This window comes from Protobothrops mucrosquamatus, unplaced genomic scaffold (assembly GCF_001527695.2).
Source record: "Protobothrops mucrosquamatus isolate PMUCROS unplaced genomic scaffold, P.Mucros_1.0 scaffold1017, whole genome shotgun sequence".
NCBI classification, from domain to species: Eukaryota; Metazoa; Chordata; class Lepidosauria; order Squamata; family Viperidae; genus Protobothrops; species Protobothrops mucrosquamatus.
Window position 1 is genome coordinate 770,247 of NW_015387253.1, and position 72,089 is coordinate 842,335.

The following is a 72,089-nucleotide window of genomic DNA, read 5'->3' on the forward strand; positions in this document are numbered from 1 at the left end:
TTCCCAAGGTGAGGGGTAGCACTTCCCTAAGTAGTGATTTATAATGTCTTACAGCGCCATCCAACCATCACTGTGTCGATAGAACAGTAAAGCAGACGTGCTTTGTACTGTATCACCGAAAGGATTCGTCGCTATACTTCATTCACCACGAACCGGCATATTACCACGTGTATTTTCTATGTGTGTTTAGGATCAGGTGCCATTAGTCTTACTAGTGATTAAGATTAGATTCGAGTTTCAACGTAGGACGCCAGTGGTGTTTCCACACGCATAGGCAGAGATTGTCTAGAAGTCATTATTAATCATGGGGATAGAAACGGCCTTTATCACACTTCCTAATGGACAACTGAAGTGGCAAAGTACTTCCAGGTTCCTACCGACAGTAAAAGCAGTAGTTGGGAACTAGAAGTGTCAGTAGGTTTGGTTGGGAAAATAATCTGCCAGTTTTCTCTAAAAAAAATCTACGGGCAGCACACAATGGCAGTAGTTGTAATAATATTTTCTTTTCAAAATAGTAGAGCCACTGGAGGAAACGTTTCAGTCTAGCCTTTTCCCTTCGTCTATCCGCTTACCCGGGAGTAAATTCCACTGAAATTCCAGGGGGGGGATTTTTACCTGGGGGCCTGGGTGGCGGTGGGAAACGCACTACTTTCAAGCGCTAAAACACCTGCGAGTAGCTGCGATGTTACCACTTCCTCCCCCCCCCCTCCCGCTCCGACGTCCTTGTCACTACTACGGGAATAGGAAAGCCGCAAAAAGAAACGAGGGAAACTGAAGCTTTACGGGCAACCAGGATCCAGCCGCTGTCCATGCCCTGTCAACCGGAGTCTCGCTGACGCTTTTNGGCTTTTAATCCGCCGCTCCTCCTCCTCCTCCTCCTGCATTTCCCCTCCCACAATATTTGATCAGTCACCTGATCCATATTTCCCTCTCCCCCCCCCCCCCCCCCCCCCCCCCCCCCCCCCCCCCCCAAACAGCCTGCATAGTTGAGGGAGGGGAAGCGTTCAGAGAATAAACCGCCTCGGTTTTTTTTTTCTTTTTCCTCAAAAAAAGAAAAAGAAAAGAAAAGAAAAGAAAAAAAGAAAAATCCTGCGCGACTGTAAGGGAGAGCGGGGTGGCGATCAAAGGCAGCTGCTTGCTTTAAGCCAATGAAAGGGGAGGCGCGTTGGTGCAAACGGAGGGGGGGAGAAGTGAAAACGGATTAAGAGTTGTGGTGGTGGGGGGGAGAAATCAAACGAGGAGCGGAAAAGTTGCCTCTGGTTCCGTCCTCCCCCTCTCCCCCCCCCCCCCCCCCCCCCCCCCCCCCCCCCCCCCCCCCCCCCCCCCCCCCCCCCCCCCCCCCCCCCCCCCCCCCCCCCCCCCCCCCCCCCCCCCCAATATTTCTCTGCGTCTGTCGCGGATTTCTCCAAGCAGCCGCCTCGCCAGCTCGCCGGCCCCTGAAATATGATAATCAGAACAGCTGCTTCTGTGTTCCCTCCGGCCAATCAGAAGACGGCAGGGTTGACGTCCCCGCGGCCGACGTCGGCCAATGACGAGCGAGCTGAGTTGGAGCAGAGAAGTTTGAGTAAGAGATAAGGAAGAGGGCTCGTGGTCGAGGCGCGCGGAGTTCTACGCACTGGGCAGCGCCTCCGCCGCTCTCTGGCTTGTCTGGACCGGCAGCCCGCGGAGGGGTTTTTCTTCGAGCGGAGCCACCCCCTCGCCGTAGGAAGAAGGGGAGGCCGGCTATCCCGCCTTCTTGAGGCCGATTCCCAGCGCGGCGGCGAGAGCCAGCAGCATCCCTGCCGTCCCTTGACAGCAGCATCTTCTTCCCTCCCTCCCTCCCTCCCTCCCTTCTCCGGGGCAAAAAGCAGCCGCCGGTTTATTTTTATTTATTTTATTTTTATTTTATTTTTTTTTCATCTTGGGAAAGCTCCTGTGCAGCCGTGCACCATTTCACTGTGGACACTATACCCTTGGGTAGAGATGGGCGATATGGGCGACCCACCGAAAAGTAAGAAAAAGCGACGCTTCTAAGCGCTTCGAGTCGGGTTATTAGCTGGTTCTGGGCGACCGCGAAGGCGAAGTAGGAGCAGCGAATAGTCCGAAGCGGGAAGACAGGGTGGCCCCCGGCGGCGCGTGTTGCGATCCGTTTCGCCTTGGGGCGTGGATGCTGGAGGGCTCCCCGGCGGGGCTCGCTTCTCCTTCAAGGGAAAAGGCGCCGCTTAAGAACTCGGAGATATAAACAAGGGAGCGTAGAAACCGGAGTGGGGCAGCGGGGGTGGGGGGGAGATGTCTCATTTTTACGTGCTGAAAATCTGTTCTGCTGAAGATCGGGGGGAACCATCTTTTCCCTCCAATACGAGAGGAATCTGGTGTCCTGCCTGGGGGAGGGGGGGGGGAAGGGGAGCGAAAGGGTCCCGTGCAGAGGCCCGTCCGAGTCTCGGCAATGACTTTGAGCAAGTTGCGACTGCTGCTACCAACCTTTCGGACGTCCAGGAGTGCCACCCCTAAACCCGAAGGATCCCATTTGCTCTCCAACAAATAAGATTTCTCTCCCTAACCACATTTGATTCGGAACGAAATCCCGGCTGCGGTCCGCCCCAGCTGGGGCAGCAGACAGTTCGCTTCCCGCGCCGGCTGAATCCAAATTCTGGCAAAAGGGGGAGAAATTGGGGGAGGGGGCGAGTGAAAACCACAAATCAAAGCCTTCAGGCTGGGTTGGGTGGCGCATTCTGCTCCCTAGATATGTAAAGCATGTTGCCCGTGCTTAATTTTTCTGACCCACTCCTCGCCCCCACCCCACTCCCACGACTCAAAATTACCCCAGAGCGGTGTTTTGTTTTTTTTGGATTTCTTGAAAAGCGTGGAAAATGAGCACGCTTGTCCGACCCTCCCCCTCTCTGAAAAATTTCCTTTAACTTTTGCGTTCTGCCTTCTCCCTCAGCCAGGGAAGCCTTTGATGGAGCCACACACACACCACCTCATCCCGACTGCTGTCCTAAAACGCCGCGCGCTCTCTTGCACCCGCTCCCTCCCCCTTCCTCCCCTTCTCTCTCTCTCTTTTTTTTTTTCCTCCTTTCTCCCCCCTCCCTTACCCGAAAATGCAACGCGACCTCAACCGCCGCAGCAAGTAGCGCGTTTCCCAAAGAGCAGCGAACCGGAGCTGAGGCGGCGGGGTTGACGGGGTCTAATAAAACGCGTTTATCTCAGTAGGAGCGCGAAGGCTTCGCCAATTATGTCTCTTCTCCTCCTTTGCCTTTCAGAAAAACGGCTGATTTCCTTGTGCGTCGGTTGCGGCAATCAAATCCACGACCAGTATATTCTGCGGGTTTCCCCGGATTTGGAATGGCACGCGGCGTGTTTGAAGTGCGCGGAATGCAACCAGTATTTGGACGAGACTTGTACGTGCTTTGTAAGGGATGGGAAAACCTACTGTAAGCGAGACTATATCAGGTATGGAGCCTCTCTTGCTTGCGTGGTCTCCCCTCCCCCTCCGCACCGGGCAGGGAGTTATGGCGACTAGTAGATCCGGGGGAAAAAAAACGAAGGGAGGACGTCAGCGCTGGTTCTCTTCCAACCGAACAGCCGAGATTCTTCTGGTTCTTACAGGCGAACCTGATTCTTAGGGCAGGATCTTTTCTCGAGCTCCATTTTACCCCTTCAGAAGCCTGTATTGAGAAAGGTACACACAGGCTCCTGAAACACACGCGCATACACAAAACACACACACACACACACACACACACACACACACACACACGAAGTTTAAGACATAAGCGTACCCCGTGGTTAGAAAGGGGGAGAAACATAGTAAACAGCTAGGGCCGAGGAAAATAAAGAGATGCAGACAAGAGATAATTACAGAGGGATGGGTTTTCCCCCCTTTTTTTATATTTCAGCTTTATTTTTTTTTATCCGTATGAGGTGGAGGCAAGTTGCATAAAAATATTTCCCCCTTCCTTTTAAAAAAAAAAAAAAGCTCTCCAGAAACAGGCCGGTTTGGAAGTAGGCGACTCCATTCTCCTGAGTAAACATCTTCAGGGTTTAGGGGGATCAGTCAGATCAGTTGAAGGCCGCCTCTTTCTGAATTCTTGTCTGTTGTGTGCATTTACTTCCTGGGTAACTGAGGAAGGACTCGAGGCCAGCTGCTTTGCCATAGTCAGGATTATTAACTTCTTGGCTTTAAACGTACGCAGGTGGGAAATAAATGTATTAATCCCACTTCACACCCTCAAAAGAAAAATTTAAAGATAAGCCTCCTAGATAGAAGAAGCCGAACAGAAGTGTCCTAGAACTGTGTACGTCTGGGCGCGATTATTGTTTTTAAAAAAATGTTCCACGGCCACTAAATTGGCTGGGAAGGAAATATATGAACCTTTTTCGAGGGCAATCAGAAGAGAGCTACTGACGCTCCGGTTCTCTGGCCTGAAAGCTTCATTGGAAAGAAGATCCAAAGCATCAAATAGCTTAAAAATCCGGGTTGGGGGGTGGGGTGCGTGTCTCCCGGCTCCTCTTTTTCGACTGTTCTGGTGGGGACTAGTTTGAGGCTTGTGTAATATTTAGAGGGGCAGCTGCAATTTGCTGTCATTCAGAGGGATCCAGCCCTCTTTCTTTAAATAAGCGTCCCTCCCCTGAACTCTTAGCTAATTAAGTGTATAATTGAAATGAGGTGGGAGGTAGTGGGGGTGGGAGGTTTCTCCTGCGCGGTAACGGGGGGGGGGGAGAGAGAGAAAGAGAGATTTTCTATTTTTCAGGGAAGTGCGTTAGGAAAAGAAAATAACCACCACTCCCCTTGATGTCCATATCTAGCAGGCCCCTTCATCTTTTAGAAAATAAACCAAGGAGGCGGTTGCGATTTATAAGGCTCCCCCATACAAACCAGTCCTAACTCGTCGGTTAAGGGAAAGGTAGAGGACAGCTATAAAATAGTAGCAACGATAATTAATAATAGCAATGGTATTTAAATAAAGTCCCGCTCTGCGAACGAAAAAGCAAATTGCTTCGAAGGGGGAGGGAGAGGAGGAGAGCAAAACCCACACAAAGACACTGTTTGCAGGACCCCCCTTGGGTAGGTCTACTCAGGAGCCAACCTTTTCAGTACCCTTTACTCTCAGGTAAGGCGTGTGGGTAGGATTACAGGCCTTAATCTTTTTAAATATTAACCCTTTGGGAGCTCCAGGACCGCCTCTCCTTTCTTATCTTATCTGCCTTGATGAATTGGACAGAGGAGATCAAATTGCCCCTCAGCTGTTAGCGAACAATCGCTACATTTAGATAATGGAAGCAGCTTCCTTCCTACTCTGAAAATCTGGGAGCTGATTTAAAAAAAAACAAAAAAAAAATATCCTGCTTTTCTGGCCACCGCTGACCTGACAGCTTAAACCGACAAATATTTGAGAAAGGAAAGAAGCCTTTATTTCTCATTTCATCGATATATATATATATTTTTTCGACGATCGAGGGGCGGGCGGGGGGGGGGGCGAGGAGACGCGAAGCTACTGTGTACCCTTCGTGGGTTTGATCTTCGCGGAGGGGGCAAAGGTTGGCGACTTGAGGCGGGCTTGCGCCGAGGACACAATCCAGACGGAGTGGGCGCTGCTTAAGGTTCCCTAACCAGGAATGGCAGGAGGAGCAGGAGGAGGTGGTGGTGGTGGTGCTTTAAACGACGCTCGGTCTTGACGTGGGCGTATTTTTTTTTTCGGGAGCTACTTTCCACTGGATCGGAACCTTCTCTCTCGGGTTCCTTTGGGATTCCCCTTCTCTCCCCCCCCCCCCCCCCCCCCAAAAAAAACCTCGGTTTACGACTTGGATCCCAATTCTGAAATGAGAAGACTTGAGGTCGCCGGCGAGAATTCCCCCAATATTCCCCCTCGGAAAGGCCGCTAGAGAACGAGCTCCAGATTCCACAGCTTCTCTGCCTGCCCCGGTTCCTGGAAGGCGGCTAACCCCCAGAGCTACGGGCGGCCTCTTTTTGGAAGGAGGTCTCTGCTTAATGCATTTTCAGAATCCAGGGCTTTCTGAACCGGGGGAAATTTTTTTAAAAAACAAAAAACCAGGGCTGTGCAACGGGAACAAATATTTTACTTAACAGGCACGGTTCCCAGCTATCCATTTGTCTGTCCCCCCTCGCCAACATTATAGCAGGTTGACTCGGAAGTAAATGCCACTGGCGCCTGCGGTAGGACTGCCCTAGTCCCTCTGCTTTAACACTGCTGCATTTAATTCGGCCTCTCTCTTTTGTAAACCTCGATTTGGAAGCAAATCCCGTATCTTTCCAGCTGACGCCAAACGTTATTTCGGAAGTGCTTGTTACTCAAATGTAAGTCAAGTTCAAGAGGCTAGATTGAAGCACATTTGCTTGAAAGGCTGATTCGTGGACCTGGAGGGTCTTGCCGGCTCCCAAGAAACGTTTTCCAACGGGGGCCTTTTACCCATCTTTGGTCTTTCCAGTAGTTCATTCCTGGCCCAGGGCCCAAAGAGAGTTCTACCCCTTCTTCCTTCACTAAGAAAAAAAACAGCCGGTAGTTTGGGCCTTTGTAATTATTATTATTATCCATTGATTTTCTCCCTCGGGTTTATTTTTAAGAAGAGAGGTTGCGCAGTGATAAGATAAGGGACGGCTGATACAGAGAGTCTAACCGCCTCCCTACAGAGAAATTGTACCCACTGGCGAGCAAGGGAGCGAAGCGAGAGGGTGAGAGAAGGCTGCCCATCCGCCCTTTCATGCTACCCGGTTGAGCGGTGCTCCAGAAGTTTCGGACACGTTCCTGCTCTTGAAGCGCTTCGGATCTATTTTGGAGGAAAGCTTGACAGATTCGGCGTCTGGTTTTCTCTTTCTTTCGAAAGGATAGCTTACATTCCCAGGTAGAGAAGAAGGCTGAGCTAAATCAAAACGAGCCGTTGCCCTTACAGATATTCGGGAGTGTAAAAATAAAAAAAAATCGCGGATTTACTAGCGGCCGCAACTCTCTCCTGGAAAGAAGCGAATTAGGTGGGCGTCCTTCAATTCGTGTTAAGGAAACCTCAGCCTTGACGAAAAGATAGGCCTCGCCACTCGCTTTTGCTAATCCAGAACCAGGAAGCCAGAGAGACTTTAAGTGCCCCAACCGGCCGCCGTCTACAAATTAATAAACGAATTTCGCGATTTTCGCGAGCAACAAACCAAACACGCTTGAAAAGTTCAACCCTAGCGCTTCTTGCTAACAAGCCACCTTCAGACCAGCCCTTTGAGGCTTACTTTCCAAAACAGAACCCCAACTACCGCGAATGGCTGCCTCCAAAATCCCATTTCTGGCCCATTCTCTAAGAGGAACGTTTCTCCTTTGGGATTCTAGAGCCCGTGAGATTTTGGAGCATGCAAAGACATATATATGGGTTCTGTGCATCCTTATAAAGAGAGGGTAAATTAGGAGCTCAGCGGAGCTTTGCTTTGAAGTGGCCCCGGCCTGAACCAGCGCGTTTCTGTGTTTTTAAAGGATGAAGTGGGTTTTTTTTTTAAAAAAAAATAGGACTTTACACTTAAACCTCCCTCGTTTTAATCGGTCCAGAGTTAACCGTAGGCGATTCCCTTCCTTGCCATTCTCTGCCCATTGGAGCCAGAGGCGCAGCTACACTTCAGAAGATTGATTTAGCACCTCCGCAAAAAAAAAAAAAAAAAAAAAAAAAATCTAAATTCTACCCGGGAATCTGTAAGGCAATTCTCCGCTGTTGGCGAAAGAGACACTCACAAAAATAAATTTAAAACCAGAATCTATTTTTAAAATAAAATAAAATAAAATAAAAATGCACCCCTCCCCCAAAGTCCCTTCCCTTCCCGCCGGGCAGGCAGCGCCTCGGCGGCGGCCTCGATTCTTTCTTCAAGCATCGAAAACGGCAGCTCCAAATCTGGATTGGGGTCCTCACCTGCCTCCCTCCATTTAAACGGGTGAGAGAGCCAGCTGGATTGGTTCCATAGAAAAAAAAAGGGTTGGCGCCTAAAAACGCGGGGTCTGGCGGATCGGGTCGAAAAAGGACTTGATTCGAACAGGGGTCTGAAATGAATTATTTTTTTCCCCTCTCTATTTCTCCTCCTCCTCCTCCTCCTCCTCGTTCCCTTCCCCTCCTCTTTTTCTCACCTGTCTCCCCGCCGGGGTCCGGACTCAGGTTATACGGCATCAAATGCGCCAAGTGCAACATTGGTTTCAGCAAGAACGACTTCGTGATGCGCGCCCGCTCCAAAGTCTACCATATTGAGTGCTTTCGCTGCGTGGCCTGCAGCCGCCAGCTTATTCCAGGGGACGAGTTCGCGCTGCGAGAGGACGGCCTCTTTTGCCGAGCGGACCACGACGTGGTGGAAAGAGCCAGTCTCGGCGCCGGGGACCCCCTCAGCCCCTTGCACCCCGCCCGGCCGCTCCAGATGGCAGGTACTCTTAGGCCTTTCTGGGAGGAGCTGGGTTGGTGTTGTGCTCCTTTGTACCCACTGTCTTGCCAGCTCCAGTCTAACCCTTAACTGCCCGGTTCTGTACAGTATTTAGCTTCTTGCAGAAAAGAGGAGTTTTCTGCAGGAGCTCCAAAGGATGGACCCCAAGGAAGGGTGGAATCCTGTGGTTGGGGCTGCAAAGCAGCAAGCAGCCTTGGGGCCCCTTAAAAACTAACGCATTTCGTTGGGTCATGAGCTTCCATTATCTATTATTCTTGATTTATCAAATGTGAAATTAAAAGTATGGAATTAGAGGTGGAAACAAACAAAAGTGAGACTCCCCCCCCCCTCCAAGAAGGGACAAGCTACAGGTCTGGTCTTGAAGAGCCAACTCCATTGCCCACTGAGCTTTAACTTCAGAACAAATAAATAAGATGAAGCTATTTGTAAGTAGTTATAATAATAGCAGAGGTATGTTAACGGACATGAAAAGGCGTACACTAAAGGGCATGCAAGTTTGCTTAGTTTGGGCTAGATATGTGCCTAAGAAAGATGCATTTGAAGAATGGTAGAGAGAAATAAGCCCTGCATGACTGTTGGACTTTTTTCCTTTCAAGTCAATGAGACGGACAACAGAGTTCTTGTTTTTTTTTAATTTTTATTTTTTGGTGCCTTCAAATTTCAATCAGTTATATATATATGGCTGCCCATCTCATAACAGAGACTTTGGGTGGAATTCAAAATTAAGCAAAAAGTAAGTGTGGACTTCTGGTGTAGTCTCTGCAGTTTTCTCAGCAAGATTTTTGGAATGTTACCCTGGCCTTCCTCTTAGGACACAGAGAGAGTGATTGGTCCAAGATCACCCACCTGGCTTTGTGCCTAAGGTGAGACTAGAACTTACAGTCTCCTGGCTTCTAGCCCAGCAGCTTAACCATTACACCAAATAGTTTTCTCCACATTAAATCCCCCTATATAGAGGAAAAAGGTTCTTTCCAAATCAGTTTCTTCCCTCTGTATCAAATCTCTTGGAAGCCAATGAAAATTAGTGGCAAAATCCAAAACCACAGTTAAACAAATACCATTGCTATATGCACATAACAAGCCTCAATCAAACGGATTGTCCTTAAATTAAAAGTCTGCTTTCCATGAAATACTGAACCACAAGCTTACCAAGTTCACCTTATTCCTGTCTAATACACTAAATTCATTAGACTGGACAACCATTGTCCAATAACCATACTCTATTTTTTAATCTGAACTTCCCAGAGGCCCTTCCCAAGGCCCAGTTGGCATGGAATTTGGTGTGAGGATTTTGGTGAAACCAGTAACACAATTCTAGTTGTATTTATGGAGAAAAGATAGGACAGGAAGGAACCTTGTGGTCTCTTCCAAAACTAACATGTTTATTGCTGCATGAGCTTTTGTAGATCACTTCCTCATGAACTTAACTTCAGTAGGGATTTATTCCCAGGAAGAGTAAATGTAGAATTGCCATCTAATTTGTCTTATCCCTAAGATTAGGCACTCTGCCTGACAAACCCAAACATTTGCAAATACATTTTGAACTATATTATATTTGCATTCACATTATTTTGCACAACTAAGGCCTGTTCAGGTTTGCTTAGAAAAGTTCCAATGATTTGAAAGAATTTTATTTTAACGTTTATTTTAAATGTTGACATGGTTTAGAAAGAAGTTTCAGAACAATCAGTGGCACTTGTGTTTTTGGGTAACAGGTGCAGATACCGGCACTGAAGTCAGGATCTGCACCTGCTGAAATTAATGCATAAATCCAGGTTATTCAGTATGTTTGCAAACCCTTTTCTGTGAAAGTAACAGTGTAATTCTACACTTGTTCACTCAAAAGTAAGTTTTACTAAATATCCATGGGATTTATTTCCACATGAATTAAATGGCAGCCTTAACTCCCCTGTATTCAGTAGACCTTCCTAATGAGAAAATGCAACTGGGATCACATCCCTCCAGTAAGTGTACTTAGGATCCAGAGATGAAACATTGTTTATATAAAGTTAACCTGTGAACCTGAAGGCATCCAGGAGAAGCCTTTTGAATTGGTATAGTTTGCTTGTCAGAGACAGAAGATTCAATCCATCTCCTGTTGAAGTCAATACAAAACTTTAGTTGGCTGATATGGATCAAAAGTCCGCTATAGTCCAAAGGTAAATAATGTGTTATCTTTGGTAGCTTATCAACTGATTATTAAGCTACTAGGCATATTTTAAATGGATAAACAGAAATACTCTGTGTGTGCTTTCTCTCTGTGTGTATCTTGTGCTGCCAGGTATATGGTGTAGGTTAATCAAATACTAATTGCAGATAAAAGTAGGGGAATCACAGAGTCCATTATTGGTCTTATTAAAGAAAATTATATTGGTCTCTATTGGAGTGCTGTACAATTTCCTTAGATGTCTATTCAAACATTAATTTCAGTGAGGTCAATAGGCCTTCCTAGAATGGCTGCCTAAAAAGAATTATATATTTTTTGAGCAAATCTATTTCAGCATCCCCCAATGGGAGGATAGGGAGAGATTGAGTGAATAGAGAGGGAATGTGCTCCCAGTGGGATGCTGCCAATATGTCAACCACCCACTGATCTCTTCCAAGGATGTTTCTTTTGAATGAAGCATTGGGATGGGGAAGGCTGCTACAAACAGGGAAACTCCTAATACAGGGAAAACTCTTCCAGCAGTAATTTACAACTGTCAACAACCTAATCTTTGGAATTGCTTTTCAGAAGACCCTGTTGTCTCTTTCCAAAGCTTTCTATGATTTGGGTAGGAATTTTAGCTGAAGGTTTTAGAGTCAGTTTAAGAATTGGCATTATTTTGCTTCACTTCTCTTCCTCCTGTGCCTGATTCCCACCCCCACTCAAATTTTGAGAAAAACTTTCCAGCCCCTTTGTTGTCACCCTTCTCTCCACTTCAGATTATTTATTTATAGAAGGCATTTTCCCCATCCGTCAGAGTAAATAAAACCTCTAAACCAACCTTTTCCCCAGTCTGTTGGCAATGGAGGGTGGCTATGCTGCATGGCAAAAAAAAAAAAAAAAAGCAGTCTACATCCAGAGGGCCCTAGATTTTTTGGGGGAGGGGAATTACCATAGTAGGTAAAAAAGGTGGTTCAAATTTTAAGGCCTGTTGTTTTCTTTTCACATGGCCATGACTAAGCCAGGACATGACAACAGTGTGATGTAATGTATTCTCAGGCAGGCTCCTTAAGTATGAAAATAGCAAGCAGCCCTAGCCCTTTATAGGCCTACTTGGAAGTAAGCCCACTGATTGTAGCACAATTTCCTTCCCAATAAATGTGCGTAAAAACCACAGAGTCAAGTAAGCTCCACATTTGGACTACTTTCTTTGTTTCTATACCAGACAGACTGCTTTGATGAATAGACAAATCTGAGAAAAGAGGTGGGTATTTGAAAGAAGAACCCTCACATAGACCAGATCTAAACCTATGATAGTTTATTTGACATCAAGTTGTTTACTGGTAGGTATGGTTGTTTTTAATCTCTTTGTAGTCTCTTTAAAGTTGGAAGCAAAAAATATTTCAAGAAAAAGTTGATTGTAAGAGGTATTTTATACCTTTCTATTTTATACCATTTTCTGCCAAGTGAAAAAAATATAAGACTAGAACTTTTCTTCCTCGCAGGATGCTTTACTGACTAGTTGACCAGAGAGAAGCTATTTCTGAGTAAATGGTTGCATAGGAATGCAACTTACTTTCCAATGAATAGGATTGTTATCTGCATTCAGTTAGAAATAAGAAACCAGGATGTTCATGAAGGGCATATACTACTGCAATCTTAAGAAGGATGTCAGTTGAAAATATTATCTTTTAAAATTTTAATTAACCCCTGCAGGGCTTTTGGTTTGACTGGTTGGGTTGGTGAAATAGCTTTTCATAAAGAACTGCTAAATGAACAGATTTTTCTTAAACCTTTCTTTCTAGCAAGGGACAAAGATTGACATTTTAAAAAAAATCTCACTTTCAATAGATATTTCTGTGTAATATCAAGGTGCATAACTGGGTGTGGAAGAGCCATCATAACAGTGAAAGGAGCATGGAATCTTATAACAAAGCAGCTGGATCATTGTCTTGATATTCCTCTGGTTGCATTCCACAGACTAATTCCTTGTTTACTGATTTTAACCCAATTACTGAAGGCTGCAAAACATACTGAACCACAACAGAATCAGTCTATCTGGCTTCACACAATGCACTGAAGCCTAATCTAGCAATCCACAATTAAACAAAGGGGGGTTGTGTGAACTCAGCCTTGGCCTGCATTGTACCTGGGAAGGACAAATGTTTTGAGTGTTAGGAGTAAGGCTTAAGGACCCCATTCAAGAGATAGATGTGATAGCAGTTTTCCCCTTCCTTGGGGTTTTTCAAATCCATCAGTCACAGATAATAAATGAAGCTTCCAGCAATTGCCTTTCAGATTCCCACAACTCTCTAAACACTTGGCAGAAATCCACATGTTTCTCCCTGCCCCCTCCATAGAAGATTTGGTGTGGGGTGATGGTGGTGGTGGCTGGGGCTGAGCTAATATGCCAGAATTTTACTTTGACGAGATGCCCACTAAATGGACTATGAGCTCACTAAGAAAAATGCATGTAATTGGGAAACATTCCTTCCCAAGAAGTTGACAACTCTGCTTGCAAAAATAGGGGTATCGGGCAGAAACTGGGTTTAAAAAATAAATCAATCAAAATGGTAGTTGTGTGTCTGTCATCTTGACTTTTTTGACCATACCTCTGCTTGTCAACACTCTAGGTACTAACTAGAGGCTTCCAGGCCAAGCAGGGTTGGTTCCAGTTGCCAACAGAACAGGTTATTTAGGCTTGAGAGGGAGCCTGGCTATTTTGTGAGCAGCCCAAGACACCGGGCAAAGGGAATTGTTTCGGAATGGCCAGCTGGATTCATTCTGAGAATGTGTGTGTGTGTATGGGGGGGGGGGCGTGTGTTGGTTAAGCAGGTAAAGCTTCAAACTAAGCTGTAGTTAGTTTAGTTAGTATAGTTTAGGACAGGGTTTCCCAACCCTGGCCACTTTAAGACGTGCGGACTTCAACTCCCAGAATTCCCCAGCCAGCCATGCTGGCTGGGGAATTCTGGGAGTTGAAGTCCGCACGTCTTAAAGTGGCCAGGGTTGGGAAAGTCTGGTTTAGGAGCTAAAGGTGAACGAGTCTTTAAAAGAGGAGCGAAGCCTGGTTTGGGGGGGGGGGATTTCCAGCTGATTACTGAAGACAGGCGCTTAGATTACCCCCGCAGGGCAGGATCCAGTCATTCCGCTGGACTGGGCAGAAGGTGTCCCCCAAACTGCAGGGTTGCTCCTTGTGCCTTTTGTCTTCTGGTCTTTCCCAGCCACTGACCAGGAGCCTCTCCTCTCCTTCCCTCCCTCCCTCCCTCCCTTACAGCAGAACCTATCTCCGCCAGGCAGCCGGCTCTCCGGCCTCACGTCCATAAGCAGCCGGAAAAGACCACTCGCGTCCGGACCGTCCTCAACGAAAAGCAGCTTCACACTTTGAGGACCTGCTATGCCGCCAATCCCCGGCCCGACGCCCTCATGAAGGAGCAGCTGGTGGAAATGACCGGGCTCAGCCCCAGAGTGATCCGGGTCTGGTTTCAAAATAAGCGTTGCAAGGACAAAAAACGGAGCATCATGATGAAGCAGCTGCAGCAGCAGCAGCCCAACGACAAGACGGTAAGCGGGCGCGGCGCCTTCTCCTCCCGGCCTCTAGGGGGCAGCCGTCTTTCAAGAGAGGCTTGCGTTTTCAGGCGGAGCTGAGGGTTGGGTTCAGGGTGTCGTGAGAACCATCCCTTGCGCAGTTCGCCGCCTGGAGTTTGTACCCAGCTCTCTTGAGTTAAATGGGTTGTGCATTCCGGTCGAAGAGGATGTGTTCCTGCAACACACTGAACCACAAATGACCTCCTCCAAATTTTAGCTTAGCCTGGTTAGGGTTTGCCAGGTGTCCACTATTTGAGCGGACAGTCCACTTTTTTCACATTATGTTCACTATTTTTTTTCACAAAATAGTGGACATTTTTTTTATTCAAAAGCTTTATGATAAAATGGTACGTAATCTAAAGCTGTACAGTCTACTTTTTTTACTACTTAAACCCCCCCTCCCCCGCTTGTCCGCTATTTTTTGGAAGCAGACCTGGCAACCCAAAGCCTGGTGGAGGAACCTGCCTGTGTGGTTAGCTGTAATGTGGGTAGTTACAGTTCATTGAGTTGTGATAAGCAATTGGTTACTGTAAGGTCGATGTAACCGAAATATCTATGTAGGTGAACACAGCCATAAACTAAGCTCACCTATCTTCTGTTCAGTTACAAGAGGGCTTGTTCGGTTTTGACTTAGTCTATAGTTTGGCATTGGCTTTAGGTGTAACCTGTTGTATGTGTGGCTTCAACCATGACTAAACCATGGCCTAGGGCAGTGTTTCTCAGCCTTGACAACTCTTCAGATGCATGGACTTCAACTCTCAGAATTCTCCAGCCAGTCAAGTGCACACAATTTAAGAGTTGTCAAGATTTGAGAAATACTGCCTTAGGATGATTTGTAAATAAGGTCTTAGTTTCCCTCCTCACCCCTTTTTATTTTTGCTTGAAAGCCCCTTGAGATTTAGGGGCGGATGTTGTGAGCGTGTGTGCGTGATGTTGCTCCAATGGGTGTTTTGTTTTGATGGAAACATTCTGAGTGCCAATTAATTATGCTCTCAATCCAGTTAAATGGGGGGGGGGCAGTGGGGAGAGGAAGGGAGAGAGGGAGGGAGAGAAAAGAAAATTTCTTTCCTTGAAGGCAGACCTGTGCCTTTTATAATAGCTCCAGGAGCGAGGAGGCTGGTTGAATCCATAGGAAGAGGGCCTTTTTCCCAGGAAAAAGAAGAGTAATTTTGAGAATGGGGCTTGTTTTGATGATAGGAGAACTGGATTTATCTCTGTTTTAGGCTCATTATTAGAGCTGCCCTGATTTGCACTGGGCAGAGCAGAATGCAACAAAACAAGTTAGAAAAGAGATTGAGATAACTAAAGAAGAGGTGTAATTCTATCAATATCCAGTGCTAGCCATCAAGTGAGTAAGTTATAGTTGAAACCAAAGAGGTTTACAACATATTCCTAGAAATAATATTAATTTGGAGAGAAAATAATGTCAGTGATTATCAGTATCAGTGTATGTTACTCTCTCCAGGTAGAGGTACCTTTGTGAAGAGTTTTTACTCATTCCCAGGATATAAAATGACATATTGTCTTCTAACCCTTGTATATTTTCCTACTTTTCCCATTGCTTTTTTTTTTTTTTTAGAAAGAATTGATTCAGGAAACCTTAATTTGGGAACATTAGATCTGTAATTAGGTCCATTTCATTCAGTGGAACTAAATCTTACTAAATGTTCACGCTGAAGTAGATTCCAGTAAATTTGAGGGGATCCTTGTTAGAACCAGGTGAAGCCAAAATAAAGCCCAAAATTGTAATCCTGAATCACATTGGCACAGGGAAGACCCCTTGTTGAGTAGGGTGGTATTTATTAAAGGAAAAAGTCATGGACCTGAGCTTGTTTAAGTCAGTAGTTGTAGTATTTAAGTGAATATTGTGAAAGACTATTTTTAAATCAAATGAGAAAAGTAGACTACTTTCCCCACTCCCACTTCCATCTTCCCTTTTACACGTTCTTGAAGAAACCCTAATTGTTGCTTACCTTAGTACTCAAATGTGGGAAGCAGTATTTAATTTGTTTTAAAGGCTGAAAGCCCTGGTTAAATGGAACTTCAAGAGTGCTGTTTCACCACTGCAGAATGTCATAATCCTACAATTTAAAGGAATATAAATTGCTCTGAATTTGGAAGCTATTTTGGATACAAGTCCTTTAAAATACCTACAGGATTTTGGTCTCCCCACCCAAACAGAAACAACACATAAAAAGAAGCCTTGAATTCTGACAAAGCAGAGAGGATGACTTTTCACTGGCATGGCCTTGACTTAAATTAAATAAATGAAATAAAGGGAGCCAGTTTGGTCTAATGGTTAAAGCACCAGGCTAGAAAGGAAGAAATCAAGTTGAATTCAAGTTTTGCTTTAGCCATGAAAGCCAGTTAGGGACCTTGGGCCAGTTACTCTCTCTCAGCCCAACTCACCTCACTGGAGGAAGATTTGTTGGTTATTATGTTTGCTGCCTTGAATTATTAATAATTATTAATAAATAATAATGGTAAATTAATTGAAATAAAATTAATAAGTATTAATAAAGGTAGTATATAAATAAAAAAACAAAAATCAAAGATAAATGAGCAGCCCAATGTGCTGACTTAGTGTTGCAACATAAGGTATCAAACACTGCTTAAGTCCAGACTGGTATGGACTGCTTTGCAGTGGTGCAATTGGCAGTTCCTAGATTTAGAATTTAATGACTGGGGCTGCAGACGCCACTGGAATTGTACTGCCTCCTTAGACTCTCCTGTTTCCAGACATAATCTGGCAGTTTTGATGACCTTCTGGTGGCTTCTTTTGAATGAAGAATTCTGCCCCTAACTCAAGACCTGTTGTGATCCATCTATATCCAACTGTTTCTTCACACAGCCAGGGAAGGAACAAAAATGTCAGTTTGGTCAAATGAGTTATTTATCTAAAAAAAATAATAAATAAAAACGTCAGTCTCTTTCCCTCTCAGGGTGGCCTTAAGAAGAATGCCATTTATTTGTATGTTCTTAAAATGCTTAGGAATGAAGACTACTGTAAGCTAAAGCTATCCTGTGGGCTTAATCCAGAATCAACGTGTGTGGGGGAGAGAGAGAATCATGGTGATTCCAAGCACGTTCAGACTTAAATTTCATAATCAATCTTTACTTTAAGAACAAGGGTGACCAACCTTGGCAACTTTAAGACTTGTGGATTTCAACTCTCCTGGCTGGCTGGGGAATTTTGGGAGTTGAAGTCCATAAGTCTTAAAGTTGCCAAGGTTGGACACCCCTAGTTCTAGAGTAAACCTTGAAGCCCTTTCCTACTGTTTTGCACTTTCTCTCCCTCTCCAATCCCCAAGCAGATAAGAAAGCTTTGCACTTGTCTTATTTGCCTTTTACTCCCACTTTATTTATAGATCCAGTTTATCATTCACGTCACAAGTTGAGATCTTACACATATGCTGGGGAGTAGCAGTAGCTGAATAAGAGTTCCTGCATGATTCCGAAATTTTTAATGTTTACAGCTTTGTTTTGTTTTTACTTTATATATGAATGTAACCAAGCGCTAATATGCCTTGACAACACACATCCAGATGATCATAAGATGGGAGCGAAGAGTTAGAGAACCTCTGCTTCTGTTTCCATATGAATGTTTGGAGGCCAGAACTGGTAGCTCCAATGTAACTCCCACTAATGAAACCAAGTTTCCTAGTGAAGAAGAGTATTAAGACACATTTACTCAAAAGGAAGTCTCAAATAAGTGAACAAGTCAATACTGTGGTATAGCTACTGTATGCTTCCTTCTGATTAAATTACTAAGTAGAGACAGCAAAAGAAATTGGAGAGGGATGGAAAGAGGGTGTCAAAGAAAATAGGAGTATGTGTGGGTAAGAAGTAGTGTGTGTGTTTGAGTAGTAGAGATGGAGGATTCACCATTGCTCAGCCTTGGTCTCCTCCCTCCCTCCCTTTGCCCTCCCCCCACCAAACTCAAAGAAAAAAATGGAAGCTGAAAGGAAAACAACAAACAAGGATCTTCAGAATCTGGAGACGCCCGTTCTGTTCCCGCTGAGTCTTACTGCCCATTCAAGGCATGGTGGTTGTAACCTTCTTTACTAATAATTTCCTCAAAAGTAAGCCTCACTAAGGATACTGGGACTTACTCTCAGGTAAAAGTGAATCCTAGAATGTGATTTCAACAGCTCTCATTTCTGGGTTCAAAATCAGGAGGAATCTTTTAGTTCCTTTTCTAGTGAGTTTTATTAAATGGTATATGCTTTTGTGATTATGCCTTTAATAAAATCACTTAGTTGGAAAAGCTGCTACCAGTCTCCTGATTTTTTTTGCTGTCATTTGACTATCATGGCTCTCTCATTATAATGCCTAAGTGTATTATTATTATTTTTTAATGAAAGGATCCTGTTCCAGTAATGTATGCTTTAAATTGGGAACTGGTTTAGATTCTCTGAAAATATAGACAAGGATTTCTCTCTACCTTTCTGGAACTGGAACAACCATCTTAAACTCAGCGGTGACATTTTTTCCTCCAATAGACTCATTTGTCCTACAGATCTCTGAGAACAATAGCTTTGTCTGGATTGGTTGAGAGATGGGGATGCCACATGTTTGGAGAACACTGGGAATATATAGAATGGCAACATAGATTTCAGAGCTAGAGAGGCACCCTTCTGTTACTAAATGCAACTGAAAATTTATGTGAAATGGGAGTTTTGCTGATGTGCAAGCCTCTTTGGTGTTGTTTCAGGCTAGAAACCGGTCTGTCTCTAAATAGTGTACTACTATCATTAAGGGGATAAAATATGAAGCCCTCTGGTTGCTATGGAAGTCAGAGGAACTTAGAGGATTGGTGGAGGATGTGCATTAAAGCCAAGCACAGCTGATAGCTTTTTTGATGTACCAGGCATCTATGGTCTCTTTAGTACGGCTGCTCATTGCCTGTGCTGCCTTGTTTGCAGAACATCCAGGGGATGACGGGCACTCCCATGGTGGCAGCCAGTCCAGAGAGACACGACGGTGGCTTGCAAGCAAACCCAGTGGAGGTGCAGAGTTACCAGCCGCCCTGGAAAGTCCTCAGCGATTTCGCCTTGCAGAGTGACATAGATCAACCAGCTTTTCAGCAACTTGTAAGTGTCAATTCCCTGCAGTCATGAATGGCCCACTGTGTATACAAAAAACGAGTCCTGGTGCTCATTCCTTTGAAACACTTTGGTATCCTTGTTTAACCCTCTCCCACCCTCCTGGCTGCCACATCTTCAAGGCCTGGATACCAATTCCCCTGTGATTCCCCTTTTCTATAGCAAAAAACAGGCACTTTACTACCTTCATCTCCATATTCTACTTTTACTAACCTGACTGGATTCATTCCTGCTGCTGCTAGGCATCCTGAGAGATGGAATCCAATCCACATGGAAGGGTACCCAGGTGGGGAAGATTGCTCAGTGTGAAGGGCATGGAGACATACACAGAGTAGGATGCATCCAGTTAGGAGTGTCTTATTTGCCACTTGACACTATATCACGCCAAACATGCCAAAGCAAAGAAGACTAGAAGTCTAGGATATGGTTGTGCTATTGAAAGAATAGACTTTGTGTTTTGTTACTGTTGGTTACTGACACTTGGGTCATGGCCATTGCCTGTTTTTTTTTTAATTAATTGAGACAGAAGGCAGTTTCTATAAATTTTGAAAATATTCTTGCAAATGAATTTTCAGAAATGATAGATAGCAGACAACATCACAGAAGAAACTTTTTCCCTTCACTTTCTTCCATGCATGCACTGCCCCTCCAACACTGCAAGAAGCTGGTCTCTCTTAAGATAAAGCCTGTTACAATTCTAACAAAATATGCTCCTTGTTTCCTTCCCAAATTAGAATGTATTTATGTTCATAAGTGATAGGCTCTTTGGGTGGCTTGAAGGAAAGCCTAATCTCCCTAGATGAAGATTTGATCAATTATCTAATTGATCAATATGGCTGAGCAGCTAAAAGGCATTTGGCAATAGCTGTTGTTATTCTGAAAAATAGCCGCAGTTTTTCTAACATTAAAACTACTTCATAAGACTTAGGGATCATCCTGGATGTGATTAGAATATTTTTACTTTATTAATGTCTTTTGTATTTAAGAAACCTAGCTTCGTGCTGCCTTATAGCCTTTTCTCATCTTATAATTTAATAAATTGTTATTTATCAACATAATGCTTTTCATGTACAACGTCCCATTAAAAACAGCAAAAGCCACCCTCCCACTCAAACCCCATTTTTACCAATCTTTTCAGTCTGGTGCTTCTGTATGAATATAAGATATATTTCCAGAAGTCAGCTCCATTATAAATTGAAAATCCTGGAAATTCCATTCTATACTGTACATCGAAAGGGCCCGAGGGTGGGGTGGGAGGATGGACGGGCCAAGTATGTTCAGCACAGGTGATACAGGAATACCTCTCCCATCCCCCACAGGTCTTTATGACCAAGAATTGAACCTGCATTTCCTATAACCAACTCCAACAAAGTACGCCTGGTAGACGCTCCAACCTGTCAATGTTTTTTTGCCTGAGATCTTAAACTGCTTAAGATTGTGGGCATTTGTATGGACATTGCGGAATTGTTGCCAAGTTATTTTTGAACACACCAAGTGAGTACACTGATGAAATACAATGTTAATAATGGAATTTAGGTTGATACAGTCTAGGCTGTGTGTGTAGTGTATAGAACAAATCTTAAATATAAATATAAATTGTGAGATTATATGTATATGTATATGTATATGTATATGTATATGTATATGTATATGTATATGTATATGTATATGTATATGTATATGTATGGTAGCAGTGTTATTTTTTTTTTAAAAAAATATTCCCACAGGTGTTCATTGCTATATTTTTTATACAACTTAATCCCTTTTATTTATCCCAAATAGTCATATGGATTACTTTCTATACATTGTCATATTAGCCCATGTAACATTTTGTTCAAATGCACAGTTTTTTCAATTGTATATATCTTTCTTTTATGTACCAGTATGGTGCAATTGTATATATTCCTATTCAGAAGTAAGTCCTGTTTTCTTCAACGGGACTTATGCCCAGATAGGTTTTGTAGGATTGCATTTTTAAATGATATATTTCTTACTTTCTATTGCCACTAGATCCATTTCTTTCTTTAAAAACATATTTACATTTGGTACATGTATTTGGTAACATGTAATATTAATGGACCAGTTTTGACTAAAAACCCAACAGGAATTTATCAGTGTGTTCTATTCTTGGCTCCCTTTCTTATGCTTAATCATTTGATAGCTCATATGGGACCATATTGTCTGCAATACTTACGTTTAAGTGATTTAAGGACAGAAATTTAGTCATAATTCAGTTTCTCACTTAGGTGTGTTAAAATCAGATCTTAAACATAAGAAGATATGTTTTAGATAAAGGTTTTTAAATGACTGAAATTCATAATAGGAATGGTAGAACATCTGAGAATGGGTTGGTGTAGTATTACCAAATTCAAAGAAAACATCAACATTTTTGTTCTAGAAATAGACCTGCAAGCTTCTTTTAATGATATAGCAAATGGTTTGTTTCAAGAATAATAAAAATACTTTTATTAAGAATTATTGCAACATAATTTATACTGCAACCCTGCCAAATCTTGATGTGAAAAGACCTATTTAACTTTGACAAACTGACTTCCAAAGAAATGCACTGAGAGAAATCTGAATGTACTTTTTAAAAAATGGAAATTGTAAAGGGCACCTCTACAAATGAAAAAGTATAAAATACATTCCAAAAAGGCCCATACTAGTTACCTACCATCTGGAATAGACGTCCTACTGACTTCCTACCTTCCTCCCTTTACTGGGAGGAAAGTTTTAGTTTTTCTATTTTATTTCCAAGACTGTACTTAGATGGGATTTTATTGACATTTCAATGCTTCTTTTAAAGATACAAGAAACTGATAGAATTTTATGGGAGGAAATGGGACTCAAAACACAGTGGAGGATTTCATGGTGAAGTACAATGTGAAAAAATATATCAGTATGACAAAAATAGGGGAAAAGTCTTGAGTGGGAGAAAAATCCATATAGAATGATTCATAATGAGAATCCGGCTCAGGAACGTTGTGTTTTTATGTAATTTGTTGAAAGTGGATTTAACTAGGTGGTTTTCAAACTTGGCAAGTTTAAGATGTGTGGACTTCAACTCCCAGAATTCACATCCAGCATGCTGGCTAGGGAATTCTGAGAGTTGCGATCTACACATCTTAAAGTTGTTCAGGTTGAGAAACACTGTTCTAACCTTTTGGTCTTGCCGATATTGAGCCCAAGGAAGAGACATTTTGGCATTCATATTGATGTTGTACTAGGCAAAAGCAGCTTCTTGATGCAACAATATAACTAAGTGTGATTCCAGAATCCCTTGTGATGCCACAGAAGTTTCTGTGATATGTTTTTCAGGAAATTAATCTTTTGGAGTTTGCCACCTAAGTGATGGTTTCTAATTTGAATGGTTCATGATGGAATTCACTCACAGTAGCTCCAGTTACAATGAGAAAACAAGGCCTTGGCATCTCTGGCTACATAGTCTACGAGGACTTTTGATTTGATCCAGTACAGTTCTTTCTTTCTTTTTTTAGGCACTGATGTGATAAGGGGGAATAGGGTTTTAGACCACATGGTGCAATTATATCCCATTCTGAATTCCGATGACTTGCCTAATTTTGGTTTGTAGCAAAGGAAGGCATCCCTCACATTTTCTATTTCAGACATAGCTTTTTCATGTGTTCAAATTTTCTTTCAGTCTAACTGGGTTTATACATATGCATAAAAATCTCAATTGAAAAGTCCATCTCAACTGCAATTAATACTGCACTGGCATCTGATTTTCAGTTTTTCATCGTTACTTTTCCCCTTTCAAAAAAGACTCCTGATTTTCTATTTCATATCTAGGACCTTTAGAATTTCTATCTGTGATGCTTTAGGGTTTACTCTAATGTTATGTACAGTAGATAGTGGTGCTCTGTTCTAAATGTCCACATCTTGCTACAACTTCCTTGGCAATCCAGGTTTTCAGATCAGGAAAATCTTTGCGGGATGAGTTTCTTCATAATATTTTCATTTGGGATTTAATTGATGTTTGGGAAGCCAGGGAAGCTGCAGACAATCAGAGAAAAATTTGTCAAATGAAAGACAAGGCATTCACACATGACATTAGATTCTTCTGTCATCTCATAACTAAACAAAATGTTAAATTTAGCACTCCACCGATCAGAATTGTACTAATATTTTTGTGTCCCTTTGGGAGAAGAAGGGAGCAACAATTCTTTTTCGTCAAATTGAAGAAGACAATAATTTCTAACACAGCATTGTTATAAAAAAAAAACAACCTCCTCCTTATCTTTATGTTCCAGGGAGTCTATGGTGGATCTAGGTCAGTGATCTATGCAGAATTAAATGCCATTATGTTCAGCAGAACTTATGCTGTGTAAGATTGTAATACACCACAACCCACCTGAAATAATGTACAATTCTCTATAAATTACTAACAATAAGTGGCACGGGTGCTAGAGGCAGCACTCAGAGCCCTCTCTGTGGGCACGCGCGCTGTTGCCCCAGTCCTAGGCCTTCAGCTGGGTTTTATAAAACCTTTTCACTTTAGGCCTCCGCCACCGTGTACAAAAAAAAAAAAAAGGTTCAATCAGTCAATTTCAACTTCTCACGGGGAAAAAAAAGATCTTGCAAAGTTGGAATTGATTGATTGAACTTTTTAGTCCCACCCAGTCTGCCGTTACCACCGCAGCCACGCCCACCCAATGGGCCATGCCCACCAAATTGGCCACACCCACCCAATGGGCTATACCCACCCGCCACTCGACGATGCATAAGTGGGTTTTGGGTTGCAGTTTGGGCACTCGGTCTCTAAAAGGTTCGCCATCACTGTTCTAGGAGAAGGGTTAGTACACTTCTGGATGATAATTTTTTTTCTCGCAGCTAGTATTTGAGGTGTCTTGTGCATACTATATTTCCCTTGTGCATACTATACTTCCCTTTAGGAAGTGGTGCAGGGACTTGTGTAAACACCCTTGCCTTTCATTGTGCAATAATCTCTCCAATGTAATGCAGCTCCCCTGGTTGGTTAAACATCAGTTAAATATTCAAGAAGATTAAATTGGGCTTTTCCCAGATGAGAAGTAGAAGTGAAGAGGGTAGCAGGAAGAAACCAGAATAAGAAAGAGTTCTATAACAAAGACAAAATAGGAGCAGTTTGCTTGCAAGCATAATGTTGCTCAAAACACCACCAATTTAAATTTTAGAGTAGCTTGAAATGAGATAGAAAATAAGACTGCAAAATGTAAAGCTCTTTTTCAGCAGAAGAAAATTTTCAGGAAATTATAGCATAGCATTACTCTGAATGTTGCTTTCAGTAATCTTAGCATTAATTTTGTCTTTTAAAATACTGCCTTATTCCATATTTGTTGACCTGCAGATATCTAAACATAACATGTAAACTGATATATATGCAGCAGTTGTATACACAGTACTTGCCTATTTGAAATATATGAGAGAAAAGATGTGTTCCTAGTCTAATTGCTACTGCCATATATTGAACACCACCCATTGTTTTGCACTTGATTGCAAATATAGAACATCTATAAAAGGTTTTTTATTCATTTCATGTGCTGTAATTTTGGGGGGAGATGAGAGGAAATAACTGACTGGCCTCTAGGAGAATTGCATTAATTTAAGAACTGATTCCAAAACTCATTTAAAGTAAACTATTCAATAATATCCATTTAATGGTGTTTATTTCCCACTTGAATTGAAGCCTTAGGATGTAGTGCAACTTGTTAACTTATCAATCGATGGTATTTGTAGGGTGTGTACAATTTGAGAAGGTCTCATGGTCTATAGATTGCCAGCCCAGCTATTGTATTTTGGTGGTACAGTAATAAAAATAGACATATGCAGAACTGCCTTATATGGTATGTATAGATAGATAGAAAATGAGAAAGAGAGAAATTTTAAATAGGCAGCTTTAAAATTGTGAGTAATGGTTTGGCAGTAGGTTATTTTTTTATTATTATGTTTGTAATTTAGTCCTTAGTGGAAAAACTCCCACTAAAGGTAGAATAATTTCACTATTGGCTAGAATTTTAATTTATTATATTGGGATCCCATCATACATCTGGGAGCTCAAAGTGGCACACACGAGAAGACGTGTCTCCTTTTTGATCCTAAAAGAACAGACCTGGGAAATAGGTTAGGCCAGGGGTAGGCCAAGAATGAGCAGCAGCTCCAGAAGGACACAATGAGTTCCATGGGGGTCTGTCTTCCTCATGCAAACACAACACCTTTGTCGTCACCCTTGTCATGGTGCTTGTCATTTTCCTATTCTCTGCCAAACTCATGGAAAATGTTAGATGGTAAAGTGACTTAAAGGTTGGTAAACATGGATGACCTGTGGTTTAGATATCCAAATCTCTCCTGGGTCTGGTAGAATTAAAACATAAGTGTGGATTAAAATTATTTGATATGTATAATTTCAATTGCCCATTAGCATATATGGATATTTATTAGAGGAGCACTGCTTTGCCAGTGGCTTTGTTGAGAATTTTTTCACAGAGCCGGATATGTGATGAATTCCATCGTTAGTGTTATTCCACATTTGTCTGCTTTGTGGGATCTTGGCAGAAGACTTATTTTAAAGCATGCTACTTGCAGATTTGTAAAAGAGCGGGACCCAGCCTGAGACCAATGACCATAGCATAAATCTGCAGAATTGATCCAAAATACATGGTGCCTGAGGGTGAGCCCATACTTTTCCCTGTCATATTCAAGTTCTTTGTGCACCCTAGGCAGAAAACCTCTTCCTGGGTCTGTCAGTAATAGTCTCCAAGCATTTTCTGTCATTCTCTGATGCTTCCAAATTAGCTGCCTATGGAAGCCCTCTTTGTCTCCATCCCCTGAATTGCTCTAATATAGAAACGTTCAAAGTTTTCTCCATCTGCTTCATCTGGAACCATATCTTCAGGTGAATAGTTCCCCCCCTTCTACTGGTATCAGTATATTGTCAGTGCAATACAAACCAGCATTGTTTAATCAGAATTCTGTTTCACTACATTTAACAAGGCTGACTCAAAGTAACAATTCACAGGGCTGTAGCCTGTCTTTAGAGTAGGGGTCCCAAAGCTCTTCAGTTCATGAACCCTTTCCCAAAGTTTCAAATTCTTCATTGGGCTCCAACATTTATTATATAAAAATTATATAATGCGTTTAATAAATTTAATACTTTTAAATTAATTAAATTTAATAGTACTATGAATAACATAAACAACTGCCTCTTGGCTAGTCCCATCAACCCTTGGGTGTCAGTATTGACCATTTTGGAGAATTCTGTTTTGGAGTCATATTCTTTTCATCACTTGCTGCTGCTGCTGTTGCTGCTGAGAGCAATACTAAAACTGACCTGTTGATTAATATCTCTGACTGCTCAATATTCAGTGGAGTCCAAAGTTATTTGGAAACTATTACATATCAAATTCAGTGGTTTTTACTATATGGGAATTGCTTAATATTTACATTTCCATTTCTCTTTATTCTAGCTGTAATTGCTGATTTTACCTTATGTTCTCAGTGACCCAATTTTCCATTTGGAATACGTTCACAAACCCACTGGCATAGTTCATGATTAACTCAGGCTAACTTTGTGGAATGGAAAGCAATAAATAAGTAAATAAATTAATTAAATAAATAAATAAAAGTTAATTTATGTAAATAAGTACATAAATAAATAAAATGACTTTAGTTCAGAGATCCCTTATTTTCCTATTCTTACACTGTGATTTTGGTTGGGGAGAAAAACGTAGTAGCTCATGTAAAAAGAAGCTGAACACAAAACAAAAGAGATTTGCATGGGATGAGAAGGTTTGCATTTAAAATGATTTTTGGGGGGTAATATTTATGTAATGTGGATGTCTCTAAGTAGGAATTTGTCCTGAAGAAACACAACCAATGATGTTTTGAAAGCCAGAGAAACAAAGACGTTGGATTTGATCTAAGCTTTCTTGCACTTATCATAGATCCATGACATCCTTGGAAGCTAGTAATAACTGAAGTCCCATTAATCTCCAGTACAACTAAATCTGGATCAAACCCCTTTCCTTTTCTTCATTGTAAACTTTCTTTCTTTCTCTCTCTCTTTAAACATGTTTGGCAGGTTAATTTTTCAGAAGGAGGCCCAGGTTCCAATTCCACCGGAAGTGAGGTAGCATCTATGTCCTCCCAACTCCCGGATACACCTAACAGCATGGTAGCCAGTCCAATTGAGGCATGAGGAACTTCCTTGCGCTGTTGTGGGCCTTGAAACCTTTCGCCCCCTGCTGGAGAGAGTGGGAAAGCTGTCAAGTTTGGGGACTCAAGACAAAAATGTAGAAAAGGAAGGAAGGAAAAAAAAATATTTAAGACAACTTTATTCATGAACCTAAAGCAAAGAAAACTCCGTGAACTGTCTGGGGAGTCTTGTTCAGTTTTTTGTTTGTTTGTTTGTTTGTTTTGCAATGATAAGGTAGCAACACTGTGAAGACAATCATGGGATCTAATAATACTCCAAGAACAAATGAAAATGCTGTTAACATGATGATGATGATGATGATGATGACGACGACGAGGACGACGAGACGAGGATGACAGTACATCCATGCAAAAGAATCATAGGCGGATCAAGGAAAATCAGAAAAAGATGTTTGAGAAACAGAGACGATTTGTACCCACAAGATCTCCTATTTTTGCCCCAAATGGCATATTTCGGTGACTGCACATCCTGGAGGAATAAATAAATAAGTAAATAAATAAATGGAAAGAAAAGAAATGAAAAAAGGAAAGAAAGAAAGAAAGAAAGAAAGAAAGAAAGAAAGAAAGAAAGAAAGAAAAACTGTCCTTACAGAACGGTGCTCTTTCTATACTGGCTTTCCATTTGCCAAATTAAATTAATGTTTAAAAAGAAATCAGAAGGAGCCCTGGTAGGTTGCATTTTCCCAGATCAAGAAGGGACCACCTGTAGCTTCTCCCCACCCGCCTTATGACAGAATGAGCCATTATGAAGCTGTGGAGCTGGGACTTTCTCTTTCTTTCTTTCTTTCTTTCTTTCTTTCTTTCTTTCTTTCTTTCTTTCTTTCTTTCTTTCTTTCTTTCTTTCTTTCTTTCTTTCTTTCTTTCTTTTCCTCAGACGTATTCCAACTTTTGGGGTTTCCCCTAGCATGTACTGTAGCTTTGTCTTCTTTCCCCTCTTTTTATTTTTATTTTTCACCTGCTTGGGAGCGGAGTTTTGCTGAGATTCTCTTTTTCTCAACCCAAGTGATTTCTTATAAAAAGAACGTTTGTTTTATTTTTTAAAATCCAGTCAAAAACTTCCCTTGCAACAAGGAATACCTCTCTTTGGCTATTAAAAAAAAAAAGTATGTTGGGGTTTTGTTTCTGACTGTTCAATAACATTCCCCCTCCTTTTCCCCAAAGATGTGTATAGTTCTTCATTTTATTATTTTTTTAAAAAAGATTTTTTCTCTCTTCCTCTTCCTCTTTGATGGAAATAAAGAGCAGGGTTTTGTCTCTGTCTCCCTCTTTTCTCTCTCTCTATCTCTCTCCCCTCCCTTCCCCGTTTCTTAAACTTCGTTGTTTGTTTGCTCTTGCATTGCAAATATATATATATAAAGTAATTTATTATTTATTATCCAAAGACTTGCCACTTTTTTATTGTCTTGATTTGCGTTGATTGTTTTGTTTGGCCGATTTTTTTTTTTTTTAAAAAAAGGGTGAGATTCATGAGAGATAGTTCTTCTCCACAAGACCGGTGCAAAAAATAAAATGCTAACATAATGAAGGTGAGACATTATTTATGCAGGAGGAACTATTGGTGGATCTCACCCAAAGGAAGTATGAAGGGTGGGGAGAGTTATTTTACCAACCCCCTCCCCGTCTTTGAATGTTTATGTCAGGTTTGTGGGGCTTTTAAACTTTCCATTCTTTTGTTGTTGTTCGTTTTGAGTTCTCTCTTCCTAAGTATTCTGTGAAATGAATGCGCCATATGTAGAATGAAAACTTCAGGAAGTATTTCACTCCATACACATTTGGTATAGAGAATCAATAAACTAATTAAGAATTACCAAAGTACCCTCTTATATATATATATATTAAAAAGAGCTACTACTCTATATTTATATATGAATGCACTGGCGTTAGCTGCTAAATGCTGAATACAAAATATTATATTCTAAGCTTGGAAGAAACTCTTTGTAATATTTTATGAAGTGCATCAAGAGCTAGCTTATAAGTTCCTAGATCAGAGATTTAAAAAATCCAGTAAGCTTCTCCTTTTCCCTTTTAAGAATTGTGGTACTGGAAAAGTCCATCAGGAGTATTTTGGACTAGATATAGTTAGTTTTGGGGACTATATACCACTTTATACCAATTTAGATCCGTAGCAGCAATTTCAAAAAACGGGGACTATCCCGCGAACAATGTGAAGACTTAAACTGAAAAGGAAAACACAAAGGGGGGGGGGAACAAACTCGTATTTGTTTACAATTCAGTAAATCCGGTTTGGTGCCAGGTCGTGGGAAGTGGCCCTTTCTTCTCCCCCAAGGAAAATGTGAACCTGAGAATGTACGTTCCTTCCCTCCCCTCCCCTCCCCCCAAACTCAAGGAAAATGTAGAATTTTTAAAATATATGTGCATCTTAAGAAATATCGTGGACTAGCGGTTCGTTATTTTTTGGTTGCGTGATCTCTCTCTGTCTTTCTCTCTGTCTCTCTCTGTCTCTCCCTCCCTCCCCCGGGAAGTGTGTGTGTGTGGTGGTGGGGGTGGTGGTGGCTTTTGTTCAGCACCTAAACAATGACTGTTATTTGTCACTGCCTGTTGTCAACAGAATTGGAAATGCTGCAGGGGGATTCTGGCTGGAGAGGACTACTATGTTTGTTGTTTTTCTTTCGGCTTCCATTTTTTTTTCCCTTTAGGCTGGCGGGGGAGACGGACCAAGGCTGAGCTCAGTGGTGAAAACTGGGAAGGCGATGGGGGGGGGGGGAAGGCGGAATAATTGTGGCTCTGCGTATCTCCAAAGCTGGCGGGCTGAGTTTCGCGTGTGTGTGTTTGAGAGAGAGAGAGAGAGTGTGTGTGTTTGTGTGAGTGTGTGCGCGCGCATGCACAGCGGCCCTTCGCGTCCGACCCCGTTAAAAATCGTGGTTTAGGTTGCAATCGTGCACGCGCGCCCAGGCCGTCCCTCAATCCTAGTGGACCTTTCTAGATTTTCTTCTGGATAGAAGCTACAGCTGAAATTGCAGCCCGGACGGAACCCTCTGGGACTCCGTGGGATTTACTCCTGAGTAGGGGCACCCGAGATTGGCCTGACTTTTGGTTTAGGTCACAACCCTGGATGTCAACCGTCCCCCTTCCCCCTTTTCCACTTGATTGAAAAATCCTTTCCACTACCCATTTTGCAAAAAACGAAGGTGAATTTGGGAGACCGGCTTCTCGCCGAGAGACTAAGCGATTTCGGCATTTGGGCTGACCGAAATTCCCGAAATAGTTAAGCCGCGTATGTAGCCGGAACGGTCTGTTGCTGTTTTCGGGTTTTGTTTGAATCGATGCCGTTTGCCTTTGTTGTTCCCTGAATTGAGAGAACGCAGGAAATAGGTTTATTTAGGCAACCAGGTGAAACGTGTTGTGAAAACGCGGCTAAACAGGCTGCATCTACCTATCCTGCAGAGATTTGCCTGGGATTAGGATACTTGTCCGTCTCTTGCTCTAACTCTCGGAACAGAAGGGTTTACAGCGACGTTTCCCTACCTGCTGCTTTTCAGACGTGCACGCTTCACAATCTCGGCGGACACGTGGGCTGAGAGCAGTGGGACCTGTGGTCCAACAGATTTGAAAAGTAACACGATGGGAAACCGGTTTGATACCAGTAATGAGCACCAAAAGAAAATCTGAAAAAGAGCAATTGGAAGAACCGATAGACCTTTATTTTTATTTTTTAAAAAAAGTATAATAAAAAGATTAAAATATCATATTTTTAAAACAGCAAGATTATATTCCTGTTTTGCCGCAGTGTTCACACAATACGCTTCCTTTATTTTGAATTAATCCATTTTGGGGGTTAGCACAAGGCACTGAACCAAACTAAGCTGAAAATTGAGGTTTCTCACACCTGCCAGGTTAAAACCAGCCGAGCTAAGCATGCTGTGAGAATGCGACCACCGGGTTTTCAACTGGATTCGGTTTTAGACGAATCGTGTGAACCCGACCACCGGGTTGAAGGTGGCTCGGGAAACACCGGCGCTCCCACCCCCCTTTTATCTCGGAGATTCAAAGCTGGGCCCACCTGCAATGGGAGGGCTTTGGACTCTCGTGATGGGTGGTGCGCCTTCGTGAGCAGGTATCTTAGTTGCAGGTATCTTAGTTGCCCTTCCTCGCCCTTGCAGGTATCTCAGCTGCCTTTTCTCAGCCTGGGATGGCTTTTGGAGAGCGCCTCAAAAGGGCCGGCTTCGCTCGCCGGAGTGTTGAAAATTGAAAAAATTTGCTGGTCAGTAGCCTTCGGATCGGCGGGGCGCTACAGATCTCAGGGGTAAATGTGCGAGCATTTATCTCACCCGTGTCTGTGGAAACGGTCACACCCATGGGATGTGCAGAGCGCATTTTCACACGGGAGGGGGTTATACGGAGCAAAACACCGGGGAATAAAAGCCTTAACATTTAAAAAAGCGGTTTTGAAAAACAAGGGAGAAGTTGGCGTTACGTTTTACTTGATGGTACATGGTGTACGTGGTGGTCTCCTTGGGGAGAGTCGTTGAAGTCGACGGGCCCTGCTTCTGACCCGCAACTTTGAACGGTGAGAAATGGAGCCCTGTTTTTGCCCAGGCTGAAGCAAAATCCCACTGAAGAATATGGGTCTTATTCCAGTCTTACCAGCTCAGCACAGCTGGTTGAAGACAGCCAGATGTTATGTACAGTATATTAAATTTTGCTCTAAGTAAGATTTTTTTTTTAAAAAGCCACTGACGAATAAAGTCGTTCGTCAGGTCAGCCTCTGTCTTCTCCTTTCCACCGACTAGAAATCGCGCGTGTTTTGTATTCACAAGAGGATTCTTTTCTTTGTAAAAAAAAACTCGCCCATTTTATTGCGGATAGCTCGGATAGATAGTTTCTCGATGGCCAATTTAATCAGAGTTTTCAGACAGATTATTGCAACGGGGCTATCCAAATACTTGTATTAATATTTTATACATACCGGCTCAGATAAGCAGGTTTCTTTCTTTTTTTTTCTTTTTATTTGCTTCTTTACCTGCCAGCTTGATTGACAGCGTAGCCCAGGACCCCGCCGATCCCGACCTTTTTAAGGCTGCAGTTTTATTTAGCGCACCGTGTGGTCCCTTTCCTGCGAGTCTCATTGAACCGTATAAAAAAACTCTTTAAGCAGCGGCGCAAGAATCGCGCGCGCTCGGCTTCGCTTTCTGTCTCCTTCTGAGTAAACCTGGCAAATAGAATTAAAGTGGGAAAGTTTAAAGATTTGGTCCTCTCGAGTCAGCCCCGTAAACTTCAACGGAGGGCTGTTCCCAGCTGGCTTCCTTTTGAGAGGACCTTGTAGCTTCCCCAGAGATCTACTACTTGAACGATCGGCTATGCAGCGTTTAATTGGCGGGATGGCCGGTTGGGAATCTGAAGGGCTCGAGCAGATCTAACAGAGGGAGGGTTGCAAAGGGAGAATTGATAAACGGATGTAAACATTGGAGTGTAAATGGTGATAACTCTGCTGCCTAGATATCTTGGCTTGAAGAAAGGATGCTTCGGGGGGGGGGGGTCTAACGCAGGGGTAGTCAACCTTGGCTCTTTTATGACTCGTGGACTTCAACTCCCAGAATTCCTGAGCCAGCTAAGCTGGCTCAGGAATTCTGGGAATTGAAGTCCACGAGTCATAAAAGAGCCAAGGTTGACTACCCCTGGTCTAACGCAATATTTCTTAGAGTCAGTCAAAAACAAAACTTCTCAAGCGCCCAATGCATAACACCTCTGTTTGTCTGGAGGGGAGAAGAGTTGTGTACATGTGTCTGGATTCACACAGGTGAACCCCGAACACAGATATTTACATATAGACATGCACGCATGCATGCATACATATGCCACCATGCCAGAATGTAATGCCAATGGGATAATTGTATAACCGTGGTTAAGCTTGTGGCATGATCATAACCTTTTAAGTGGAAAACACCCAGATTTTATTTTCTATTTTTTTGTTTTTAGATGGGAGTAATGATGGTTTTTCCTTGGAAATCAAACAGGGCTATCTACTTGTAATTATAAGGCATAATTCAACTTAGTTGTTTTTAAATATTTTCTCTGGCATTGAATCAGCAATCTTGTTCTAACATCTCAGGGTTGTAACCTGTCCAATTTGATCATTTCTCCTAAGATTATTTGTCCTAAGTCCTCCAGCTCCACAAATTACTGGAGTTGTAGTTGACCTCTTTGTCTTGGATATTATTGACTCTAGACTTCATTTACAGGGAGGAGATGTGCCCTCTAGGTGTGCAACGAGTAAAAGGGACATGACTCATTGAATTTAGAAAGGTGCTTAACCAGGTCAAATAGAGCTTGGAAAACGTAGCTGGTTTTAATCATGGTTGAGGCTTTTCTGTACACTCAGTGTATGGATATTTGAAGCCAGTTGATTAGTTTACAGTTCAAGATATTGCGCAGCTCAATGACTTGATCCAAAAACCAGGTAAAGCATCTTGTGTGGACCTTCAGCATTTTCCTGGCAGACTTCTGAGTAAGGCATATGCAGGGAGTTCTTTAAAAGAAAAATGCCTCAAGCATCCTTCTAGCATAGCTCTGAAACAAAGGGACTACAGGAAAGATTTTCTTGCAGGTAAAAAGCACCAAGCAAACTATTATCTCATGAGCATCTCCATGAACCAACATGTTCCCAGAGAATCTATCTGACACAGGGGACCTTTTGCTGCCTGCTGTGACCTTCCAGAACTCCAAGTTCTTTGAGTGTCTCAGTTCTATAGCAAGTGGCTCCAAGCTAAGTTGCAGCATTAATGTCACGGTGCCCCTGGGCTTTTGCTTTAGTGTTGGGTTCTGTTGCAATAAATATTTCATGGCCTTTGGATTCTCCCATTCCTCTCTGGCCCAATAGAGTGGCTTCCTTTTAAAAAAGAAGCAGTAAAAACTTGGGTTTTCAAGAGGTTTCCTTTGTTTTGGGTGTTTGTGTGTATGCCTCAGGATTGATCTTCAGCGGGTGTGATGCTAGCTAGTGCTTTTTTATTTTATTTAAACACATGATCAGTCTCTGAGGTTTGGTGCTAGATGTCTGGTCTGTAAGGTGAAGTGCATTTGGGTCTGGTGGCCAGGAGGGACCTCCTTTTCTGCTTGTACTTCTTGTGTTGATTTATTGGAGGGATTGCTTTCCTTTTTTTTGGTTTGTTTATGTAGTTGCTAAATGTTGAGGATTTGATGACGGAATATTATTCTATTTTCTAGAGAGGGAGCATTAGCTTACCTGATTGGGAAATTTAGTTGGAAGATCGGGGGTTGTGTCATTTGAGAGCACCTCAGACTAACTCCTGGAGACTCTTATGGACATATCTGATACTGGGGTTAGGCCTGTTTAATAATTCAAGGAAATGTTCATTTGGAATCCCCTAGCTTATAGGGTAGATGAAGAAATTGAAAACTCATCCAGGACAAAGCAACAGTAAGCCAGGAGTTTACAAATTATAGCTACCAAAACTAGCTTCAATTCAGTCTGAAAATGTTTTTATTTATTATCAATGTTTTATCCTGAAATGCTAGGGAGAGAATAAACAGCAAGGGACCTTCCCAATGTAATTTTTTTTGGGGGGGGGGCTTTGATCCCTTATTGGTTTTTAGCTAAATAGATTGGGTTTGCTTTATTCAAAGTGAATTCTGCTAAATTCTAAGGAATCCCTTGTAGAAACAGTAAATCTAGAATGACAATGCCATGAAATAAAGAAGATTATTCTGAATACACAGATGGTCATAATACAAAGAGGGCTGTATGAAAAATTCAAGGAAAAAGAAATTAAAGGTGAAGGGAGGCCCCCAAAGTTGACTTTGGTTCTAAGCTGGACTACTTCACAGTGTGTTGGAGGGCAACTATATTTATTTCAATTTCAGTTGAGTTTATTGGATTTATCAGCTGCTCTTTCTCTGTAGCACAGCCTCATGTTGTTTCCTAGAAAATGTTCCATTTCAAGCATTTTGACCACCAATTACTCAAGATCAATGTCATCTAAAAGTATGGTTTCAGTGCTGATATTAGTTAACTAAAGCTGCAGTGCTGCATTCATCTATGTGGTAAGCCCCAAATGTACTTAAATTCAGTGTAGAGATGCAAAGAGAGTAGAATTCAAAGCTACTAATCCCTCTCTATTCTTGACAATGTTTCGGAGCATTTGCTCCCAAAGAAGTGTGCTCAGAGCATTAGTCATGCTTGGTAATTAACTCTAAGGAAAGTTCTTCAGACATGGTGTCCTTTGAATTGAGTTAAATGCTGTTAGCTTTGCCTGAAAAGAAAAGCATCTTAAGAAACAGCAACAAGATTCATAGTGCACATTTATCCAAGGCCATTCTAAGCAGAGCAAGGGATAGCAAAACAGTCCCAATGACACAATATTTGGTTTTTCAGTCATTTAGAATTCTGATTTTGTAAAGATGTATTCTCCTTGAAAATAAAGTAGCAGGATTAGAAACTTTAGGATTTGCCACAGCAATCCAGAACATCTTTGGGGTGTGTGTGTGTGTGTGTGTGTGTGTGTGTGTGTGTGTAGTTGGGGTAGGGGACATGAGAGTTCAGATTGAATGGAGACCTGATTTTCCTGTTTAAAAACTTTGCAGTCAGTTGCTTCTTTTTTTTTTGGCCAGCAGTGGGTCTACTTCTGGAGCAACATGTTAAGGTTAGCCCAATCTGTCCCAAATCAGGAAATTTTGCATGTTGGGTGACTTGTTCTCTATTATACCTTGTTAGTTCCAGTCATGGTGAGATGGGGGAAGGGCAAAGATAGAGAAGTTTGGGTTAGTTGACCAAGTAGGCTGATAAGCCAACAGGCCAATAAGATCCTGAAGCAAGGAGCAGAGTTTGGATATAGGTTTCCTGCTGACTCCTCCATTTTGATAATTATTGCAGGGTGGGCTTTCTTTTAATCTTGATTTAAAAGACCTCAATTTTTCGGTTCTAACTTCAGCCTGACTTTAATTGTAGGTGAACTTTGTGCTTTGTTGTTGTTCTTAATGTGTTTCGATCTCAGCATAAATTGGATATATAATCCAAGTTTAATTTAGAAGATCGGGGGGAGGGAGGGATTCTCATGAATGCCAAGTACTCTATAGATGGAGAGTTTTATAGCGATGGATTTGAGCTTTGGATGTCCTTAGCACGCAGTTTTATTTTAATCAACATATTTTTTTTTTTTCCCTCCCGAGAAACTTCAGAGACCAATTCCACGAAGGGGTTGTTTCTGTTTTCATTTCAAGGCGTGGGATTTTCATCGGTCTGCAGCTCCAGTAAAATCAATATGAGCACATTTTGGCCGGGTATTTATCCAAATGCAGTGCGGCAGCCTTGCTAGGTTCTGCGCAGTTTTTCCTTTTTCAAAAACGATCAAAAGCCTCCCCCCCCCCCAAAAAAAGGCGTTTAATCCCGTAATCCATTGAAATTTGGGACCAATGCCTAACAAGCTGTATCTGTTTTGTGTATAAACAAGAAAAAAAAACTATTTTTTCAGACATTAAGAAAGCGGTTTTGAAGAAAGCCCACTGCTAGCCCAACTGGTGTTGTCCAACGCAAGGAAGCGATCGATCCCCAGCCTCGTCTCCTCGCCTTGCTTTCCGGGAGTGGGTGGGTGGGGGGCATTTACCTACCCGATCAAAATAAAAATGGGGGAGAGAGGGAGAGAGAGAGAGAGCATTTCCAAGAGACCAGGCCAAGTGCTCGGAAAGGAGGGGCTGGATGCGAGGCTGGACGCCGAGGAATGAATGCCAGGTGCTGGGGAGGAGATCCGCTTCAGCGCGGCTTGTTTTCTTTCGCGTCGTTATCTCGATAACAGAGCTGAGCGACTGAAGGAGTCCAGGCGCCACAAACGTCCCCCCGAGCCTCAGTAGCGTCGCAGGCGCGGACGAAGGAAGATCTCTCGCGGCGGGGGAATCGGGGAGGCGGGTGAGGCGGAAGAGAGAGGCGGGGAGACGGGGATCGGGTGGGATCGGCAGGAGAGATCTTCCGCCCCCGCCATCCGGGTCCGAGCGCTGGAGCGGTGCTGTACCCCGCGGTGACCCCGGCATTAAACGCGAAAAGTCCTTCCTAAAATAGCCGGGTCTCCGCTGAGTCCGCTCCTTAGGAGATTCCCAAAGGGCTCTCAGTGGATACATATAGGCCAGTGTTTCTCAACCTTGACAATTTTAAGGCATGTGGACTTCAACTCCCAGAATTCCACAGCCAGCAATGCTGGCTGTGGAATTCTGGGAGTTGAAGTCCACATGCCTTAAAATTGTCAAGGTTGAGAAACACTAATATAGGCCGTTGCCCACCAAGGCCCAGGATTTCAGTTCCCATGGTCCCCGGCTACCGCGTCGCATCCACAGTGTAAATCCGAATAGAAACATTTCTGCCGCGCGTCTTCGGGTTTAGTTTTAGCCTGGGGTGTTAAGGGGACAATCCGACGCCCACATACGGAAAAGGAAACTTATAGGCCCAGTGGTCGGCTTCACGCTGCGCTTCCTCGCCATTGTGTGAATCCAGCCATTGGGAGCTTAGAAATCCCGGTTTCTCCTATTGTAGGAACTCAGCCAATCCGTAACAATTCAGTAAAACAAATAACGGCTCGGTAATTAATATGTTTTTCAAATCCACGAGGTTCAGCGGATTTCTGTTTAGTGGCTGCTTTAGATTTGACCTTTTAATGCTTTCCCTTTTTAATTGAAGTGAGGTTTAATTTTCGGCCTAGTTTGCCTTAAAGGAGGTGAAAACAACCCGAAGGAATTCTTGGCAGCGCGTGTCTTTTACCAGCACCGTACACAAGAGTTCTTGTCTTCTCTCAGCGGGATTCTTCAAATCGGTTCATTTTTCCCAGCATCTTTATTAGAATTATATCAGAAACGGCCTGGGCTTCGGGGTTTCAAAAGGGGGGGAGGCGGCGCATAGTAGAAAAGGCTTTATTTTAAAGCTACCCTTTCCTTTAAGTGTAAAAAAAAAGGGCGCGCGATCCAGGGCGCGACCTGTTGAGTTTGCGCGCTCTTCACTCCGGCAAGTTTTTGTCCCGCTTTGCTAATTCAATCACGAATGGCGGGGTTGTCTCGCAACGTTTTCAACCGTCGTCTGGGCTTGGCGTTTGGATACTTCTATCTCTTATAAACGCCTCCCTCTTTTGAGAGAGGTTTTCCTCCGCCTTCTCTTTCCCAGTCCTTTTTTTTTTTTTTCTTCCCCAAGCGACCCCCGTCTCGTCTGAACGGAAGAAACCGCGCGCTCTCCGCGCTCTGCCCTGCGGATCGGCTGGTTCACAGCAGAGGTGCCTGGCCTGGGGCGAGAAGGCAGAAAGGAAACGGGGAAGGGTGTGTGTGTGTGTGTGTGTGTGTGTGTGTGTGTGTGGCTGATGGGGGTGGGGGTGTGGGGGGGACAGAAGCCGGCATTTCCAGACCCGGCGCGATCTCCCTCTCCCTTCCGAGTCCGCAGACGCCGGAGCCCTGGGGGAGGGGCTCGCTCAGGTTGGTCGATCTCCAGGCTAATCCAAACAGCTCCGGGTTGACTGGTGTGAGGTCCAAAGTCTAGACAGGGCCGGTGACTCGGCGGCTCCTTATCTCGCCTTGGGATCGGCTCTTCGAGAGACTCTCCCCCGCCCTCCCCCCGGGTCCCTTGGCGGCTCTCGGACCTGCCAGGCCGGGAGCCGCCACACCTCGCAGACGGGCGACAACAAACGCACCACCTGGACGCTTGTAAGGCCTGGCTCTGCTGCTTTAAGGGAGGGGGGAGGGAATCAGATCGCCTCCCTTGCAGATACCTTTTTATTGGTCCTTCGCGGGGGGAGCGGGGGAACTAATTCTAATTCTAAATGTCCGCAGTCGGCTAAATTCGCGCTCCGAATTAACTCGTGCAAGTTTGAATAACCGAGTAACCCAGGGGTAGGCAACCTTGGCTCTTTTATGACTCGTGGACTTCAACTCCCAGAATTCCTGAGCCAGCTATGCTGGCTCAGGAATTCTGGGAGTTGAAGTCCACGAGTCATAAAAGAGCCAAGGTTGCCTACCCCTGGAGTAACCAAACGGCTGGGATCACACCTTCCTCAAAACCTGGTAAAAAGCAAAAGTCTGAGGGCGCCTTTCTGGACTAGGAAATGTTACTAAAGCCGTAAATTGTTCCCAAAAGTTGATTACTTTTTATAAAAATCTGTTAATCCGAAAAGGTCCTAACAGATTTATTCAGATTTTTCTTTTTTCTTTTGCCAAGGTGGACTAATGTGGCTCTTCTCCTATGCTTACACGCAAATCATACAGACAAACACAAAAAGGAATGTAGGGTAGTGCTAACCGAGTTTAGGTTGTATAAAGGGAACCACTAAATCTTTAACCAACCTGATTAAGAGAATTGTGGGAAAGGATGGTGGCTCTAGTTTGTGGTGCCATGTGTCATGGAAATAGAGAACTAAATGAGCAATAAATACATCTTGGTTCAGTTAGGAAGAGAGCCCTTTTGCTGCCTAGATGAGTTCTCAGGTGTGTTATTCATTTGGCATCAAATCTTACCTGTCAATGGGAGAGAGCTCCCAAATCAAATAACTGGATTGAACGCCATAGAATGTAGTTCTGAGAAGACTCAGAGAACATAATGCTTGCATTGCAAGTGTTGGCTTCTATAAAAAACATTTTTATTAAGGTGCATGTATTAGTTCCCTACAATATTGGAAGGGAAGAAGGCAATTGGAAGTGCTTTGTGATGCTCATGTATATTCCGTTTCTCATCTTACCTATTCCTCGGATTCAATAGCTGCAAATTTCCCTGCCCCCATGTGGAACACAGACCCCAGATCAGGGGTAGGCAACCTTGGCTCTTTTATGACTCGTGGACTTCAACTCCCAGAATTCCTGAGCCAGCCAAGCTGGCTCAGGAATTCTGGGAGTTGAAGTCCACGAGTCATAAAAGAGCCAAGGTTGCCTACCCCTGCCCCAGATCAATTTCTGGCTCTCCCTCCTTCTCCATTTGCACGGAGAAAGGTCCTCCCTTTGCGTTGTCTAAATGGCAATCGAAACAATTCAATTAAGAGGAGAGGAGACATGTCTGGTTAGACAAGCGATCTTTGGTAACTGGAAATTGCATTTCTTTGGATGAACTTCTTTATCCTGGAGGAGATTGCAGACTGCTGAGTGAGCTGGATCAATAACAATATATTTGGGTTGTCTTTTTGTTTTGCTTTGGGTTTTTTTTTCCGGTCTTCAGTAGTAATAGCACAACCTTTGGGCAAAAAATTGAGAGAACTTGGAGAATTAAATTACTGGCTAGCCTTACAGAGCAACTTCATTGGCCACCTCAGCTGTTAATTTTGGAAGCTATAGTCCCAAGACATTTGGGTGGGTGCCAGGTTGGGAAAGGTTGAGTTAGATAAAAGATGCCCTGGACGCCGAAGATACTCCTGCATCCTTGAAATGTAAGACTAGTAATCACCATGTAATATTCAGAAATCAAACTCTACTTGAAGGAGATTTTATGTTTACATTTACTTTGGAGACTCAGTTTTCTGGAAGTATTGTTAGAGCAGGGGTGTCAAACTCAATTTCACTGAGGGCCGCATCAGCATTGCGGTTGCCCTGGGGGAGGGGTGTGGCCTACCGGGTGGGCGTGGATGGAGTGGGTGTGGCCTACTGGGTGGGCATGGCCAGCTCTACATCATTTGCATCAAGGGTGCCTGTGGGGGCCTGGACAGGAGTGGGACAGATCTGAGGGTCTCTGGCAGAAAGGGGTGGGACCAGGGCAGAGTCCATCAAGCCGGATATGTGAAGTAGGTGAGGGCCATTTGCTGGCCACTTCCAAGCGATGGTGCATTTCTTCATTCCTCACAAAGGGTGATACCTCTCCAGCATGCACCCAGGGGGCGGGGCCGACACAGCTGGGGCTGGTTCCTTGCTGTTTCCAGATGGCCTTGTGGAGCTAAGACTGAACACGTTTCAGTGTAGATGGCCACCACAAAATTATACATTGGCTCCTGGCTGGCCTGGGCTAGGGCCAAGGCAGCGGGGGCTGTTTCCTCACTGTTTCCAGGATGGCTTCGTGGGCCACATGAAACCACTTCGCGGGCTGCATCCGGCCCCCCGGGCCTTGTGTTTAACATGTCTGTGTTAGAGTTTCCATCGATGGGAGATTTCAGCCAAGGCTTTTTGTCAGAAGATGGGACTGTAGAACATAAGAGGTAGAAGAGATATTTGAAACCATCTTATCCAATCCCTATTCTGCTTCATACATGGAACTGCACAAGATCCATAGAAATATATGTGAAGTAGAGAACAAGAAGTAAGACTGGTGGGGACATAATGCTGGGAAAAGAAATAGAATATCCAGGAGAAGTCATTTAGTTCAGATCTATATTAATTTTAGCAGCACAACTAAACATCTTCCAATTGTCCTCAGTGCTTTTGTTTCCTTTTTCTACACTGCAGACACAGAAACACCAAATCCTATTAAGAAAAGAGAGAGGGGTGGGGGAGCAGTGGCCATTGTATACAAACAGAATTTATCTGTTTTGAACCATCCTTTTTCTTGTTGAGAAGAGACTTTAAAACACATCTACTGTACTTACGTTCTTGAAAGTGTGCAAATGAGGAATTATACAAATGCTTCATTTCAATTGTTTGGCCCACATCCATCACTGACTACTGCACTTCCCATGACTTTGGTGCCAATATAGGAGAAAACAAACAATAAAATTAAACTGATTTTCATTCATCCTAATTCACTAACTCTTTGATTTACTCTTCTGAAATTGTGCAGGTTTCTTAACTGGGGTCATTTGTAGGTTGAATATCATATGCATAAGAAATCTCAGAGTGAGATAAATGTATCCTTAAAAAAATAATCTAAAGAACGAAGGTGAACAATTCATGTGGAACTTTGCAGAGTTGGTCTCTTCAGGAAAAGTCTCAGCAGATTTTAATAAAGTTTGCCCAGAAATATATGAGCCAAGGTAGGCAGACATACAAAAAATGGGGAAAATCTACAATATTTTAAAAGTGTTTAGTATACGTAGTTGTACATATGTACGCACACATTATCTTAAATTTGCAGGCTTGATGTTCTTAAACAAAAGGGATGTCTGAAATTTAATAAAATTTTGTCAAGTAGAAAAAAATTACAGCCGTTCCTTGACCTCCACATTATTGTGAGGGGGGGGGGGAAATAAATGGCTTCAGTTTGCAAGTTCATCTGAGAAGAATCTGACTGATTTTTCATTTGCCAAATCATGATTTGAACCAATCAAATTTTCTACATGCAATTATCCTAACAAAACAACAACAAAAACAAAACTGCACTTCTGCTATCAAAGTTATAGATGAGCAGCATTCTAGAAGTGGACTCATATAACTTTTCCCCAAAAGGGCGAAAAGAAAATAAAGGAAAATAAAGATGGTAACATGAGCAATGGGAAACTCACTGGATGACTTTGGCTCAATTTTGTCTCTTTTCCCCCAATGTATTTCAAAGGGAAAGGAAATTTCCATGTAGGTTGCCCTAAGTGCCAAGATAATAGATGGGTTATCAATATAATAAACAGATATAACATAAAATAGTTCATAGTGTGCTTTCTTTCTTTTTCTTCCTTCCTTCCTTCCTTCCTTCCTTCCTTCCTTCCTTCCTTTCTCTCTCTCTCTCTCTCTCCCTTTCCTTCCTTCTTCCTTCTTTTCTCCCTCCCTCCCTCCCTCCCTCCCTCCCTCCCTCCCTCCCTTCCTTCCTTCCTTCAATAACTCAAGGTGGCAAGCATACTTAATATCCCTTCCTCCTCCTATTTCCCCTCACAACAACCACTCTGTGAGGTGAAAGAGTATGACTGGCCCAAGGTCACCCATCTGGCTTTTGCAGCTTTTGTATCATGTGTCGACCTCCAAGGATTGTGCTAGATCCTTTGAACTAAAAACGATCAGCACAGCTTTCTGAGTTGGTTCTGCTTTTAAGCACAATGGGCTGCCTCAAGTTGCTGGACAAGGACTGGTGATCAGGTTTTGGGGTACAAAACTCTAACTACACGGAAGGCACTTCCCCTCTTGGTCTTTCATAATACCTGGGTTTTCCCTCAGGCAAAGGTTAATAGATAAGCCAAACATAGGTATGGTTTGTGTCACCAGATTTATTCTATGATCCCTTGGTTAGGGTTTTATAACCATTGTAGCCTGGTTTGTTTGTTTTTTGTTATCCACCCAGAGTTCATAGGCTAGATGTGCAACAATAGATATTGTCTCTAAATAAATAAATTTCTGTGTGCCACATAGACCACCTTGCACTCCCAAAACTGGACACCTATCTGATGGATTGTTTAGAAGTACCTATAACAAAAAGATGAAGACTCTATTGTCTTAGCAGCTTAGGTGGTGACAGTGGAAAGCATAAGACTGAAGTAGAAAGGGAACACAAATTTCAATCTAAGATTACATTACATGGATATAAAAGTGTTAGAATTTGTTTTTGAAGGTGATTCTTGTCTGGTACATTACTGGAATGGAAAATCAAATATGGTGGCAGTTCTTCCATTGAAGATCACTGTTAGTTTTGTTAAGTAGATTATGAAAGGCCTCATGCATACCTTAATATTTTTGTTACAAAGAGACTGTAAATTTGCCATCAAAGGAGTTCTGCAGGTATGTAATGTATGTAATGTCCAGAGTATTTATCTGAGTTGGAGGTTTTCTTATTTTTCACGGATGCTGCTGAACTAATTTAAAAGTAAAGAATCAAGTTTTGGATATGGTAATTACCTGGTAAGTAAATTGTTAACTGCAATTTACTCAATTATTCATTAACATGGTTTCCAAAATTTAATTCATCTTTCTACAGGCCATTTACTTGATGATGATATTGGACTAACACTACATGTTCAACCCCACATGCAGTCCAAAGGTTTGTTATTATTCCTGACAAGTTCATGCCAGCATCTGTAGAACCCTCAATTGGTGAGGTTGTTCCAGCAGATAGATCCATTAAAGACTGATTCATGGACTTGGCATCAATCTGGCTCAAGGTCATAATGTACTCATGCTGAGACATGCTGCTTGTCTCTGGATGGATTGGCCCCACAGTAGCTGTCACCACTCTCTGGAAGGGAATCTTTGTTATTGGAAATGGATGTTAAGGCATACATTTAGTCTTCCCATGGCAATTCCCCATGTCACAGGATTTCACATAAGCATTTAACATCTTTCCCATATCCTTAGTAGAAGTCTCTGGTTTTATTCACTCCCACATGTCAACTTGGGTGGTCATGAGCCAGGCTTAGCAGCCTTAGGTGAAACTGGATAAATGCTACAAACTGTCCTATATTTCTTCCTTGCCCACCAGGAGATACTCTCTGAAGAAAAGTCCATCTTTAACTACCTATCATGCCTCTTCTCCTTTGTGGGGTGATGAATCAGTCTCCACCAATTCTCAGATTATGATTAGGTTTGTGTCACATTTCTGTACCTCATAGTAGGCATCCAACTCAGAAATATTAACTTGTCTCTCAAGCTGGCTGGTCTCAGATATGATTCTAGGGAAGGAGGAGTTCTAATATGATTTTCATCCATTTTCTTTAAACTCAAGAAAAGTTGTCACTGGGAGCTATTTCTCTGGTCTTTGGAGATCCTTTTCTAGACATACAGCCAATCAAGCAGTATATTTTTAATTCTGGCTTTGCTGTGCATTCACCCAATTCATACTATACTCTGCATCTCACTCCTCAGCTTACATGCTCTCAGGCAACTATTACTTGACTTTGTTGGTGCTTTCCTTGGCTCAACATCCCGATTTCTCATTTCTCCTCAGCAGAATTGGCATTCTGTAAAACTTTGCTTCTGACTGTACCTTCTCTCCTACATAGCTATACCATGTCTGTGGTTTGAATATAAGACAGAAAGAAGAAAAGAAAGGAAATCATTTTTAGCATTAAAAAGGAATGTTTAGTCCAAAGAGACATCCCAAGCGAGAAAACAGAAAACAAAACAAAACTTCTCCCCAACAAATGAACAGTTGATTCAAGGAACTGAAGAGTTCACTAAATTTTTGGTGCTAATTAAACAAAAAAGTAATTGTTAGTGTTCTGTCTCCCTGTTGGCCACCATGTAAAGGAACAAGCTACATACAAGAACACGCCTGCCTGGGAATGTCATGTATTGGACCCCCTGCTTCCCTAAGGGGTTTTTACATCTTTCACATTCTCATATTATAAGGGAGAAACTGTTGCCTTCTTTCACCTCATTCCACAGAAAATCAATCTGTGCTTTGCTTATCAGGAGGAAGAAAATTAAAAAAAAAACTTTTCTACATACTTTTCTATAGATTACTTTTCTATACCTAGTAAATTGGAATAAAAGTACTGATTCAAGAAGAACACACCAGGTGGATTAAGGTGAAAGGAAGTTGAAGATGATAGGAAAAGTGGGGGTGTGAATGAAAATATGATAATGATCTGCAAACTTTAACTCCTTGACTTCTCTTTCATGTAGAAATTTATATCCACACACACATATTGTATAAAGCAGATAGACCTAAATAGAATTCAGGATAGAAAAACTCAAGCCCACACATAATGTAAACAAAAAGACACAAATTCACATCACATGCCTTTATTCCCTATTGCTATTTTCTTCACATTCCTCAAACCTTCTCCAGATTTGAATTATTATTATTATTATTATTATTATTATTACTATTACTATTACTATTACTATTATTATTATTATTATTATTATTATTATTATTATTATTATTATTATTATTATTATTATTATTATTATTATTATTATTATTATGGATCATCGCACAGTCAGCCAGATGTTCAGACTGGATTTGGCATTTTGTCTATCGAGTCCTTACCAAGGACCTGGGATAGGCAGATGTGGATGTTTGATGGTATTACAGATATCGTCGCAAGATGGAAGCAGTTCCTAGTAAGGCCACCTTTTGCAATTGACTAATGGCAAATTTGTCAATGCCAATGGTGTTCAAGTGGTGCTCCAGTTGTTTTGGGATTGCACCCAAGGCGCCTATTACTATTGGTACTACCCTTGCTTGCTTTTGCCACAGTCTTTCTATTTCTATTTGTAGGTCTTTGTATTTTGTTATCTTCTCCAGTTCTTTCTCGTAGATTCTGCTGTCTCCAGGCACTCCCACGTCCACTATCCAGACTTTTTTGTCTTTCTTATTGACAATTGTTAAGTCCGGGGTGTTATGTTGTTGTTGTTGTTGTTGTTGTTGTTGTTATTATTATTATTATTATTATTATTATTATTTCCAATCTGAAAAAAGATGCCCTCTATTTTGTCCTCATTTCTCAAGACAAAAAGAAAATACAGCTGATCTTTAAAAGATCAGCAGTGAGACCTTCCTGTTCTTAATTAGTTGCTTAGAATTTGAGTTTTTTTTTTAAAGATTTTATTGAATTTTATAGGGTTAGGGATAGAATAGGATCGGGATAGGGATTAAGGTTTAGGGTGGGGTTAGGATCAGGCTTGGGATGAGGACAAGGTTAGGAACAACATTGGGGTTATCCCCCAATAACATTTTCAATCTTCAGCAAACAGACTACTGTCCGGGTACATATGTTCAATTAACAATAGTTGATATAGTAATAAATAATTGTAGTAAATGTACTAAACAATAATAGCAAGCAGTATCAGTTAGTCAATGCATATCATTTTTCTTACTAATATATATTCAAAATAACATATCACATATCTTTATGTGATATCTTTAAAGGTCAGCAGTGAGACCTTCCTGTTCTTAATTAGCTGCTTAGAATTTGAGTTTTTGATGGTCTCTACTCATTCTCTAGATTGGCAGGTCCAATTTAAGTTTCCTTTAGCTTTTTTGTACCTGAACCTTTTAGATATGATATTGTCACTTTCCCTAAAAGTGAATTAAGGTATAGCAATGCCACTTAACTGCCCTCTAGATGTATGGACTTCAACTCCCACCCATAAACAGCGATGGCCATACTTGGTGGGAATTCTGGGGGTTGAAATCCATATAAGTTAAGAGCACTCAGGTTAGGGAGGCAGTGCTATGACATTATACAGGTAATGCACAATCAGAACTAATTAAAACAAATGTTTAAGTCAGTAGAACTGCATTGTTAATGTTGAAGACTTGTTCTAATTCCCACTAGAAGTTCAATGATTGGCTTGACACTGCATATTAAAGTTCTTTACATCCATTCAAAAAAAATAAAACCCTCCTCTTCTGAAATGATGGGTTAGAGCAGGGGTGTCAAACTCGCAATGTCACATGACATGTCACGACATATCATGACTTTTTTTCCCATTGCCGGCAATGGGGTGGGCGCGGTTTCGCCATGACACATCCGTCCCATGGGCCGGCAGTTTGACACCCCTAGGTTAGAGATTTGCTAATAAAAACTGATGAAGCCAGAGAAAATTAAACTGATGCTTGTGAAACTGACAAACCATTTCAAATTAAAGCATGTTAATCCAAGGAATATGATAAAGCACCTTTTTTTTTTTTTTTTTTAAGCAAAGCAGTTTGGAATTGGTCACTACTTATGTGCTATGCCAGGGGTCTTCAAACTTGGCCCTTTTATGACTTGTGGACTTCAACTCCCAGAATTTCTCAGCCAGGCATGCTGGCTGAGGAATTCTGGGAGTTGAAGTCCACAAGTCATAAATGGGCCAAGTTTGAAGACCCCTGTGCTATGCTATTTTGATGAACTGGATATATTCTCTCAGTGCATTGACATTGTGCTTTGAATATGGTGGGATAGAATCAGAATATAAATATACTAAAGAAACAAATGAAATATAAGAAAAAGCCATGCTGAGCTCTAAGAGAAGGTGTTCAGGTTGATGACTGGTATTTTCCTTCCTTCCTTCCATTAAAAATCACTGACTATATTGTAGGGATATGCAGAAATGTAGTTGACACTTTAATTGGTATTTAATTTACAGTTCCTCAGTCTGCATATAAAACAGAAAGTCCTTATCTTTCACTTTTTCTGAACCAAAACTAAAGATGAAAATATGAATACTGTAATCTGCAGAAAAATAACTGTATACTATTGGGGAAAATAGCTTGCCAAATTGGTTGTGCTTAACCGTGATTGTATAGAATGAGAACAATACATTATATGTATAGCATAGGAGAAACTTCCACAAAAACAACAACAACACTGCAAACATTTTAAAGTTAATCTCCCAATTTGACTGTACAAATATGAGAGAAAAGGAGAAAGTTGAGTAAAGATGTATTGTGATAACATTTTAAAGGGCATACTAACATTTTTTAAAAACAACAATATATTGTTCCTCCCTGATGAAAAATTATCTTGGTCCTACAGAAGAAATTCTAAATACAGCAAACTCTAAGAGAAAAGGGCAGCTTGTTTCTCTTCCTGTAGAGTCCATCATAAAAAAGAATAATGATGGCAGGTAATTCATGAGACACAATTGGGGCTACCAGAGTTGGGCTGCAAAAATTTGAGATGACCACTACATGGCAGCAAAGAAGGCTTTCTTGTAATGCTGCTGATGTCGTCTAGAGATCATCTAGATTATCACTACCTAAACTGAATCAGAAGGCTTAATTTCACACTGAGTTGTTGGAGGAAGATTGCAGCATTCAGGTATTCTTAGTGGATTTCTCTGTTGCATTTTTTTTAAAAAATCTGGCTTCTGTGGGAAGCCTGATGGTCTATTAAATGGATCTTCTGTTTGGTACCACATGATCAAGGGTGAAAAATAAATTTAAATTCAGAGTGTTATTTTATATAATAGTTTATAGCACTTAGCACTTAGACTTATATACCGCTTCATAGTGCTTTACAGCCCTCTCCAAGTAGTTTTTACAGAGTCAGCATATTGGCCCCAACAATCTGGGTCCTGGGTCCTCATTTTACCAACCTCAGAAGGATGTAAGACTGAGTCAACCTTGAGCTGCTCAGGGTTGAACTCCTGGCAGTGAGTAGTGAGTTAGGCTGTGGTCCTGCATTCCAACCACTGTGCCACCACGGCTCTTTTTATGTAATTATTGCGTGAGGGTCAATTTTTAAAGCACTGGAAGTTTTTGTTTAATATAGGGAATGTTATGAAATTCTACTCTAATTTCATCCAGGAGAGGGCTATGTAGCATTTTGAATTCAAAAGCAAAAATGTGCTTCAGAATTTGTGAGGAAGCTTACATAGCATCAGCAGTTAAGGACATCCATGGGGAAGCAATGATCCCATAGACCAGGGGTCTTCAAACTTGGCCCTTTTATGACTTGTAGACTTCAACTCCCAGAATTCCTCAGCCAGGCATGCTGGCTGAGGGATTCTGGGAGTTGAAATCCACAAGTCATAAAAGGGTCAAGTTTGAAGACCACTGCCATAAACATTGAGATGTCACAAAAGAAAATCTGCCCTTTCATCTTCTCACTGTGGCCTGCATAGAAAAAAACTTGTGTCAAGACATATTTGGGCAAAATCTTGCCTGCAGCTCTTTAAAACAGCTGTATCTTTCCTGACATGCTCCAAAGCAGGTTTTGGTGTTTGAATCCAAAATTATCTATATTCCATTTTTTTTAAAAAAACAACAACAAACGACTACTTGTTCTTTTCAAGGGCAAAGGATGTAGCTGCAGCTGTTGTTTTCCTGTTACTCTGTTCTCTCCATTATTTTGCAGCCTCCCTGGCTACTTCTGCTTCCTGATCTGAAAAAACTGCATGGGTGGCATGATAAATCCCATAGAAATCCTTTGGGCTTCAACTGAAATGAGCGATGTCAGAAAGGCAGCAGACCCTGAAGAGAGTGTTGCACAGTCATAGAAAGGGACTATCACACATCTTGGACCTCTTGTAAATAAGGTATGTCTCCCCCCTCCCCCCGTGAAATTTTACATTGGTTTCTCCTTTTATATTTTGCATGTCTGAATTGCTGAAGTTACATAGTTGTTGGGAATTATAAAAAAAATACTCTGGTTTATTTTCAGATCACATAAATGTTTTGAATTTGAACAAAGTTAGCAGTGAGCTGTGGAGGCTTGAAGTAAACCATTGTTTGGCTAAGAGTTTGACTTCTTCAAGGTGGTTCTCTACTTACATTCAGAGGTTATAACCATAGAGATAAAAGTCCTTGCACTTATGACCAGAGTCACACAATCAAAGTTCTGATGTTTGGCAAATGACATGCATTTAGGATGGTTGCAGCATCCTGGGGTTGTGTGATCATCATTTGTGATCTTCCCAGCCAGTTTCTGACAAGCACAGTCAGTGAGGGAAAGGATTGGCTTAATGACTGCATGATTCACTTAACAGTTTTGATAATAAAGATTTAAAATCAGGCATGATTCATTTAACAACTGCCTTCTTAGCAATGGAATCTCTAGTCTCAGTGGTGGTTGTAACTCAAGGACTATCTGTGAACTGTAAACCTGTGGTTATCTTCTCATATACTGCAATTTAATATGGCTGTAGATATAACTTTCCCTCCCGCCCCCAAGGTTTGGTTAGGTTTATCCCTTTTGGTTTTAATAACATATACATATAAATTATACAATATATAATGTAATCCTATAATTATATGATTGTTTTTATATATGCATTATTCTATTACATTTTTGGATTATTGCACACCACCCGCAGTCACCTTTGGTAAGATGGGTGACCATATAAATCTAATAAACAAACAAGTTGGGTTTTGAGATACTATAAGCTGGAGAAGGTAGCAGGTCAGACAGTTTAAACAACCTGTGACTCCAGATTTGATTGCCATTCTAGACCCGTCTTTTGTAGTCCCTGCTCTAAATATGTGTCATAAAGCTAAGTGGCTTTCTGCCTTCTCTTGAAAACAGAGGCATTTTTTCTTTCTAGGCAGTGCAAAGAGGCACATTCACTACAAATATTGGGGTTTACTCTGAGTTGAATTTTTATAGTCACCTCTTTTATTATTGCTAACAAATAACAAATAGCACTTAACAGTATTTAATTTTCTGCAAAGAAAAAGAATACACAAACTTATAAAAGAAAAATAGGAAAAGCAGAAAAACAAAAAATAAAAGCACACAAGATATGTATATGCAGACAAGTATATATCAATAAATTGATGCTATGATTCATTACAGTTAACCATATTTGGAACACAAGAGCTAATAGTCCCAAAAGATTTTAAAGGCTACAAATTATTCCTAAATGTGCTGTCCTGAACTTGCATGGAGTAGGTTTTGTTTCATGGACATTGAGTGATCTACTGTAGCTGCCCTTTGTTTTGTATCTTGAATAAGGAATAGAGGATTTCAGGCTGAATCTGGTGTTTCTTGGCAGATGTTGGACATGAATCTTTGATGGGGAAACTAAAGTTTTCTTGCACTTCCAATTAAGTGGGAGTGTGTTATATAAGAACACAATAGTAGACCATGTTCTTGCTTCAAACATTTCTTATTTTGGCTTATTTTGACAAGCTACGAAGTTTGGTACTTTTCAAACAATGATCAGAGATGCAGTATAAGTACTTAGTTATTATTTAATCATTTCCTAAATGAAAAAAATATGTGAAGGAGAATTATATTTAATGAAGATATGTATGTATGTGAAGATGACAGTGTTTTCATCTTTCTGACTAATATGTGCCCTTTTCTTGCACCTGCAAAAATCTAGAGTGCAACCCAAATTTAGCAATTTTAAGCTCCTGATTACAGTGGGAACACGTAACTTTGGCTAGATTATGATTCCTTTTTGTGTAGGCATAATATTTTCTCTTCCAAAATACTTACCAATTAAAACCATCTAAACTTCTTTTATTGTAGTATTTTCTCAAGATGTATTTCAAGCATGTACTACATTTTTTTATTGCAGTATTTTCTCGTGATGAATTTTCACTCACTGGTGTAATATTATGAAGCTTGGGTAGGAATGGATCCTTAGTTTTCCAACTGTTTTTTTTCCATAGTTCCCTGTGTGCTTCTTTTTACAGGTATAAAATATTTTCTATCAACTCACTTGTACAGCCATCATAACAGACAATACTTCCAAAGCCTACTTGTATGATTTATTTTCCCACAATCTAAAGCTCTATCCATATTCTAGAAGACTTTACATACACACACACACACACACACACACACCATCTTGCTTCCCTAACCCTGTCCTCCTACCCAAATTTCCTTAATGGTACCTCCTGCTCTACACATTTACTGCCCCCCCTTCTTTTCTCATGGGTAAAACTTGCTGTTTATTTTGATTTGTCACAAATACTAGGTGTTGTTTGAAAAGTGTTAAACTTAGCAGGCCCATACAGATAATGTGAGATGGGTCACTGGCTGTGATAAAGAGCAAGATATGGTGGGAATTAACCTGAAACGCTTACCAAGCTCTCTGATTCTCCTCATCTACAGCCTGTCAGTTAAGGACACTGTAAATATATGATCTGGTTTGGTATTAAGCTGGTGCTTTAAAAATAAACTCATATTCAGAGGCCAAACATTTTTTGAAATGTTTTGTACTGAAGCCCAAACCAGACTACTGATGAAAGTCTCTATAAATGTCACTCTTATAGAATATTGACATCCATCAACCACAACCACATATAAAATAACGGCAGAGCCAGAAAGTGGCCAAGGAGACTGAATCTTCTATTTCTTTGGATGCAGTATTGCTGCCCTACCTAAAGATAGGTTCCTGAGCCTTTTCCAAGCCAGCAAGATATTCAAACCATTATTCCTTTTGTTTAATTGTGTCCAATTCTCAGAGGAGTCCTAACTTTGGCAAGATTTAATGGTCTTCTGACAGCTATTCTTGAGGGGAATCTGAGAATATCCAGTTTCAATAAGGAAGAAGTTATTGAAGTTATTAAAACAAGGCACATGTTGTTACATTGCCCTTAATACAAAGATGCTCAATCATAGCTAATAATTTCCCCTCTAGTCAGATTTCCAAGCCACCCAGATTCATTCTGGTTGCAGTAACTGGTGTCCAATCAATGTGATTTTATTTCTCTGAATAAAGTTTGGTTTTACTCTTTGTAAAATGTTTTGCACTTTCACTACATCAGTTTTATAAATAATCAGCTTTGTTCCAATTGTTATTTCCTGTCTCAGAATTTTTCCTTTTTTCTCCTTTTTTAATTGATCAATAATTATAATAAAGTTGATTGATAGGCTGAATGAATGGGCCTAGTGTCAAGGAATCAGGACATGGGGATTGATCATAAGCTTCCAAGCTCCAAAGATTTCTTTGGGAAGAAAATTGGTTTGGTATCTCAGCAGTCGCTGTGGGAATTATAGGGCAGAATTCTGCATTAAAACTACATGTGGAAAGCTCTATGTATAAGCCTTAGTTTACTTACATTTCTTTCTTTCTTTCTTTCTTTCTTTCTTTCTTTCTTTCTTTCTTTCTTTCTTTCTTTCTTTCTTTCTTTCTTTTTTCTTATTCAGCCTTTATTATTTTTTATAAATAACTCAAGGTGGTAAACATACCTGGTAGTCCTTCCTACTATCTTTCCCACAACAACCCTGTGAGGTGAGATGGACTAAGAGAGAGGGAAAGAGACTGGCCCAAAGTCATCCAGCTCATTTTAATGCCTAGGGCAGGATTAGAATTCACAGTCTCCTAGTTTCTAGCTGACGCCTTAATGATTAGACCAAACTGTCTCTCTGTCATCTATCATCTTCATTATCTATGATGTTCCAGCTTTCAACTTGCGAGGAACCTGCAAGTAGAAAGCTAGGTCCGACTCCTGTAAGATACTACTTTATCATATGCTCCTGCTAAAAACTTTGAAGTGGTTTGGGTAGAGTTTTTTCTTTTACATACATGTCCTTGCAAAGAAGTTATTTACCCCTGTGCCTTTTCTATTCCTTTTATTGTAGACAAGACATGTGATGCATATTTAAGAGCATCCTTAATTCAAATTCTAGCTCAGTTCAGACAAGCTAATATATCTCAGCTCCAGACCTCTTGCTCAGTTGTTAATGCCAAGTTGACGTAAAATAAACCCACTCTGATCAGCTGTGCCAACTGCCATTCATTGCTCAGGGTAAGCCCCTAAAGTTCTTTCATGCCCTTTAAATGCAAACAAAGTGTGGCTTAAAAATGTTCCTACTATGTTTATGAGATAATAAGTCCAAAGTCTGAATTTCTACTAAGTCTTTATGTGCCCAGTCCATGACCTCATATAATCTGTGTAGTCCTTACAACCTTAATAAAGATGGGATGGTCTGTTTTAATTTCTAGGTTAGTGAGGTAAACTTTTAGCAATTCTCGGGATTAGAGAAATTTGTAACCAGTAGTCCTTATTTTGCCCACATGTTCTTGGGAGACAGACCTATAGACTCAAGAAAAACTTCCTTCTGAATAAAAATATTAAGGATTACCTTAACATAGGCAAAATGCTTAAAAGATTCACTATATGCATGCTGAGCTAAATCATCTACCTTTATTGCAAAGCACTGTGAGCAACCTCAAGGTTTTTTATAGGTTGGGCTAGACTCAAGTTAAGGAAGAACAGAATAATACAATCTGCTTTTCACAGTGTCCCCTATCCAGCTATTATAATAGTTTCAAAGCAGACATTTTTGCTCTTCTAAGGCAAATTTGTTCTTTTTCACTTGCATGAAAATATATGTCAAGTTTCTATTTTGCACAGATAAACATTCGATGTCATCCAACCTTGTTAACCAATCAGTGCATTGCCAAATAGCAATTTGTTTGAGATAGAGTAATTAGAAATATGAGCCAATCTGCTGAAGGATCAAAATGCTATGAACAAAACATTCGCTGGCCTTCTGGTTTGTAACTCTCCTAGCAGAGCAATTGTATAAATTAGTGTACCGCAAGCAAGATATAAATCAGTCCTCTTTATGAAACTTGCCTGCCTGCTGATTTAAAGGAAAATGGAAAATCATTCTTAAGTTAAATATACAAAGGGAATCTGATCAAGTACTGTGGGCCTGTGCACTTCAATTTAAATTTCAGGCTCAGGTTAGTGCAGAAAAAAATCAGACTGAAATTCCATGTTTTGTGGGCACTATCATAATGATTATTTGTTTATCTTGTGTTACATGAATTCATTTATGAAATATGGCACAAAATATTTGTTAAGATGATAAATAGGACATCTGTAGCAAGATAAGTTATATATTACAAATGGCTAATGAGGATTGTGTGGCATGAGAGATGGGGCCACAAAGTAGTGCTTTATATCCCACAGGAAGAATTAAAAACACTTCTTGGCAGGAGAGCGGGAAGCAAAGAAGAGGGCGGAGACAAGAAAGGAGCAATTATCTAAATGTGTTCTTTCAGTTTGATCCTTGCAGTCTTTGGAACTTAAAACCTTCTGATCCTGTGTTCCATATTCACACCATCATGGAATATAATGCCATGGCAATATCCATCATCTAATTTTTCAAACTTTTATTCTGCCAAAGAGGCTTCTGTTCTCCTCAAAGGAATGTCATAAGATACATGTCAAGTACACCATTTGATGTGTATTTGAACTCATTTTATTGAGGCAGGTGACAAAGAGTGTGCTACCACTTGTGATGGCATTTTCTGTTACCTGTCTTCCCATCATCCTGAAGATTCCCTGACTGCCTCAACCTCCCATTATTGTTTTTTTGGGGGAGAAGGGGATAGAAATAATTCTTTTCTGAGCATATAACTCAGTGTTTCTCAACCTTGACAATTTTAAGGCATGTGGACTTCAACTCCCAGAATTCCACAGCCAGCAATGCTGGCTGTGGAATTCTGGGAGTTGAAGTCCACATGCCTTAAAATTGTCAAGGTTGAGAAACACTGATATAACTGAACCAAAGAAGCCATGGATTACCGATGAATATAATGACTATAGAATAAAAGACAGGACATTTACAAATGCTTCATGACCACCTAATAATGAAATACAAAAAGCCACTACTATACTCACCCAGATACAATGGAAATCTCTTGTCCTGTGAAATAAAATACAACAAACAAACAAACAACTCTTCAATTTCAATGAGGAAAATAGGCAAGAATTTTTTTCTCCATAGTATTAAGTCAACACATTCAGAACTGATTTTTAAATGTGCTGTTTACACTTCTGTTATATTCTAACCATTAGCAGGCACTTTCAAAACCCCTTGTCTTCTTCAGCCATGCTTTCCTTTCCTTCTTTAAAGGAAACTTGAGCTGGACATTCCTTCAAATAGCTTCTCTAAGGAAAACCAAACATTTCTTGGCCTGACCATCATAGATTACTGGGGTTGTTTTTAGGAAAATGTCATTGGCTAATTTGCTTTGCACAAAATGTTGAATGAACAGTAGTAACTATAACACACCAAGCACAATTATGAGGGACACCAATGTCTGTATATTAAGAACAAAAGCTATAATGCAACTCAATACAGTTAAAGCATTTATCGACAATCTCTGTTCTGTTAACTTGTACTTTATTCTGGTTGCCTGGAAAACAAACGAACAAACAAATAATAAAATCCATTCTTGAGGGAGAATAAAGGCCGAATACAAAAACCCAATACGATCAATGCGATCGCAACAATTATATATGGCATAAGCTATAAGGTGTCCCATGGCTCTTCCTTGTTTTAGCTGCAAAAGATGAGCTTGCATTACACAGAAAGTGTAATGTAAGTGGAGCAAAGCAGAAAGGCCACTTCACTCTTACAAGGGAATCTGCATTGCTTCATGAAACAGCTCCTAAGGAAAACTCTCAAATTGTAACCAAAGGGAAGCATCCCCTTTCAAACATCTACACAGCTCTAAAAGCTTTTGAGTAAGACGCATCTTTAAATTGTGCCATATGCCACTTGGGATTACTAAGATACATATCTGAATTTACTCCAGCCTCTTGACTTCAGTTAAAATATTCTCTGCCAAACATAAGGACCTTTCTGAGAGCTATTAAGTTATAGCATATTAACATTAACATCATTTTGGGTTATTAGCAGCTGAGCAATTCACCATTTAAAATTTGCCTGGATGACAAACATGTCATTGAAGGTCTTGGGATCAACAGCATTGTGCCTTTTTAACGACAGGTTACATCATTTTGAAATGGACGAGTTTGCACTTTTCGGCTCATTTGGCACATTTGCTCAACGGCCTTTACAAAACGTGTGACAAGAAATGACATAATGATGTGCTGGGGCTATTTTGATTAAATCAAGCTTATTTTGATAAATTTCAATGCAGATAAATGTTAGTTTTATTTAAGACACATATGCACTTAGTGATGCAACAAAATAATTTACAGTGGATGGGGAAACTCTAAGCCTACAGAATCTCTTTTTCCCCCCTCACCAGAATCCAAACTGAGTGTAAAATATGAGGACTAAGCAGAACTTTAAAATGATGTCTTGCTGTCAGCTGTGTCAGCAATGCCAGACAGGATGTATGGCTGGATGAACTAATTCTGTTTTACTGTAAAGTTTCATTAACAGAATTTTGCAAATCTAAAAGTACATTTGTTTCCCATTAATTTTACAGTCCAGGAAACTAGGGAGGCCATTTCTGAGACATTTGCCATGCCCATGTTACTACTATGGGCTTAGCTGCTTCTTACCTGGCTATTCTCCTAGCTGTGACTCTTCCTTTGTGTCCAATGGTGGCTCTCACACACAGTTACAGATGCTCTATCAGATATCTAAGTGACATGGGCTCTGTGGAAGTGACCTGCAAAGTTAAGTTGTGCCTCTATTTTACCCAGCAGAACAGAATGGTCACTTGCTTAGGTAGATGACATCCGGAGGTCACTGAACTCCTACTGTTCAAGGTTTATGGGACTTGTCTCCGTTCATGATTGAGTTGAAGAGCTACATTCCCATGGACCACTTCAAAGTGGAGCTGTGTCCATCAGAAGGCAAATAGTCTGAGATTGCTACATCTCAATGTGTTTCTGTAGTGAGTATCAAAAAGTCAAGAGGATGACCATAATTATCCTCTTGACTTTTTAAAGCTCTCCCCTGCATGTAGCCTTGAAATATGGCTTGACAGATGGTGAAGAGACATCCTTTTATTATTCATAGGAGCCATGGTGGCATAGTGGTTAGAATGCAGTATTTCAGGCTAATTCAGCTCACTGCCAGGAGTTCGATCCTCACCAACTTAAGGTTGACTCAGCCTTCCATCCTTCCAAGGTCTGTAAAATGAGGATCCAAATTGTTGGGGGCAATATACTGACTCTGTAAACCACTTAGTGAGGGCTGTAAAGCACTGTGAAGCAATATATAAATCTGAGTGATATTGCAATTCATGATAAGGAAACTTCTGATTACATGTTCTAACAGGGATATGGTGTTTGTATCCAAATGCAGATATTCAGCATACAAAAAATAAGCCTTGCTTTCCCTCAAAACCTTTCTCCAATTTAATTGTTGAAAAGTTTGGCATTGTTTTGAGGGCTACCAATAAAACATGACTTACTTCCTGCTTTAAACTTATCAGTTCATTCACAGAAATTGGCAAAATAGGATATTTTTGATTTTTTTTGCAAGTTGTAATACTTTCTGTGGATAGTTTAGGAAACAATGTGAAGTGAGGTATCTTTGTAGAGATAATGAAAACAACTGTTTATAGAACTGAGTCTCTCTCCCCCCCCCTACATAATAATGCCACTGATATAAATGTTATATTCCTGTGGTACTTCAGAAAATTTTAAAAAAAGTATTGGAGGAAGAAATTAAAGTAAAACAGGTGAAGTGAAGCAACACAGCCACTTTTATTTTCTCTTAAAATGAGAGGGCTTTGTGTTTTGTGAAACAACTTTACACACACATACAGGCACATACAGAAATAGCGAAGCTTTTTGTGTGTATGTGTCTCTTTTTGTCTACAAATGTATTGCTTTTGTGAGAACCCAGAAGTAATTGTTTCCATCTCATATTGAGGCTGAAATATTACTAACACTAATAATAAATATATTCTAAAAACAGTCCATTCAGGAATATCAGTATTTGTAACTGTATTGAGAATTAATACTTAAAGGCATACAAATTGTTTTGTCACAGGAATTTCTCATCTATGAAAATTACACATAGAAGAACTGTAGCTGAATGATATGGTACAAACCTTCGTTGTGGATGATTCCAAGTTTGCCTCTGTCAATAATCAGATGGAAAGTGATGTATGAGAAAGGAGAGATTTCAAGGAATGACTGATGATCAAATTAGGTAATGCTACTCTTAACTCAGATCACAGGACAAACCCTTCACTTTCAGCAAATAGGAGAATTGATATTTTCTGTAGAACAGGACACAGGCAGCTTCAGCCTGGTATGCAGCCAAACTACTTTTGTAATTCAGTATAAATGTCAACCATATCCTCACAATGCTAACATACTCACAGTCAAAGGTCCTAGGTAGGTTCATTCATAAGGAGTCAATGATACAAGAGGAGAACTGACTGTGTTAATTAGCATGGGTAGGATCAAGTTTGGATAAATATCCATTTCCTCACAGGAACCAGAATTCAGTCCTAATCTGTTCAGATTGAACCTCTATGCAAAGCATCTTTACTATATCTTGAAGTGTCTTTTTGGGGTGGCCCCTTGTAGCAATTCAGGTCAGTACCTTGACTTGAAAAGTCAAATTGCTTTGCTTTTAAGCCTAAATGAAACTACTTAATTCAGACATCTATTTTGATCCAATGCAAAGGGGGCACTATTGTCAGGTGCAAGTAATCAGAAGCATTTATTAAATTCAAAACACAGAAGAGTTTATTATTGCTACCTCTATACAAGAATCTAGCCAACTAGCAGTCAAAGCTAAATTGGTGCTAAATAATGGCCAGTATAATTCACAAGGAGCTGGACTTAAGTCTGTTGTGGCAAAGCAATGCTTCCAAACTGATGACATGTTTAGTCCCACCTTCCAGCCTAACTTGGTCTTCTCCTACAACTATACACAAAACCCATAGACAGGAGTTTTGTTAGCCTCTGGATTGAGACCTTCATGTGTTTCTGAAGACTGCTGATTCACTTTGAATGGGATCTTCAACTGAAGCTTTTTCAAATGGAATTACTTCTTTGGAGCTATGCACAGTCCTGTCTGCAGATAGGGTTCCTATTCAGGATACAGTTAGGGTCAAGTCCTTTAAATGCATATAATTGGCAGTGCACAATTCATTTTCTCCCCAAAATAATTCTGAACTATGATCTCATACATCTTGGCCAGCAGATGCAAGAATCCTATCCCCAAATATTCATTTAATATTTGTGGTCTTATATCATCAATTGAAAGCTGCTTTAGTGAGGAAGAAATTACATGAATGGTCTGGATTCGAGAGATAAGGAAACACCTTAAGAAGAATTTACTAAAGCAGTTACAGACTAAATAATTATTGATCTAGTTAGAAACAGTAATAATATTTGTTCTAGTTCTTTCTCAAACTGATGGAATGAAAGCCTGGCTTACATAAATAATAACCAGACCCAATATGGAGCTATCTTCCTGAACATCTCCAATCAGTATACTTGCTGGGGCATGCTCTTTGTCTCTTGAATCAGAAGTCCACAATCTGAAATATTTGCAATGCCTCCATCATTTTCCTTTGGCAATCCTAATTGTGTTGATTGATTGAACTCAGAATTGCCATACAATGGAAGGAATTCTGACTATCTTCTATTCTAAAAATGGCAAAATGAATTAATATGTGAAGAAAAAGAGGGTTTGAGTTGTGCTTTTGATATTGCTTGTTGTGACTTGACTGCATTTGGAAATGGTTGGTTGGCTGGAACTTATCTATTCAATCAACAAAGAAAAGGAGAATTATCCCTCCCTTTAGGGACTATAATCCCGAGTACTTTTTCTGTGAGAATCCATCCTTAATGAGAGCCAATATAGTGTGGTGGTTAGGAAAGAAGACTAGGCCTGGAAAGGTCCATATATTTGTCCATCTTAAATCATGGAAGCTCTTTGGGTAACTTTGGACCAGTCACTCTTTCTTCGCCTCTGTCTTATATCACAATGTTGTGGGGGGGGGGGAAGGAGAAGGGAGCAATATGTGCCCCAACAAACTGTTGAATAAAAGGCAGGATGTAAACATCACAAATGAGTCCCCCTTGATATTGTCTTCTGATGATAAATTGTTTTTATTAATATCCTACCTATGTAGGATGACCAGTTTCCCTAATGTTCTTTCAACTCCAAGCCAGCTAGATTTGCAAAGAAAAACAATATTGAAAATTGGTTTTGAAAAAAAACACGAGTGGATTTTTCTGCTCAATACTAAATCATACATACTGTTTGGCAAAGTTCATCTGCAGTATTTTTTTCAACCATTTTTTTTATCCTTTTGGTGAAAGAGGTTTGCTTTAGAAACTATTCTATTTCAAGAAAAAGAAGAGAATTTCATAGGAATTCTCATGGATGGACTATTATCTTCTTTCCCTTATTTTGTTTGGAGAACTTGAATTGGGCCGGTCTAAGTGTTTGGATCAGTGTCCCGTCTTTCTCTCCACAATCATCTCCCCAGTATCCTGCCACTTCCTAGCTTCCCTATTATATTTTAAGGAAACATCTTCTTGTATCGAGTTTTTCCTATAGGTGTATTCTTGTTGTCGTTAAAAGGAAATTCTTATCTTCAAAATGATTGGAGAATTTCACATTCCTTCAAAGAAGTTTGGAGAAGTGTACCATTAAATTTCTCTGTCCACATATTTGACAGACAATTTTGAAAAGCCATATGTATGCAAACTCTATGGTGGATAGTTAACTATGGAAACAAGAAGGCAGCCCGGCAGTCCTGTGTGTTGTAATCTTTCTTCTGATCTGTAATGAGGAGTTGGAGACTGAAGGTTTACTACTATAGTTCTTGAATGACATTCAGGCCATAAGATGCTGCATGCTCATTCAGAATAAGAGGGCCTAATTGTCTGCTCTCAAAGTGACGAGAGACTGCATAAAGGTAGTTTTGTATTCCCACCATTACTGTTAAAATGAACCATGTCACATCTCTCTTGTTTGAAGTAGGTTTTTAGAAGCATAATCCATAGAGGGATTACCTTGGAAACACACTCTGAATTTCCAGAGATGATTGGACAGGTCACTAGGCATTCAAGAAAAGGGGACAGAAGAGACAAAGTGAGGCTGGATGGCCCTCTTACATAGTCTTCCAATGTATGGGGATGAGTCTTGTCAAATAGCATTTTTTTTTAAAAAAGGGTTTTATACAGCATAATACTTAGGGCTCCAAATAAAGCCTTGCAGCCCTAATTCTCTTGTTCAAGAGAAGAATAGGGAAGACACTTGGATGACGCTTACATGCATAATTAATTTATTATGCTTGAATACAAAATAAATGGTGCATAGTTACAGTATGTATAATAGATTTTTCCCCTATCTCTGCCATTGAGCAGGTAATTTCTACAATACAAATTTTGAGACACAAACAGTGAAAACATACATAAGGTTTTCTCCAGTGGAGAATTTTGCTTACCACAAACATTCAACCCTGAGCAGTTCATAAATTAAGAATCTGAATCCAGGTGTATCTACAGGAAGGCTGGAAAAAATCAAGAAGGCAGTCAGAACCATGGAATCCAAACTCCACAACTTTGGGAATATGTGTGATGTTGATGCACATAGAGAAAAAAAAGGGCTGTGGGGAGACTTCAATCAGAGGGTTGAATCTTTCTTCTTGATTTTGATATCCCTGTAAATGTTGCAGCCAAAACCTGTGAAACTGTACTACGTGCAGATATAATAAATACATGCAAATCACCCCAAATGCTATTTGCATCATTAATTTGATTCAGATTACTGAATTGATTCAATCTGAATAGTTGATTTAAAACATGAAATCAAATCAATTGGATTTAAATCATCCATTTGGAAAAAAGTGCTGTTTGTACATTGTCAAATGAATATTAAATTAAACCTAGGGTAATTTAACATTTCAAATTGATGCACCCTTTTGATTAGAATTAGGAGATTTGACTTGAAGGAATGATTTGTGAAATTACCTTCAAATAGTCACTTCAAATTAACTCTTGGCACAGGCATGCTATAATACATCACAAACTCCCTCTGTCCTTTTTCTATTTCTTCATCATTTTAATAGCAAAGTCCAAGGTTAGTCTTAAGCAACCTGAAGTCTGGAAATTAGTCTACCCAAAGATGCCTGCTATGGCGGAATGGGACAACTCAACACGGCCAACTCGCCATGGCAACTCGCCATGGGAGAATTCAACAATTCAATTTAATTATTTAAAATAATTTTAAAAATATTTTAATTTTTGTCATTCATATTTTACTTTGTCCTTTCTTTAATGATTTATTCCACCATTTCTTTGATATTAGTGTAACTCTTTCCTGTGGCAAGTTGTGTCACGATGAGTTGGTCATGGCATGTTGTCCCATGGTGAGTTGGCCACAGCGAGTTGTAATAGAGCCTCCTATGGTGGCAGCCAGGTTCTTGATTTGACTCAATTCTGTTTTAACATTTTGCTTTATAAACAAACAAACAAACAAGGCACACCTCAAAGCAGAAGCCTAACATATTTATTTACATAGAGGTTATTCTTTGAACATTTTTTTTAAAAAACCAAGTGGATTGTTATAACTCAATCTGTTTTTCCTAAGAGTGCCTGGAAAGAATCCAAAGAAGTGATGTGTCAACTCTACAACGAACCTGGCTGAAGCTATCTTGCACATTCTAGGTTGCCACAAGAGTGCGGAGTATTTTTGCTAATCTAAACAATAAACCAAGGTCATTCTATCAGTTAGCTTAGTGGGTTGGGCATTTTGTTAGAAAGCCCGGCAAATTATTCTATTGGGGAACGTAGCTGATTGCATAACACTAGGGTGGGATGTTTGACTTTGTAATAGTGTAACTCTTTCGTGGGGATTTCAGACTTGGTTTCACTTTTGACCGTGCTGATATTTTGTAACCAATAAACATGTTCTTTAAGGAAATCTCTAGCTTCGGAGTTCTGATTTTGTTGGTTTTATCATTGGAACTTTGACATGGTGGTGAGCAGTATTCTCACCTTCTTGCCTTTGGGCTAATGGTTGCTTATTCTGGCCCACTATCGCCACCATTTTGTGAATCTGTGGAATTCCTTTAAAATTACAAATGCACCTCCTGACTGTAAACAGCAAAGACAATAGAAAATAATATTCCACTGAGAATGAAAGTGTCAAATGACATCAGTGAAATCTGACCTGTCTTGATGTCCCATACTCTGTAGATAAGGAATGAAGCAAAAGTAATCTTTCTGTGGAGTGAAGGAATAATAGCAACCAGAAGTTTACATAGCAACCATTCTTGTTTATTAACAATTAAGTGCAAATAATGAGATGATGCTAGAATACAAAGACATCTGCATCTGTAATGTTTCTGTTGTTTTGTCTGTCATTTGCTGAATTTAGCAGGAAGAGTTTATGGATGCCAATATCCCAAGAACCTCACCTGCACTTATCCACATATGCAGCAAACTCCCACTTTTCATGTTATTTATAAAACTCATGTGATCATACATGCTGTTGGCAACCTTTTCAACCTGAGGATCTTCAGAATGTGTTGACTTTACCTCCCAGCATTTTCAACAATTAACATATTGATTGCAGCTGAAATTTGTACAGCTGGATGGAGCTCAGGTTGAGGAAAGGATGTTACATTGCAGAGGACTGATTTTGTAGTATTTTCACCACACATAAATGTACGCGTGCAAGCACACACACACTTCAGCTTTGCCTACATAAACATGCAGATATTGAAGATCCTGCTCCTATCAGTTTTCACATGTAATTTTCACACAATCAAGTATGTTTCTGACAATTTAATTTTCAGAAATGAGTTTGGGTAGACCAAGCTTCCTGCTTTCCGCTATAGCCTGCCAAGTCCTTTTGGAAAACTGATATTTTTTTTTTTAAAAAAATATTTAGTTTCTATAATTTCTTTCCAGAGAACCAAAGAATCTCAACCTTTGCTTTGCAAAACTTCCTTGTTTTTTGAATTCCAACAAATTACAATTAAAAAAACATCCCTGTAATTCGTGACAAGCAACCTAATCTTGGTGCATTTATGTCAAACTTAATTGTGGATTTCACTCAGGAAATATCAATTATTTTCTACAATTCTTGTTTTGTTAAATCCAAGCAAGAGGGGGTTTGGATATACTGAAGAGTACAATATGCAATCTAATTATCAATGTACATAATCTTCAACTTTCCATGGTCATAAGGAGATTGATACATTGAAATTTGCTTCTGGATGTGGCTATGATCAATTAAGGTTGCACCTAACACTTTTTAGTAAGACAGAGAAGGCAAGGAGCTCTTAATGCACCTAAGCCATATGCAGCATTCCATGATTCAGTTCTCAAAAGCCCAGTTTTTCCAATCTTGCTTATAGTATCCCATGCAAGTTAGGATTTTTAATCTGGAGGCTGTCTTCCAAATCAACATATGTTGCCTGCAACTCAACAGCTCAGAAGCACAGGCAGTATACTGACTTACACTCAGTCTGTGTTGAATGTTTATAGAGGGTTAAACCACTTAGGAACAAACTTTACAAACTGGGGGCACTTTTTTAAAAAAGGGGGGGCATATAGATCTTGCATGAATTGGGGGGCATTTCAATACATGAAAGTTTAAGATGCTTTAACTCTTCCGCTTCCCACCAATTTTCAACTATCTGCAGGCAAAATTCCGTGCTATAATTTGAAAGGAAACTGATAACTGCAAAATCAACAATATTGCCATCATGATAATCACCATCTTATGACATTACTTGGATAATTCCTAAATTCCTGGCTGGGACTCGAATTTCCAAAGAAGCCAGTCAGAGATGTGATTCATTTGGTTTGTTCTTGCCCTGTATTATTCCTTGAAGAATAAAAACCGATCATAATCATGTAATCAAATAAAAGTTAAAGAAACAGCAGCAGCAATTTGGGGACATGATAATATGAGTTGTTTAACCCTGGTTCAACATCAAAATTTGTGTGTTCTCCCCCATCTGCTATGGCATCTCTGTGGTGTTACAGGGGAAGTTCTGAATGAGAGTAGGTATGCAATCAAATGCAGAATAAGAGAAAAACAGAGTTGGAATGCATGCGTTCTTTGTATGTTTTATCCTCCAGCCCCCTAAATCATCTTTGTTGCTCTTCTCTGCACTCGACTCTCAACATCTTTTTTAAATTGTGGCTGCCAAAACTGGATGCAATATTCCAAGTGTTGTCTTACCAAAGCTTTATAAAGTGGCATTAATACTTCATGTGATCTTAATTCTATCCCTCTATAATAATAATAATAATAATAATAATAATAATAATAATAATAATAATAATAATAAAGTTGGAAGGGACCTTGGATGTCATCGAGTCCAACCCCCTGCTCAGGCAGGAACCCTACACCATTTCAGACAAATGGCTGTCCAGTCTCTTCTTAAAAACTTCCAGTGTTGGAGCATTCACCGCTTCTGGAGGCAGGTTGTTCCATTGTTAATTGTTCTAACTGTCAGGAAGTTTCTCCTTAGTTCTAAGTTGCTTCTCTGCTTGATCAGTTTCCATCTGTTGCTTCTTGTCCTGCAATAGCTTTTTTGGCAAGTCAGAGGGGTTTTTTTTGGCAATTATTCTTGGGACAAAAATGCTAAACAAGCAAAGTTCCTGCACAGTTAAGATTCCCAATTCTAGGGAGGGCTGGAAATGAACCCCATAGCAATTCCTCTTTATCTTTTCTTAGTCCTGAAGAGGGCACTCCAAAGTATGAACAAAAAGTCTATATGATGATTCAGTCAAAGTTCCCTCCTTTTTATGTGCTTCCTAGAGTTTACAGAAGGTCTGCAATAGAGGTGGGCCATGTCAGTATGAGTATTTGTATCTTGCCTTCACTTTTCTACTTTGTGACCAAAATAGGCAGAGCCTTTTTCGTCAATACCATTGTTCTGACCCAAATTATGCTGGCAAAGCAGAGGTTAAAGAGGGTCTGTTTATTGTTCATTTATCACAGTGACAAATGAGCCACCAATGGCACCAGTGAAGCTTCACCCCAACCCTCAGTTTCCCCTCAGTCTGGATTCACAAACTAAATCTTAGCTGACTCATGAGGCAAGAGAGAAGTAACAATACCCACAAGTCCAGAGTTCCAACAACCAAAGTACAGTCCAAGAGTACAAAATCTGAGAGCCAAGTACAAAGTCCACAAGAGTCCAAGGTTCAGAAGCCGAAAACACAGTCCAACGTTCAAGAAAGAGGATCCAGGAAAGCCGGGAAGGTGCACATCAAACAAGCAGTTATTCCCAACAAACACACTTTCCCCCAGCGTCTAGTTAAATCACCCTTCCCTAGCTATTCCTTGGGAGAAGGGAGTCAGGCTGCTTTCTCACAAGCAGTCTTGCTGACTTCCTCTGTGTCTCTTTCCACTCTGCTCTCCTCACTGGTGGATCGAGTGGGGGAGGTAGCTATTCCTGTCAGAGGTGGTCTGGAGCCTATCATCTCTGCTGGCTCTCTGCAGTTGCTCTGCTCCTGCAGGCGGCTCTCCATCCAGTCGGCCAACCCCCCCCCCACCAGATGGCCCTGGGACTGCCTCATCCTCAGACCTTGGACTTTCCACTCGGACAGGACCGTGTCCTCCCTGTTGAACAGGAGTCCTGGTTTCAACTCCTCCTCCTCTGAACTGGGATGTGATAAAGCCATGACAATCATGCATTTTCTGCAGATATGGATAATATTTTATTTCCAGAACAATGAATGAGTATCTAAATGTCAAAGAAACTGGCAGTAGGCAGCGCCCTTCAGTTTGGATATATTTGTCAGCCATGCTGTGCTTTCAAATATGTGCCATGATGATACACTGGTTAGAATGCAGTACTACAGGCTACCTCAGCTGACTGCTGATTGCCGGCAGTTCGATTCTCACCGGCTCAAAGTTGATTTCAGCCTTCCATCCTTCCGAGGTTGGTAAAATGAGGACCCAGATTGTTGAGGGCAATATGCTGACTCTGTAAATTCCTTAGAGAGGAATTTAAAGCACTGAGGAGTGGTACATAAGTCTATGTGCTATTACTATTGCTAAAGATTTGTAGCTTGAATGCATGAAGGATATGGCAGAATTGCTAGTACAGTACTGTTCTGATTTATCTTCCAGTAATTTTTTCAATGTTTTATTATTGCTTTTAAGTTCAATTAAAATTATAGCTTTTAAGTGCAATTGAAACTTTCAAAGTATTTTACAGGCAGTTATATCATTAATAAATTGACTGCAATGTCTAGCTGCTGATGCTTCCAAAATTGCTATCAAATTGCCCCTGAAAGACATGAGAAAACTGTGGAATAGATTTTCATCTAAATTTTCTCCAAGCTAATTCAATCAAGAAACAATGACACAAGCAAAGGAACAATCTTGCCTTCATTTCGACTTGTTCGACTTGTTCCCTGATATGCTTGTTTTCCATTTGCAGGAAACACAGGGGCAGAAAGCATTAAGAAATTGGAAAATTATCTTGGCTTAGGGACTCTTCAATGTTTTATATTGATCACTTGGACAATGAGATAAAGGGGATGCTTATCAAATGTAAACTGCTCTAACACTCAATTGTAGAAAATTCAATTTTTGTAACAAAATCATCAAAGTTTGTTATATCTTACCTGATTCAGTTGTCTCAGCCATTAACTTTCACCGTTTTAATTCTAACTTAACTTCTATGGACCTCACTCCATATTTAAGAGGTCTCTAGGGGGGCGTGCGTAAGTGCTCTAATGTGCCTATTGTCCCTATCACATTTTAATTATTTCACTTTTTGGAATTTGTAATTTTTGTTTGGCCTATCAATTTTTTTTTCAGATATACAACCTTGGGAGGCACTCCTGATACCAGCAGAAAGAAACAAAATCCAAAATGAAAAGAAACAAGGGACAAATAAAGATTTCTTCATTGAGGAAAAGAAAAAAAAATGCTTCATATAGAATAGGATGGAGTGGTTTTAGGAATTATATATGTACAAAAGAATTGGCTTTGGGCTGAATATGGGTCAGCAATATTGTATAGAAAGAGAAAGGAAGGAAGGAAGGAAGGAAGGAAGGAACGAAAGAAAGAAAGAAAGAAAGAAAGAAAATGTAGACCATATTGGTAAAATTATAGTTTTTTTAATAATAGAAAACAACAGTTCTATTCTGTGCTGATAACGCTAAGTAGTATGTCTCTTGGGCACTTTAAGAGAATTCAGATGAATAAGAAGGACACTAAGAATTATTATAAGGGCACTGAAAACTAAAATCTACAAGGAGAGAAGGAACTGAGTATATCTAGCCTTGAAAAAAGGTGAATGATGGGGGATGTAACTATTTTTCAAGTTCCTTAACAGATACCATAGAAAAGGATGTCAATAGTTGATTTTTAATATTGCAGACTGTAAGATATGGAATACTAGTCTTAAATTATAGTAAAGCAGATTGTGGTTGAATATTTAGAAATGCATTCTAAGAATAAGAACAGTTTGATAGTACTCAGGAGCCTTGGGAGATGTTGGATGATGTTTGATTGCTAGAAAGGTTCAAAAGAAGCTGGATTACCACCTGTCAGAGTTGGCCTTCCAACTTGTTATTTTTATTGAACCATTTCTGCATGTCTAAACCTTTGTCTTGTTCCCTAGTTACCTAATTCCAGCAGATCATAATTTTTAATACGCATGCATCCTGGTTTTCCTTATAAAATTAAAAGAGTTCTAAAATCCTACATATGAACATGAAAAGCTGAACTGGATGGAGCCATTTCTTCAGTTTCTGTTTGTCTCTAGATTCATGCACTGTAGAGTGAATTGAGACAAACAAGCATGTATATCTCATATCCCTGCTCATGCTCAGACATATTTACCTTTGCATGGTGTCTATTTTGAGTTGCTTTTTGGTCTGTGGTGTTGAGGAAGAAAGTTAATCTATTCTGTTTCTTCTCTGGCTCTCCTTTGTAGTGATCATGGTTTCTCCTTAACAATTTCTGGAATAACATAATCTCTCACAGTGCTAAATAATATAGCAATAGCCATTGATAAAATAATGGCTGTGGCAGAAACACATCAAGCAGATGAAAAATAACAAATATTAATAACAAAGTTATGGAATGTATCCCATTAAGTTGCAAAGCTGGGCACTAGCAGCTCAAATATCCAAAGATCAGCTGAGCCAACATTAATCCAATTGAAATTGTCCTGTATCCTTTTGAATCAGTGTTGACTCCTGGAGACTGCCTGCAGTTTTCGGCCTGCAAGTTCCTGCAGTTTTCTTGGCAAGATTTCAGAAGTGATTTGCCATTGCCTGCTTCTTAGGGCTGAGAGAAAATGACTAGGCCAACATCATTCAGCTGGCTCTCTATATAAAGCAGGACTAGAACTCATGATTTCCTGGTTTCTAACCTGTTGTCTTATACCACTATACCATGCTAGTTCTTAATTTCAGCATAAGCAAGATTCAAAAGTAAGGGGAGGGAGCGAAGGAGAAGAATTGGGAAATAATGAGTGGCTAACGCAGATGGGTTTGTATATACCATAAGTTAATTGCTGCCATTGCCCCCACCTTTTTGGGGGGTGAGGGGTGGGGTTCTCTGCTGACAGATCCCAAAATCAGAGCCTTCTGTTGCCTAATCACTCTGTGGACAGGTCTTCCAACTCCACTGGTTGCAGGTGCTTCATTCCAGCAGTGGACATTATGTGCTGGCAACATTGATTCGTACCCAGTCCTAACACACCCTGGGCAACACATCTTTGAATTGTGGCTATGCTCCTAAAAAGCTTGAAAGAGAATTTAAACAATTCATGAAAAAAAAACAGCAGCCAGTGGCTACAACTCAGATTGGTTTTGGTAATATATTTGCTGGCATGTACAAATGATATAATAGTGTGTGTAAGGCATTCATGTTTCTTCAGATACTTTCCAAAGCATCAGAGGGCAGGACAAGAAACAATGGATGGAAACTAACCAAGGAGAGAAGCAACCTGGAATAAGGTGAAACTTCCTAACAGTGAGAACAATTAACCAGTGGAATGCCTTACCTTCAGAAGTTGCAGGTGTTTCATCATCAGAGTTTTTTTAAGAAGAGACTTCTTGTTTGAAATGGTATAGGGTCTCCTGTTTGAGAAGGGGGTTGGACTAGAAGACCTCCAAGGTCCCTTCAGCTCTATTCTGAATTGATTAAAAAAACAAATCATAACCCTGTGAGTTAGGTCGGAGGCAAAAGGAATGGCCAATCAAAAACGCAGGATGTGGAAAATGTTCCAGAAGGAAGGGAAATCTTATAGCTTAACTAAAATGGCTTTTTAAATAAACTTGCTTCTTTTACAGCGAGTATTGAAATTAGCAGCTTTGTGCAGTAAAACTAAACAAAACACCCCATTCTAATGTTTTCCTGCACTTTGGGCAAAAGCCAGAATTTTCAGGAGGAAGAGAACTTGGCAATTAGCCTAAACACCAGTGGAGAGAGGCTGATATTATGTCTCCTGGATTTATATTTTTAAATGCTACCTTATTAATTTCTATATAATTGTTGCAGCAACCATCAGAAAATACCAATCAGTAAATGAACTAATAATTATCATGCTCAGGACAGAAAGAGAACTAATTGACTTAACAGTATATTTCATGGGTATGTTGCTATAATTAATTAACTCTCTCTTTTTCTTTGTAATGAGTGACTTGACAATGCAGAAGTCAAGTGCTTTAAGGAAAAGAAAAGAAAGCCACATGAAGGGGAAACTTTATTTACATATCAAATGCTCTTTGTGAAATTCATGTTTTATAGGGAACATTAAGCTGCCAAAAGAAAAAGTTCAAAAAGAAGGAAAAACT

The 72,089-nt window shown here is 40.7% G+C and overlaps 1 protein-coding gene across 2 annotated transcripts; it reads left to right on the plus strand.

Moving 5' to 3' along the window:
• The first annotated feature begins 1,962 nt into the window (after positions 1-1,962).
• On the plus strand, positions 1,963-27,428 carry ISL1 (ISL LIM homeobox 1). Of its 2 annotated transcripts, none has more exons than XM_015819911.1 (6): positions 1,963-1,990; positions 3,243-3,432; positions 8,122-8,381; positions 13,819-14,105; positions 19,055-19,222; positions 27,312-27,428. In XM_015819911.1, the coding sequence occupies exons 1-6, from the start codon at positions 1,963-1,965 to the stop codon at positions 27,426-27,428; spliced, it is 1,050 nt and encodes a 349-aa protein (XP_015675397.1). The 2 variants fall into 2 exon arrangements, with proteins under 2 accessions (XP_015675397.1, XP_015675398.1); XM_015819912.1 differs by having other exon boundaries at positions 13,822-14,105.
• The last annotated feature ends 44,661 nt before the right edge of the window (positions 27,429-72,089 follow it).

Bases quoted from the DNA above. Each gene is read 5' to 3' on its own strand.
- ISL1 (XM_015819911.1), top strand. From the start codon at position 1,963: ATGGGCGATATGGGCGACCCACCGAAAA. The intron at 8,382-13,818 runs GTACTCTTAGGC...CCTCCCTTACAG, and splicing joins CCGGCCGCTCCAGATGGCAG to CAGAACCTATCTCCGCCAGG. The intron at 14,106-19,054 runs GTAAGCGGGCGC...CCTTGTTTGCAG, and splicing joins AGCAGCCCAACGACAAGACG to AACATCCAGGGGATGACGGG.